A 59,934-nucleotide genomic window follows, 5' to 3' on the forward strand; every position below is an offset into this window, starting at 1 on the left:
TGTGAACAGAAACCAGGACCAGGGCAACTCTTATACAGAAAAACATTTAATTGGGGCTGGCTTACAGGTTGAGAAGTTCGGTCCATTATGATCAAAGCAGGAACATGGCAGCATCTGGATAAGCATGATGCAAGCAGAGCTGTGATTTCTTTTTTTTTTAATTATTCTTTAATCTTTTTTTACATTCTAGTCTTCATCTCCTTCCTGGTCCGCTCTCTGATTGTTCCTCATCCCACAAATCTTCCCCCTATCTCCAAGAGGATGTCCCAATGTTCCAAGTGCACAACCCACCAGACTTCCCCTCATCCTGAGGCCTCAAGTCTTGAGGGTTAGGTGCAGCTTATCTCACTGAGACTAGACCAGGAAGTCCTCTGCTGTATATGTGTTGGGGGCCTCATATCAGCTGCTGTATGCTGCCTGATTGGTGACTCAGTGTCTGAGCAATCTCAAAGGATCTAGGATAGTTGAGACTGCTGATTTTCTCTAGGGTCACCCTCCTCCTCAGCTTCTTCTAACTTTCCCCCAATTTAACCACAGGGGTCACCAGCTTCTGTCCATTGGCTGGGTGCAAATATCTGCATCTGATTCTTTGAGCTTCTTCTTGGAGCTTTTAGAGGACATTCAGGTTAGGCTCCTGTTTGTAAGCACACCATATAACATCAGTAATAGTGTCAGGTCTTGGGGACCCCCTACTGAGCTGGCTCCCAATTTGGGCCTATCACTCCTTTCCCTCGGGCTCTTCTCCATTTTTATCCTTGCAGATCTTTCAGACAGGAAAAATCCTGGGACAGAGTTTTTGACTGTGGGATGACAAACTTACCCCTCCACTTGATGCCCTGTTTTTCTACTAGAGGTGGACTCTACAAGTTAACTCTAATCACTGTAGGGAATTTCATCTAAGGTCCTTTGAGTCCTGAGAGTCTCTCACCTCCCAGGGCTTTGGTACATCCTAGAGGGTACCCCCACTTCCTACCTCCTGAGGATGCCTATTTCCATTCTTTATGCTGGCCCTCAGGGCTTCTGTCCTATTCCCCCTGTCAATGCATGATCACCTTCCCATCTTCCTCTCCATGTGTTCAATCTCACCCTGGTCCCTCACTCCCTTCCCCCTCCCATGATTGCTCCCTTCTGACCCATCCAGCAGGTTCAGTTATTCAGGATTCCGAAGGGGTGCTACCTGAGGGTCAAAGAGGGGGAGAGAAAGAAGGAAGCCAGGCAAGCGGGGTTCAATTGTCGAGGCTTCGTTTAATATTCCGGGGTAGACAGGTTTTAAGCTCTCAGAGGAAGAGCTCATCTCAAGGCAAGAACAAAGGAGGGAGGGGCAATCTTGGCAGTTTCAGCAGGAAGAGGTAAGGGTCCTCCGGTGGAGACATCTGATGTTTGCATCGTCTGGAGCATCCCGCAGTTATCTCAGGACTTCCTTCCACTGGCAGGTCACAGGGAGAGGCTCTTCTTTGTTTTACTCAGGACCTTTGCCCTGTCAGCCCTCCAGACTGTAGTGAGGATCTCTAATGGCTTCCCACATTTCCTCCCTTTCCTTATATTAGAAGTGGAAAGGTCTGGGCAGAAATACTGGGCAAGGGGGCCAGACCGATAATATGTAGCCGTCTCTGTCTTAGGATCAACCTCTCTTATCCCTCAACCTTACCCGTCGTAGGGTTACCTTGTCATTCTCAAGGCCCCGTGTCTTAGGTTGGTCAGGGGATGGAGGAAGTTGCCCGTCCTTACTACGGCTACCTTGGGTCAACTCCCCCTTCAGACAAGCCCAGGGATGAATAAGTGGGAGCCAGATAGAGTCTCACAAAAGGGGCTTATTGAAATTGAGCCTCTCCGGGGAAGGTACTGCGATTGTTTCTGCCAAGCCATCTCGTCTCCTGGGGTCCATCATTTCTCCAGTGTCCAGCCGATGATACTTTACCGAGACATAATTCTTGGGTAGGGTAGAATCTATTTGTGATTTAATGAAGCGGGTTAATCGTTGAAAAGCCCAAGGACCAAAGGAGATTAACAGTAATAACCCTATGAAGGGTCCTAGAATAGAAGGTAGTAGGGTGGAAAGCCACAGGGATGTGGAAAACAAATTTTTATACCAAGATTCCTGTTGTTCTCGTTCTCTTCTGCGTTTCTCTAAACTCTCTTTTACTCTCTTCAGACTGTCATCTACCAGTCCTGTCTTGTCTACATAAACACAACACTCTTCCCTTAAGGCTGTGCAAAGTCCTCCCTGTTGTAGGAAGAGCAAATCAAGACCTCTTCTGTTCTGTAATACTACTTCTGATAAGGAGGCAACAGAGTCTTTTAAATTGGCTAAACCATCTCTGAGTTCATCCAGGTCCTTATCAATGGCAGCACTAAGTAAATGATATTGTTGTCAATTCTGTTAAGAGGCAACAAGGGAGGCAATGCCTGTGGATGTCTTAAAGAAAATAAATGGCAGGCCACATTCTATCTGGTCTATACTTGAAATCTGTAAAATTTAAATATATGGCCTTTTGACACCCTGAAAGGGGGCATTCAGCAGTAGCCATATCTCCCCTTGGTCTGTTTATAATTACAAAGAGGGATGGAAGTGTGGTTGACACTTCCAGATGTCTCCTTTCCAAATCCCTTGTCTATGGCCTCCTCTAGGATGATGAACAACACAGAAGTCACTCTGCAGGCTTCCCTTGAGCCTCCTACCTCTTGTAACAAACCAGTATTCTCTCCCATGTTTTCTTTCAATACTTTTAGCATCTTGATGAAGTCAGGGTCTTCATGCTCAAAGCGATGGGCAAAAATGAGAGGTAATCACATTGCACAGGGCTTTGTCCAGGAGGGGATAAGGATTGAGGGGACTCCCTGGGAGTGGAGATGCAAGGAAAAGTCAGGATAATGTTCCCACCTCCCGGTCCCCACTTGCAGTCTACACCCACCAGCCTGGGACATCAAGGCAGTGCAGAGGTGGCAGCCTCTTCTGTTGCCTATTGCTCCAGTTATTTCTTGCCCAGGCCGAAGTTATGCAGGGTGGACACAGAGAATCTCCCCTGCTCTCGCCACTCAGGCCTGTAAGATGCAAGGATAACATCTGCAAGTACATTTGTGTAAAACCAAGGACACCTGGCTGTGGTGCCCTCTCCCTCCTTCATTTCTTTCTCTGGATCAGTGTCCCCCATACCCTCACCCTTGCCCCAATACATATCTCTACTGCTCTCCAGCATGCTCAGGAAACAATAGTGTTCTGTGCACTATTGAACTACCGAACACAAAAGTGTTCAGTAACTTTCTGTTGGAATGTTTAACTCCATTACCACCTGCAACATGCCCTGATCTTCCGCTGCTCACTGCCCCCCTTGACTGGATCTGATGCCATTTCTGCCTCCATACACCATTTTGCCTTTAGCTTTTTGCCCATAGCCTAGGTGTGGAAAGATGGGCATTTCAGGATGGTCAGCAGTGTCCTCTCCACAGGTCACCAGAACTTCCCATACCACTTTCAGTCCATTGAACACAACCATTTGGTTCAATCTCATCTTCAGGCTGAACATGTCACCATAGAAGTTGTGAAGCTGAAGTAGAGGTACAGAGCATGTAGGAAGTGGTGGTCCCCACAGATCATAGAACAAGACTCACCGTGCAAACATGGGCATGGTGTTAGGTGTGCACACATGGGTCCAGTGTGTATGTACATGTGTGTGAGTGTGTTTTTGTGCATGCACATGCATGTGTGTGTGTGTGTGTGTGTGAACCTTGGTCTTCCTATATCCTAGGAAATATGTTATTCACTGAGCTCCATCCCCAGCCTGAGGATGCCTGCCACTGTGGCATCTTATTTCTTAAGTTCAGCAAAGAAATCACAATAGAATGTGACCACCCAGTGGTGACCTTGCCAGAGGCAAAATATTGTCCTGAAACCTCTTAGCATTTCATCACACATGAAGAAACTTGAATTTTCTCCAGATGGGCAGTGAGTCCAGAGAGCACAGCAGCAAGAGATTCAGGCAGTCACAGCCCCTCTCTGCACTGAGTGTCCTGAATGACATGGAACCTTAGACCTCCCAGCAGGCCATGACCTGGTCTTTGGCAGGATCATAAGGGACTTGGGACCTTTATGGCTGCAGCCCTGTCCAACCAGGCTGAATGTGGCTGAATCTTGCTTCACTATCTGGACTTTGCCCCTCAAAACTTTTGCCCTAGAAAGTCCCAGTGACTCCCACCAAAATATTGCTAATGCTGTTCCCCTCTTGGGGACCCAGATCCCAGTCTGACCTGTGGCTCAAGTCTTACTACAGACAGCATGACTTCAGGTCCCATCCACCACTAAGTCACTCACCTTGTACAAGCTGTATGGCAGGTTATCTAGGTCCACCTGCAGCAGGTTACCCAGCACAGGCCATGGCACAGGGCCTTGTAGGTAGTGAGAAGTCCAATGCTGTCACCAGTGCATCAGGTTCATCAGTAGTATGAAAATGACTGTGAATATGGCCACAGGCCATAGGCAAGTCCCAGTCAGCAGCCCCATCACAGCCCTGCTGATGCCCAGGCTTCCTAGAGACCAGTGACCAACACTTAATATAACACCTAGGATTAGGAAGATGCAAGCTTGGATCCTGCTACCTTATAAAAGGGTGCCAGTCTTGTCCTTTGTCCTCTACCTCCAACCCCATACTTGGGTTTTGTTTGGCCATTGTAGGGAGGGACCAGAGATGATCAGTCCCTCCCCAGAACTGAGCAAGCTTATTCTCCTGAACTGAGCATGATTTCCAGTGGAATCCTGCTTCAAGATGGATGATTTGATCATTATGAGCAGAAAAATCATCTGGTATTGTACACATGCAAAGCTTTGAGGCTTGAGTACATGAATTGCCTCACGGAGGAATGTGACATCCTAGACCTTCATGGAGCAATTTGTTGGTAGGACATGAGGGTTGACTGGTATCCAGTCAATGGCTTCTGTGGGTGTGTGAGCAGTGGGAAGCTGTCTCCTGCAGTAGAGGGAAAGAGATTGTAGACCCTATGGGCAAGGGAAGGGAATTGGGAGAGGCCAGCTGGAATCCCAGAGGAAGAATGAGAGCCAGTGGGGGAAGACAGCTGGAACAAGTGACATCATCAGTACAGGTCTATAGTCACCCAGTTGATCAGGCAGCAAAACACACAATGCCACATTTTTCAGATTCAATTTTAGGAAGCTGAGATATAGTCTGAGAATCTTGGGGAAGCCACTAAGTTGGTTCAGCTACTTGTCACATGCTGGCCTCTGTCTCTTATTTACCCTTGCTTTGTTGGTGGGTCAGTCTCTCCTGGCAACAGTCTTCTACATGGAGATAGGTAAGGCAGATTGTTCCTCATGCTAGAGGCCTGTGGTCAGGGTTGGCAGCTTTGAGGAAAACAGAAAGATGACTCCTGAGTCTTCCAACAAATCGCACTTGTGTTCTGGGCACGTGCCAGCTCACCATTTCATAGGATCAGCAGAGGCTCAGTCCCTGTCCTTGCTGGATCTATACCTCTGAAGATCAAAGGCTCAGAAATCCCAGTGAATCTAGGCAGCCTCTCTCTGCTGCACATTCAGTGTGGCTGAAGGGAGGCAGGAGCTGAATGGAGACCACACCATGCAGTCACACATCAAGGAGTAGATACCATTCTCTTCTCTGCTCACTATGCCACCCCTGCATTCACATCTGAGACACTGGAGTCTTGGGTGACTCCATGCTTATTGCTGGCCTAAAACTTTGAATCCTGCTCCCTCTTTCTGTTCATGATTCTTGGTGCTGTCCAACATGGTTCCTTATAATGGCACCATAGGTTGGGGCAAAGACAAGGGTCTATCTCAAGCTCCAAGTTGGCCTGAAAGGAGACCTGCATGGGAGTCAGAACACCAGCATAGCCATGGTCAGAAAGGGGATTGGAGAGACAACTTGCTGAGGTCACTGACAGACTCAGACTGCTGGGTTCCTCCTGATTTGCTCCAGAAACCTTCCAGCGTTAACTTCTGGTGCCTGATTATTAAACCTGAGGGTCAGTTCTGGAACAACACATTCTGCCTCTTATATCTACCCATTTGTGTACTACATGACCTTATCTAAGACAAGCAGTGGTATTCACTGGGCACTGTCCCCTGTGGGGGATGGGAAGACAGGTTGGATTTTCCTGCATCAGGTAAGTGAGTCCTTGTGAGGTAAGTGCACAGACAGCTGAGGGATGTCACACACTGTTTGCTGTAATTGGTTTCCTCTCCATCTGCAGCTCTTGGGAGAGGACCTGGATGCTCTGCTAACCTCTGCCTGTTGGCATTGTCAGCTTCCTTTCATCCTCAGTCCATGTCCTCTTAGCCATGTGAACAACTGTGGTCTGTCAGGATCAAGTGACTTTAGGGGGACTGGGGTCTGGATGATCATGTCAGCAGCACAGGTGTGCCATGTCCACAGCAGGAAGCTGAGTCCTGGTCATCAGGGGAAAGTGGGTCTCCCCTGTTGACAATTCACTGCAGTCATGTGTACAGATAAATGATTGTTGTCCTTTGGACTCTCTGGAAGAGGACAGATGGAACCTGGGCACATCTCTCCTGGACTCTGTCTTTGAACTGTTTATTTCCCTTTCTTGCCTTTGATCTGTCTCATTTCACTGGAATGATAACCAAGGTGAGTCTCAGGGCCATCTCTAGATCTTCTTTCTTTTCTTAAGCATACTGAGAAGTGGGAAGTGACTCATTAAGATGATTGTGACTCTTGAGGGCTGCCTTGGGAAACCTTAGTTTAGGCAAAGAATGGCCAAGGTTGGCTAGCGTTGGTTACACTTTCATCCCCGGGTGTGTACTGTACCTTTCATGGCACGAGGCCCCAGTGGAACTGTGGTTCATTACCATGGTCTGTTACCTATGAAATTTCAAAGCACAGAATAAATGCTTCAGATGATTCATTTGGCATGAAATGAAATGTAAAGTATTGAGAATCAACCTTATACATAACTCCTGGAAGAAAATTTTAGGTATTCCTAAAATGCACACAAAGGAGGCTGCTGAGCAGGATCATGACACTGACCAACCTCCATTTCCATCTCCCATGCTGAAGAATAAGTTGCGTTTTGGAAAAATGTTCTGAGATCCAAACAGAATTGTGGTCACAAAAAAACACAGACCAAGCATCAAAATACTAAATCCAAACTGGGTTTTTGCAATAGTCAAAAAACAAGTCCAGGTCAGAGGTCACTGCCTGGCTGCTGAAATGATTTGGTGTCCCAACCCGCAGGACCTAGTTATTCGGGGAGCCGAGGGGAACCCAAGCCTGAAAGAGAGAAATGGGCAGGAAAAGGGAGCGAGGCCAAGCAAAAGGGGGGTCTTGTTAAAAAACAAAATGCCTGGCTTTGAACATTCCATAAGAGGAAGTAAGGAGGGGCTGAGGGGAATGCTAAAAGCACAAAAGGAGGAAAGGTCTTCCAGGACGGATGCCGGCTGTGGCATCCAGCAGCGTTTCTAGAATGCTGGTTCTGCCTAGACAACACCAGGTGTTTGGCCAGAATGAGAACCAGTTGGTCAGCTTTGTGTGAAGAAGGGGGTGGTTCACCTGTAAACCTAAAGGTCAGTAGAATCTCAAGATGAGAGCTGTTGAGGGTCTGATTTTCCACAGTTTGGTCTCTGACGTATCCTCCTTTTTTCTTTCTTAAAGTTGGGGGTGGCTATGGAAAGAGGGTCGGTGAAGAGCCTGTTTTAGGGTATGTGGCTTGCCCCCCATTTCCAGCACCACAGTAACTAGACCTTTTTAGATCCTACTAGGGCAGGACCTCTGTCTTAAGCTATGTGAGTGGCACCCACTCCTGGCATCACATCCCACTCCAATGACTTAATCAGGCCCTTGGTGGTTGTGATGAGTGCCCAGGTAGTAAGTAGACTCACAATAATCCTGTCATGGAGTCACCCTGCAGCCAATATGTGCTATGCAGCTGACTTGTGGCACCACAATATTCCCATCTTTGGCGACTTCCACTTGGCCCTCAGCCACTATTAGGAGCCAGAGGTCACCCTCCCATCACTGATGTCTCCATAGCTTATGGAACCAAGAAGGCTCCGTGTCTGCAGCAAGGGTAGAGAACTGAAGGCCAACAGTTGCTGTCTCTGCATCAGCAGAAGAGAGGTCTTCAGCTGAGCCTCAGATATCTAGCCGATGGTAGTAGACTGCAACTGGTATGTTTAAGGCAGAATCAATCTGTGATTTAATGAAACTAGTTAATCTGTTAAAATCCCATGGGCCAAATGACAAATGCAATAAAAGACCCACGAGGGGCCCCAAAAGGCTGGGAAGCAAGGTGAAGAGCCAGGGCGAAGTCTCAGCATCAGCATACTCTGGCAGCTGGCATGTTCCTTTGGCATCCTGCAGAAAAAAACACAAACATGCCCTCTTCTCTACACTCAGAGAGATCCCTGGCATTAAAATTTTAAAAATTTGTGTGGTATATAGGGATGTGATTCTTCCCTCTTTTATTATAAAAATATTGTTGTAAAGTTCAATGGGCCTGTTGCATAATATCTTGCCTCTGCAAATTATGAGGAATCTCATTAAATGACTAATATCAAATTGTTAATAAAACATCTCAAATGACTGACTATAATAATCAGTTATAATATTTGCCTTAATCTGATTTGGAACATTCAGTATAAAAAATAACATGTAAAAACAGTTATAACTAGAAAGCTTGAAAAGCTGTCAACAGTCACATGTAAATTTTTTAATTTTTTGAATTGTATATGTATAAATAATTGTAAAGGTTAAGAATTAGTAGCATTAGAAAAGAAACAATTTCAAGCAATTGTAAGCCATGAGCTATATATATATTATTAATATATAAATCAAAAGTTTGATTTTTAACATTTTAAAAAGAACAGCTACAGCACCCAATTCAATTATCTGTTCTGAAGCAAGGGAACACTCAAAAAAATAAACATGTGATCTAATTATATGAGCTTTACTCCCATAGTAGATGTATTTTTATAGGATGCATGTATAAATCTATAACAATATAAAAACATGTATAAAGGCAAATTTTTAACAATTTATCTTTTAGATAACAATTACTAATTTTGCCTTAAAAGGTTTGCCACGTAATAAATCAACCATCAATGTTTTGTAATAGCTAATTTGATTGCTGTTTGAAATGAGGAACAAACGTTTTTTACCTTGAAAACAGAGGTTCAGGTCTTCCCAGGGCAACCTTAAGATGAGGCTAATATAATATAAAGCCAATTAATATATCCTAACAACCTTTAAAATCATTTATGTAAAAATTCTAAAAGTCCATAGTTAGGAGCAAAGGCCTGTAACAAACATTCCATGAACATTATACACTGAAGAATTTAAGATCCTAGCTTCTTGTATTGAAACAGAGACAAAACATTTTTTCTTTCATAAGGTAAGGCTATTAGCCATTCCTTGAGGAAAAAAAACCTTCTAATGAAATTGCTTTATTGCTTCTTTAAAGTTAGAAGCAAATGCTTTTATAATTATCAGAATGTAAAGCAAAAAACAACCCGTTAAATCTATAATAATTTTGTATGGAGTAGACAGGCCAAATTACAATACCCTTATAAGTTCTATATAGTCTTATTGACCTTTCATAGATTTGAACTGCACTTTAAACCACAACTGGATAGGTCTGCCAAGAATGTTCTTTTAGCCAAACACTCCCTAGGTGGGGCCTGTAAGGCAGAAACAATTTCTCACAATCTTCCTCACTAGCTTTCCCTGAGGCAGCTCTAAGCTTTGCATTAACTCAAATGTAATTTTTTCGCCAAGGACCCACCTTGAGTCCTTGTCAAGGACGGTACATGCTGCGGTTCAAACGTAACCACCTTCTGAGTCTTTTATCTAGGACCAGACCCAAACCCACCTGTCCTGCAAGGACATTTTGAGGATTGAATAACAAAAGGAACTTGTAATTTCAGGGATTCCAGAAGAATTCTACTCGTAGTTTCATAGTAGTCAAAGGAGCCTGTTTGATATCAAATAAATTTCCACTGAGATCTTCTTTTTAATTTTGAAGGGTTAAATTTTGCTCCTACCATTGTAGCCATTAAACTTGTGGGAAAGTGGCAATAGGCCTATAATGGCCACAGCTGTATCACTCTTAAAATTATCTTAATTACGAAATATGTTAAGAATCATGAGCCTTTAACCAGACTGCAGACTGAAAACTGCAGCCAATGACACACTGGCAATTTTTATTGTAACTCGGTTTTTTCTTGCAATATTAGAGCACAACTACAGCTTTGGAAGCAAATCCCAATTTTAAACAATCTATTTTCTTTAAAATCAATGGCAAACATATTATTTTTACAGCACAAGGTTTGTCTGCCAGTTCTTATGTTCAAGTGTATGGCAGTGTAACTTATTAAAGAGACATTATTTTAGATCATATTTCTTATAAGTCCAATCTCCAGGCCAAGATTCACACAAAACACCATGCCAATTTAGAAGCATCTTAGAGGCCTGTATTTCCTGGGTTGCATCATGCCATATGTAGCTAGTTAAGACGATTCTGGCACTGAATCACCAGTTTTAAACAAACCTTTTCTTAATAACACTATACCTTTTAAATCATAACCAATTAATTTATAACTCTATAGTCAAGATATGTAAAACCTTATACCATTAAGACCAATTAAAAACAAGAATAAAGTGATTACACGAATTTCATAAGTTAAAGCAAAGTTTCCCAAAACTTGAGGCTGGTGGCCTTTTTTAAAAGCGGCTTTTTTTCCAGCTATGTTTGACTCCTACTTAAGAAAGAGCGGCACCTTAAACTAGCTTCCTCTGTGTAAATTGCAGACTGGCAGGACTGCTGGCAGATAAAGCTTTTTTTTTTTACCATTTCTTTCTCTTTTTAACATAAAAACAACGATCATTCAGCCAACCAAAACAATGGACAACATAAATTGACACACATATGGACAGGTTTTGGTGGACCAAAGGCAGACAACAGACAGCGAGGGAACTTGATGTCCCAAAGAGATCCAAATATCTTAACCAGAACTAAGGATAACTCCAGTAGGTTTCAGAGAGGAAACAGGACATCTCCCATTTTCCTCTCCTCCCCAGGAGAGTTTTGAAATAGGTTTTAACCATTTTTTTTCTTTTGTGATACCACGTCCTACACATGGAAAAACTGCTTTTCTGAAACCTGATTTTTCTCTTGTTTAAGATTTAACAAGAGGGAAGAGGGGTGCCTAGGTGAACACACACAGAGACATGATATAGAATAAAGTTTACTCAGAACAGAGGATGAAATTTAATGGGTTAGATGAGACAGAGAAAGGCAGAGAGAGAGTGTAGATGAGTAGAGACTGGCCATGACCACGTGGAGAGGCTGGAGCGAGCGGCAGTCGGTCAGAATTATGGTATCGAGCTGCCTCCTCCACCATGGTGGCTGTATTCTCGAGACCTAAAGGTTCTTTATCATGGGGTCTCTTAAAGACTGGATTAATTAAATGCATATCAGAGGGGGATGGATCCCTCGGGAGTGGAGGATAAAGAGAAGTCACACGAGAGGATGGCAGGGACTCAGACATGTCTATAATGACTGAGGAAGGTTTTGAAGAATTCTTTTTAGGGGAAAGCAAGGTCATTGAAGCTGCCCAAGACAAAGGGCAGAGGCAGTATTCAGCGACTGACAAAAGCTGCTGTCTATCAGGGCCCTCATTCACACTCTCTATTACATCACGAATGGGTCCCCAGTAAGAAAAAACAGTGGCAGGAACAGCGTCAGGGCACTGCCTGGTCAATTTTTCATTTAGTTCTCAACCCACTTTTTGCCATTTTTTATAGTGGATCTCTGGTCCATCTATGATGAACCAGGGGCATGTCTGATCTCTAAAAATAAAAAATGTTATCAAATCCTTTTTAACTCGAACTCCCCTTTCCCTGAGAGAAGCTTTCAGGTCTCTAATGAAGACTGCTTCCTTAGACAAAGTATGGCCCATTTCTTATGGGATGGAAATGAAAACTTACCAAAGGAAACTTTCTCTCATGAGCGGTGAAAGTGCTTCCTCCCAATGACTTCTTTGCCACGGCGGCCTTCTCCTGTGGGATTTCCACCCAGCGAAGGTCCATATCTCAAGCCCCACGTTGGGCACCACTTGTCCTGACCCACAGGACCCAGTTATTCGGGGAGCCGAGGGGAACCCAAGCCCAAAAGAGAGAAACAGGCGGGAAAAGGGAGCGAGGCCAAGCAAAAGGGGGGGGGTCTTGTCAAAGCTTCTTTAATTAAAAGCAAAACGCCTAGTTTTGAACACTCCATAAGAGGAAGTAGGGAGGGGTGAGGGGGATGCTAAAAGCACAGAAAGAGGAAAGGTCATCCTGGATGGATGCTGGCTGTGGCTTCCAGCAGCGTTTCTGGAATGCTGTTTCCCCTAGACAACCCCAGGTGCTCGGCCAGGATGAGAACCAGTTGATCAGCTTTGTGTGAAGAAGGGGGTAGTTCAGCTGTAAACCTAAAGGTCAGTGGAATCTCAAGGTGAAGCTGTTGAGGGTCTGATTTTCCACAGTTTTGTCTCCGACAGCTTGGGAGATAAACACCAGCCACCCAGCCTACAATCTGAGTTTGAGCTCTTGGAGCCACACAGCAGAAGGGGTGTTTTCACTCCTCATGGTTGAATAAGATTCTTCTTCCCTCCACTTAAACATGTGGTACACACACCCACATACACCTAAATAATAAATAAATTAAAACAAATGTACTAAATAAGGCCACTGTTAAAAGGGAAAAAGAGCAACTAACCATTAGAAGAAGAAATTAATGATACTCCAGAGGTTCTGACAAAACAGAAAGAGCAGAAACAAAATTGTATATGAAAGATCTGTAGCAAGTATGAGCCAAAGAATTGCACAGACATTTCTGCAAATTGAACAGACAAGCAGCCAACAAGCACATAAACAATGCCCTCTGTCACTTATTATTAGGACAATGAAGCAACAGCCTCACTTTGTGGTTCTATCAAATCAATCCTGGGAACACAGGCTTCTGCAGGGCAGCACTGGCAGAGCCTTGTGCATTCTTCCTAGAATGTCACCCAGCACTGAGGACAACTATACAGGAATTCCTCAACAAAACTACAAGGGCGCCATCACCCAGGAGTTCCTCCTGAGAAAATATACAGAAGGCAAAGGAGCCTCCCTGGAGGGGTCATTGGACATCCGTGCCCACAGCTACATGGTTCACAACTGTTCAATGACAGAGACACAAACAATAAAAGGGCCAGTCGTGGTCCCACATGGTACTAAGCTCCAACACCCTTCTAAGATGGGTGATAGAACTGAACTATAAACCATGCTGTAACTTTTCCTATGATGCTGAAGGAAGCAGATATGTTTTAGATAGGGTTTTACTGTTGTAAACAGACACCATGACCAAGGCAACTCTTATAAAGAACAACATTTAATTGGGGCTGGCTTACAGGTTCAGAGGGTCAGTCCAATATCATCAAGGTGGGAGCCTGACAGCATCCAGGCAGGCATAGTGCAGGAAGAGCTGAGAGTTCTACATCTCCGTCTGAAGGCTGCTAGCGGAAGACTGGCTCCTAGTCAGCTAGGATGAGAGTCTTAAAGTCCACACACTCAGTGACAGACCTACTCCAGCAGGGCCACACCTTCTAATCATGCCACTCCCTTGGCCAAGCATATAAAAATCATAACATTCCACTCCATGGACCCCCACATGCTTGTTCAAACAAAGGAGTCTATTGGGACAAACCTAATCATAGCATAATGCAAAACACATTAGGTCTACTTCAAAGGGCCCCATAATCTATAGCAGTCTCAACAATGTTAAAACTTCAAAGTTCAAAGTCTCTTCTGATATTCATCCAATAACTTAACTGTAATTGCCAAGGCTAGACAGGAAACCCAGCTGGGCAAACTACAAATATCTCCATGTCTGGTGTCCAAGTAGTCTTCAGATCTCAAACTCCATTTTCATCTGTGTTGACTGCAACAAACATCTTTCTCCTTAGTTGCTTCTACTTCCTGTTAGCAGCTTTCCTCAGCAGATAGCTCATGGCAACTTCAATGTTACAGTTTGCCAAGGCAACTTCAATGTTACAGCGCTTATTTTAGTGTCTGGAATCCACACATAATATTCTGGCCTTTTCCAAAGTTCAGGCATCCTTTTTCCAGTTGTGGCCTCTGTAGTTCTCTAGGTTCAGGTTGATCCACTGTTCTGTTCTTGGTGAGCATTCCATGGTACTGGCATCTGCAATTATGCTAGGGTCTTCTGCTGCAACTAGGCTTCATCAACAGCCTCTCATAGGCTCTCGTAATGGTGCCAAGTCTCAACTTCTTTGCATGACCACTTCAGTACTGGGACATCAACTGCAACGGAGGCTGCACCTTTACCACAGGCCTTCCCTGGCCTCTCACAGTGACAAGCCTCAGCTACTCTTCATGACCCTTTTGTTTTGTTTTCTTTTCTTTGTGTGTGTGTGTGTGTGTCTTTTTTATTATTAGATATATTCTTTTTTTAATTTTGTTTAGATATATTCTTTATATACATTTCAAATGTTGTCTCCTTTCCTGGTCCCCCCCCCAAAAAATCCCATAACCCATCTCCTCTCCCCATGTTCCCCAATCAACCCTCTCCTGCTTCCCTGTCCTTGAATTCCCATATGTTGCAGCATCAAACCTTTCCAGGACCAAAGTCCTCTTCTCCCTTTGATGTCCAACAAGGCCATCCTCTGCTGCCTATGCATCTGGAGCTATAGGTAACTCCATGTGTACTTTTTGGTTGATGGTTTTGTCCCTGGGAGCTCGGGAGTACTGGATGGCTCATATTGTTGTTCCTCCTATGGCACTGCAAACCCCTTCAGCTCCTTGGGTCCTTTCCCTAATTCCTCCATTATGGACCCTGTGCTCAGTGTAATGGCTGGCTGAGAGTGTCCCCCTCTGTATTTGTCATGCACTAGCAGAGACTCCCATGTGACAGATATGTCCAGCTCTGGTCAGTAAGCACTTACGAACATTGATAATAGTATCTGGGTTTTGTAACTGTATATAGGATGGATCCCTAGGTGGGGTAGTCTCTGGATGGTCTTTCTCTTAGACTCTACTTGACACTTTGTCTCTTTATCTCCTTCTGTGGGTATCCCCCTACCCACCGCCGCTTCTAAGAAGGAGTTTGATGATTTCCTGACATCTACTCCTCTTGGGTGTATTAGCTTCTTTTTGTTCTAGAGCTTTCAGGCATGCTGTTAAGTTGCCAGTGTATGCTCTCTCCAGCTTCTATTTGGAGGCACTCAGAGCTATGAGATTTTTCTTACTACTGCTTTCATTGTGTCCCATAAATTTGGGTATATTGTGCCTTCATTTTCATTAAATTCTAAAAAGTCTTTGATTTCTTTCCTTATTTCTTCCATGACCAAGTATCATTGAGTAGAGCATTGAGTTCAGCTTCCATGTATATATGGGCTTCCTGTTGTTTTTGTTGCTATTAAAGACCACCCTTACTCCATAGTGATCTGATAGGAGGCATGGGATTAGTTCAATCTTCTTATATCTGTTGAGGTCTGTTTTGTGACCAATTATATGGTCAGTTTTGGAGAAGGTACCATGAGGTGCTGAGAAGAAGGTATATTCTTTTGATTTAGGATGAAATATTCTATAGATATCTATTAAATCCATTTGGTCCAAAACTTCTGTTAGTTTCACTGTGTCTCTGTTTAGTTTGTGTTTTCTTGATCTGTCCATTGAGAGTGGGGTGTTGAAGTCACCCACAATTATTGTGTGAGGTACAGTGTTTGCTTTGAGCTTTAGTAAAGTTTCTTTTACAAATAAGGGTGTCCATGCATTTGTAGCATAGATGTACAAAATTGAGAATTCTTCTTGGTAGATTTTTCCTTTGATGAGTATGAAGTGTCCTTCTGTGTCTATTTTGATGACTTTTGGTTGAAAGTCAATTTTATCTGATATTAGATAGATTAGATATTATTAGATTAGGTTAGCATGTTTCCTGGAAGCATTTGCTTGGAAAATCATTTTCCAGCCTTTTACCCTGAGGTAGTGTTTGTCTTTGACACTGAGGTGTGCTTCCTGTATACAGCAAAATGCTGGATCCTGTTTATGTATCCAGTCTGTTAGTCTATGTCTTTTTATTGGGGAATTGAGTCCATTGATGTTAAGAGATATTAAGGAATAGTGATTGTTGCTTCCTGTTATTTTTTATGTTATTTTTATATTTGTGTGGTTATCTTCTTTTGGGTTTGTTGAAAGAAGATTACTATCTTGCATTTTCTAAGATGTAGTTGCCCTCTATATTGGTGTTTTCCATCTATTATCTTTTGTAGGGCTGGATTTGTGGAATGATATAGTGTGAATTTGGTTTTATCATAGAATATCTTGGTTTCTCCATCTATGGTGATTGAGAGTTTTGCAGGGTATAGTAGTCTGGGCTGGCATTTGTGTTCTCTTAGGGTCTGTATGAGATCTTCCCAGGATCTTCTGGCTTTTGTGGACTCTGGTGAGAAGTCTGGTGTAATTCTAATAGGTCTTTCTATATATGTTTCTTGACCTTTTTCTCTTACTGCTTTTAATTTGTTTAGTATATTTGGTGCCAGTTTTGTTTCTGTTCTGGTCCAGTCTGTTTGGAGTTAGTTCTTCAGGCTTCATGAAGATTCATGGGCATCTCTCTCTTTAGGTTAGGGAAGTTTTCTTCTATAATTTTGTTGAAGATATTTACTGGCCCTTTAAACTGTAAATCTTCACTCTCTTCTATACCTATAAGCCTTAGGTTTGGTCTTCTCATTGTGTCCTGGATTTACTGGATGTTTTGGGTTACAAGCTTTTTGTATTTTCTGCCAGTGTGCCATATCCAAGTGGCACAGGGTGGTAGCTAACCACTCAGGAATGCAGAGAGGACAGTCAGCACAGGTAGTACCTCCCATGCTGCTCAGGGAATCATGCCCAGAACCCTCTGGCAGAAGCCCTCCAGTTTCTGTACCTGGCTTGGAACCATCCTCTACCACAGTGCACCCTACACAGGTGGCATGCTGCTCAGGGAATCATGCCCAGAACCCTCTGGCAGAAGCCCTCCAGTTTCTGTACCTGGCTTGGAACCATCCTCTACCACAGTGCACCCTACACAAGTGGCGCAGTGAGATCTCTTAACTACCCAGGAGTGCAGAGAGGCCTGACTGCACAGGTAGGACCACCCCTGCTGCTCAGAGAAAGTAGCCAGAAACCCTGAGGACACAAGAGCCTAGGATCAGCCTGGGACAGGAGTCCTCTGATTTTGCCTGCACCCAGAGCTGGTCAGGGATGCAGAGCTACATACCCAAATGCAACCACAAGAGAGCGGGTCTCCCAGGAACACAGATACAGAGGCTTGCATGACAGATAAGCCACAGTCAGAGACAGCAACACCAGCTAACACCAGAGATAACCAGATGGCAAAAGGCAAACACAAGAACATTACCAACAGAAACCAAGGCAACATGGCACCATCTGAACAAAGTTCTGCAACAACAGCAAGTCCTGGATACCCCAACACACCAGAAAAGCAAGATCTGGATCACTGTGGCAGAGGATGGTCCCAGGCTGGAGACAGAAACCTGAAGCCCATTTTGTCTTCAAAATCAGTACCACGTGGTCACTCTTACAAAGTCCATTACCAAGTACAGGTACTGCAGGAGGTACAACCTTGGCTATCTCTGGAACACAGCTTCTTTGTGCTCTCAGAAAACACTTCCCAGAAGATTTCACCTCAGTAATGCTTGTCACTTCTTAATCACGACTAATTTCTTAGCTCCAGCTAAGGAGCATAAACTGTGCTAGTAGTTTCTTTTATTAATGACTCTAAAGCCAGAGCCTGGTGGTCAAAGCAGTCCAATTCTGCTGCTTGCTGAGGATGGAACATGGCCCCCTTCTTTTATTACCTTATCACCAAATTTCTCTTTTCCATCTCCTACATAGATCAAGCTTGGCTGACATAGAACTTGCTCTGTAGACGTCTTTGAACTCAGACATCTATATGACTGTTTCCTAAGCACTGGGTTAAAAGGTGTGGGCCACCAAGCCTGGATTTAAGTTTTTCTTCACTTAGAACTTGTACTTTTCTAGGCTGGTCTTGAACTCAGAGATCTGCTTTTCTTTGCCTCTTGGGATTCAAAGCTTTAACCACCATGCCTGAATCTAAATTTAGCTGGGTGGAATCTTGCACCAAGTTCATTACTCCCTCACGGAGAATTTTTGGTGTTGCTTCTAGAAATTTGGCAAGCACTTGTTACTTGGCTCAAGGAAGTAAGCTCAGATGAGAATATTCCCATGTTGGCTAAGACAAAGCTCAAGGAAAAGTCAGCTGAGGAATGTGTGGCATTTCTTTTATCTTGATGATTGTAAAAGGTTAGTATTTATTGTGCTTGAAATTTTAAAGAACCCATGAAGTGATAGATATATCATTGGAAAGTTTTGCCTCAAAGATTGGCTAATAGCCCTATATTATGTCAAAAATTTGTCACTGCTTCAATACAAGAAGTTAGGACTTTGTATCCATCTGTGTATAATATTCATTATATTTTATTAGCTGATCCCTCTGAAAGAGACTTGCAAGCCTTTTCTCTTATACAACAAGCTTTAAAGTCTTAAGGATTAGTTGTTGCTCCAGAAAAGACTCAAAGACAATATACTTTTCAATATTTGGGACATCAGTTATATCCTTAACAAATTGTGGCACAGAAAATTCAAATAAGAAACAATAGTTTACTTCCTTTAAATTACTTTAAAAAGCTGTTAGGGGATGTTAATTGGCTAAGACCTCACCTTAAGCTCACCACATGAGGACTTAAGCCTCTGTTTTATATTCTCAAGGGAGATGCAAATCCCAGTTCCCCTCAACAATTAATTGCTATAGGCCAAATTGCCAGGAGCCATTCTCTCATAGATCTCAAAACCTCCTTTCATCTTACATGCTCAAGCTTGCTTTTAGAAGGAAAAATACTGACTTTCAAGTTTGCCAAGTAGCAAGTTGATCAGTACATACAGAGCTTACCTGAGTTGGTTAGAACAAACAGAGCTCACCTACAGTCAGGTTACTATAGCAATCTCTTTCCACTTCACCTCCTTGTGATCATTTTAGCTTGCCAGCATCCTTGAAATCCAGGCAGCTTTGTCATGAGATTCTGAGAGACAATTCTGAGAGACTACTTCCTAGAGACAATGTTTAGAGACAGTGCTTGCCCCCTGAGGGACTGTTCCCCAGAGACAATGTTTGCTCCCTCAGACCCCCTCCCTACACCCTGCTTGCTTTCCTTTATATTGTGGTGTGTAAAACAATAAAATTTGACACCTTGATCAGAATACTGTCTTGCTGTCTGTCTCTTGCATCTCTTGCCCCCCATTCTCTCCTAGGTAGTCCAGGGACCCTGTTGATTGTCCTGCAGGTGGGAACACCAAATAGCTTTGCAGAAAGTACAGGAAGCTATTAGTCAACAGCAGATACATTATATAGACTGATGACCAATTTTAGGCTGTTTGCATTCTTGCTACTTTGCATACACCCTCAGCAGTTCTTTAGAAGAAGAGATCATTAATGTGGATTCATCCCCAAAGAAAGTTTTAACACCCTATTATGAAGCTGTTACTGTATTGATAAAGAATTTTAGAATAGAATTAGGAAAGTATTTTGAGAAATAACCTGATGAAATATTTATTCCTTATTCTAAACAGCAATTAATTTGGTTATTGGAGAATAAAGATATTTGGCCTATTGAGTGTGCAAACTATCCAGGCAAAATTGATAATCATTATCTGAAAAACAGGTTGTTAAAATTCGCTCTATGCATACTTTTGTATTTCCTGTAATTTGCACATATATCCAATAGAGAACGTGCTTACTGTACTGTGTTTACATACAGCTCACCTAGTGAGAAAGCAGAATAGGTAATTGGATAACGTGTTTATTCTCTTGAGTTTCCCTCTGCTTCAGCATAAATAATTGGATTCTGTGCTGTAGCCACTGTTTTTGAAATGGTGACAAATTGTCTTAGTCAGGTTTTTATTCCTGCACAAACATCATGACTAAGAAGCAAGTTGGAGAGGAAAGAGTTTATTCCGCTTGCACTTCCACCAGCTGTTCATCACCAAAGGAAGTCATGTCTGGAACTCAAGCAGGTCAGGAAGCAAGAGCTGATGCAAGAGCCATGGAGTGATGTTTCTTTCTGGCTTGCTTCCACTGGCTTGCTCAGCCTGCTCTCTTATAGAACCCAAGATCACCAACCCAGGGATGGCACCACCCACAAGGGGCCCTCCCACCTTGATCACTAATTGAGAAAATGCCCCTCAGCTGGATCTCATGGAGGCATTTCCCCCAACTGAAGCTCCCTTCTCTGTGATAGCTCTAGCCTGTGTCAAGCTGACACACAAAACCAGCCAGTACACAAATTAAACTTTTAATTTGTATTGATAACTAATATATAGCTCATGGTTTGCAATTGCTTGAAACTGTTTCTTTTTTTAGGTACTGCTAATTCTCAAATTTTGCAATTATTTATGCAAATATAATTTAATTTAAGAGAATGTACTGTTCCTCACTTTATAGGACATTTAAGAGCTCATACTCACTTGCCCAGATCCCTTAGTGAGGGCAATGCTGTTGCCTTTATAAAAATATAAAGAGAGTGGGGGCATGTTCTATGGAAGTATAGTCAAGTATGGGGGAAGAGGGTGCCTCAGCAGGCATCCCTTCCCACTGAGAGACTAGCTGTAGGACAGTATAGTATAGAATACAGTTTATTTAGGTCATTGGAAGGGGAGTTAAGAGGGTTGTAGAGTCAGAGAAAGGCAGAGAAAGTAGAGAAGTAGAGGAGTAGAGGAGAAGAGGCCTCCATGAGCACCTGGAGAGAGAGGGGGAAAGGGAATGTGGACAGAGACAAGAGGGAAGTATAGAAACAGCAAGAATGCAAAGAAGCCCTTTTATAGCGAGTCATGCATACCAGGCTGTTGCCAGGTAACTGTTTGGCAGAGTATACCTGGATGTTGCCAGGGAAAGTGTGGGGCGAGGCATAGAAAGAATGCTAACAAATGCCACAGCAGATTTGCACACCAGGAAGATTATAGGCTTTACACAAGCACAATTAGCCAAACATTCTCATTTTTTACAGCATCAAAGTAGTAATAGCTTGAGATAACAATTCACTATTTCTAGAGAATGTGCACATCGTTGTAAAGACTTGCCCTGGATGTCCTTAATTAGCACATAATGGTGTAATCTTCAAGGACTTGTACAAGTTTTTAGCCCTTGTGGGACAGAGAACTTGGAGACTGTAGAAACTGTCTTTAAAAAACTAATCAAAGAAAGAAGTTGTAATGACCCTTATCTTTCATTAAATGTGAGCAGCTATTTGGACTCATTCATGAACTAGTCTGGAAATCAATCCAATATTGGAAAAAATAACAGCCTTCATTTAGAACACTAGCTCTGGACGTGTTCAGAGACATATTTGAAAATTGACAGCTGACTTGTATGAAGTTACATTTGTAGTGGATAAAATTGGATAAGATCTGGATTTTGAACAAGTATTACTGGATAAGTTAAGGCTCCTAATTTTTTAGGAGGATATGAATGTTACTCCTATTTCTGATTTTGGAAAAGTAAACTATGTATATGTGACTATTGATACCTTCTCAACCTTTCTTGCTGCAACTACTTTAACAGGAGAAGCAACTAAAAATGTAATTACTCATTGCCTACATTGTTTTTCTATGCTGGGTGTTCCAAATCAGATTAAAACAGATAATGGAACTGGCTATTGCAGTCAAACATTTGAGATGTTTTGTCAACAATTTAATGTTAGCCATATTACTGGGATTCCTTATCCTCAAGGACAAGGTATTGTGGAACAGGACTATGGAACTTTAAAACAATATCTTCATAAAATAAAGGGGGAATTATATCCCTGTACACCACAAATTTATTTAAATCGTGTTCTTATTATTTTAAAAGTTTGAAATGGATGCAAAGGAACTCTCTCCTAAGTGTTTATGGCACTCTGCAACTAGGCATTCTTATGCCTAGGTTAAATGAAAGGATCTACTTATGAGCATGTGGCATGGTCCCAATCAGGTATTACTATGGGGAAGAGGACATGTTTGTATTTTTTCCTCAGAATGTTGAAGGAGCATGGGAGCTACCAGAGTGATTGGATATTGGTGAGACAATATCCCCGCTGATGCTGGGACAAAGAATGATGACTATGAGCTTGCTAAGTGCTCTGACAATGGTGAGATGAAACTGTTTTGGGCATATGTCCCTGACCGACCTTTGCTTTCCTATATCCCAGACTTGACAACTTGCATTGCTTCAATTTTTAGAGTGTGTGTGACTAAGAACATGGAGAATGTAGAAACTGTCTTCAAAAAATTAATCAAATAAAGTTGTAATGACCCTTCTCTTTCCTTTAATGTGACAAGTTATTCAGACTCAATCATGAACTGGTCTGGAAATAAATCCAATATTGGAATAAAGAAAATAACACTGTTCACTTGGAATGCAGGCTCTGGAAATTTTCAGAAACATATTTGAAAACTGACAGCTGCCTCATGTATAGTTACACTTGTAATAGAAAAAAAATGGACAGGATCTGGATTTTGAACAAATACTATTGAATGTGTTAAGGCTCCTAATTTTTGATTAATCTATCATGTAAAAATTACTTTTGTTTCTTCTATGATATTTAATATAATTTGTATTGACTGTACACTTTCTAATTTTGTTAATGTGTTGAAATCTGGTGTGGCTGTGATGGTGGTCCATCAACCACCTTTTGTTTTATAGCCCATGAGTATTACAGGAAATTGGTATTCTGGGGGGAAAAAAGCTTTCAGATGCTGGAACAAGCGAGTCAGACTTTAAACAGAATTGAGAGTGTAGTGGGCTTGATTATTGCTGGTATGGCACTTTGATTGCATTAATAGCTTGCGCTTCGACACAAGAACTGAAGAAAGCTACTTTTGTTAATCATTTAGCAAAAAATGTTGCTAATGCTCTGAGTATTCAAGAAGATTTAGACAGACATTTGGAACGGTGAATTGATGCTCTTTATAGTACTACTCAAATTATTGGAGAAGAAGTTCAGATTTTAAGAGTAAGAAGCTCTGTTGAGTGTCACTCTAAATTCCAATGGATTTGTATCACTTCTAAAATTTACAGTGACAGTCAAAATAATTTGGAGAAAGATCAAAGATACTTGCATGGTGTTTTGCATCACTCCTCTGGATATTTTAACTTTGCATTCCGAGATTATGAATTTAAGGAATGCTGCCCCCACTGAGTTTTGATGCTGTGGATATTGCTGATAAAATTATTTATGGCCTGAGGTCAGTATTTCCATCTTGGTCAAGCTTCCAGAATGGCATATATAGCATGATCGTGTTAGCCCTTCTTGTCATGGATACTTTTATTCCTGGACATTGTGATAAGACTTGCCTTGTACAACATCAAATTTTTGATGGCCAAAATATATGGCTTGAAAATAAAAATGGATTCCATACAGAATTATTAATTGAACAGGCTAACAGTCAAAGACAGTTAAGATTCTGCACAGGTTCTTACCAACCGAAGACAGTTATGCATTGCTTTTGAAAAAATGCATATTTGATGAAAGGTAAGGAAGGCATTATTATCAGAAAAATCCAAGATAGGCACAGTCTTGTTAATGAAATAAAAATGGAGAGATGAGGCAAGCTTTTGGGACTGCTTCTAAAAATTTGGCAAATACTTCTCACTGGGATCAAGGAAGTAGGATCAGATAAGAATATTTACATTTGGGCTAAGGCAAAGTTCATGTAAAACTCTGCCTAGAAATGTGTGGCATTCCTTTTATCTTGATCATCCTGATTAAGTCCTAGAAACAGTGACCAGGGGGTATAAAAGTTGATGGGAGGAAAAATAAACCCACTTCAGCCTCATTCCTGGCTGGAGTTATGTTATAATGTTGTCTAATTGTCTTTTCCCCCCCAAATCCCCCTCCCTCCCTTGAGACCCTGTTGACTGACTGAACTGACTTAATCCCTCCCTTACTTCAATTCAATATTCTTGAACACAGGATTCACCTCCATTTCAAGCCCTGGTGCCCCTTTAATACTCAAACCATATATATTATGTTTTTCTTCTCTCAGTTTGCTATGCTTGTTTATAAAGCATATAAACTTTTGCATTTGCACTGTTCTTCATGGGATTTAAACTGAGAACAAAGTTTCTGCTGACCTCTTTTAAGATTTCCCTCATCAATGTAATTAATATAAATCTACCTTAGCCTCAGGTAAACTCATCAGACAAGGAAGGACTCATCAAATACCACAAAAAAAAAAAAAAGTCTCTAGTCCTAGGCCTAATACTAACATTCTTCTCCACTAAAACATCTTGGGCTAAGACTGCAAAATACAAATCGATATGAGCAACAAAGTCTTTTATATTCTGACTAGGGCAAAGGGGTATGGGTTAGACCAATAATCAAAGTTGCAGACACAGAACTTGTTTATTAGACATCAACCAGCCCAAACTGGGGAGAAGTGTGGAGCCAATGCCCCTGCTAGCGAACCACTGCACACAACTGGTAGGGCTCTGGAGTAACTGGCAGTGCATAAATGCCTTGGTCGCTGGGCCTGGGCTGTCCAGCAGGCACCGAGAAGCTAAAGCGCTGCAGGAGGCAGGTGAAGAAGAGGAAGAGTTCCATGCGGGCCAGGGGCTCCCCCAGGCATGCTCGGCGGCCTGTGGGTGGGAGAGGGTTCAGTCAGTCTGGGACCTGATTGGGGCTCCACCCTTCAAGGCACCCTGGGGACAGACAGGCAGCCAGGCCTCCCCAGGCACCTGCAGAGAAAGGCATGAAGGCCTCATGCTTCACAAAGTGGCCCTGGGCATCCAAGAAGTGTTCAGGATGGAAGCGGAGGGGCTTCTCCCAGACAGTCTCATCCTTCAGCACGGAGGACAGATTGGGGATGAGGGTCGTCCCCTGGCAGGAGGCACATGGTGTGAACATGGACTGGGGTGGGGCTGCCTAGACCCTGGCCACCAGTTCACATGCACAGTCTCTACCTCACACACTGGATCCTTTCATTCAACCTCAACCCCAGAGCCTCTCAGCAGCTTCTCTGGTACCATCCAAGGCCCTGTGACAAAGTTCCTGTCTGTAGTGCTTCCTAAGACCCCTGAAGCTCATTTCACTGGACTTCCTCTTCTCCAGGGAATTTTGGGCAATGGCTGCAGTGTATTCACCCCCAGCTACATCCTGTCCCCATGTGGAAATCCAGGGTGTGGTGTTCTTGGTCTTTATCACCCTTGTTTGCCTAGTGGTGATTCTGGGACCAGGGTGGCCATGCCTACCTTGGGGATGAGGAAGCCTTGGAATTTAATGTCACGGGATGTCATATGGGGTACATTTGTTGGGACAATGTCTGCAAAGCGCTGCACCTCATGAATGACTGCATTGGTGAAGGGCATGCGGGCCTGGTCTGCCATCTCTGGACGCCGCACCTGCCCTATGACCTCATCAATCTCCTGGTGGACACGGCCTGGATAGATAGAATTTCTTCAGTGAAAAAGCAGCTCATCCTTGCACTTGTACCATTGACTTAATAAAATAGATAAGACTCCCATCAGTCTTGTGGAAGCCTAGGTCAAGCTAATGCTGGAGCCACTAGTTTCTCAAATGCTTCTTGCCCTCCCTCCCAGCCCTAGCCAGGCTCACGCTGCACATCTGGATGCAGGATCATGAGCAGCAGGGCCCAGGACAGTGTGGTTGAGGTGGTCACCATCCCCGCCATGAACAGGTCAATAACCACCATGCGCAGGTTCTTCTCATTGAAGGTGCTCTCAGGATTCCCCTTTACCTGGGCCGGGTAGAAAGTGTGGGCTCAGTAGGGAGAAGTCCCACAGTGGCCTCCCACTGTTTCCTGGAAGCCCAGGGGCTGAGTTACTTGGTGATGCAAAGGATATCACACATCTGGCCTCACAGCGCACAGGACCTCAACCCACAGCCCCTGGCCACATCTCTTGGAAATGCCAATCACCTTCTCCATCTCTGCTAAAAAGGCATCAGTCAGGTCTTGGGGTGGCTGGGCAGGATCCCAGGTTGTCTTGTGCTCAATTAACATCTTATCCACTAAGTCTATAAATGAATTCAACTTGGGGAAGGCTTTGCCAGGCAGCCCAGGGATGTGAAGAAGCACTGGGATTGCGTTCAGCACCTGTGGGAGAAACAAAACAGGTCTAGTTGTTTTTATTTCTAATTAAGAATTCCTTATTTTATTTGTGTGTCGGTGTGTGTGCATACATGTGTTTGCATGTACACTATCAAATGTGTATAGAGGCTCATATTTGGTTATGAGAACAATGTATAGAGTAAATTCTGTTATATGAGACTCAGAGATCCAGCTCATGTCTACAGGCTTGATTGGTAAGCTCCTTTACCCACTGACCATCTATCTCTTTTGCCCCTGAGTACTGTTTCTCCTCAGTGTTTACCAGGATCAGTCACAGTTCTCAGCCTCTTCCACAATGGACTCAGGATCTGTTTGTCCCTATCCATCACCTGTTCCTTCCTCAGTTCTAGCCTGCATGCTCAGGGTGAAGATAATAAATATTCTACTCTTCAAATATAACAGGTTTGTGTGGTTTCCCTGCAGGCTCGCCCCCTTTCCAGAGCCATTGACCTTGGTCTGACCCTCCCTTCCACTTACCTGAGGTTTGTCAATGTCCAAATCTTTCTCCCTGCCCTTGACTGTCACCAGGCCCTGACCCAACCACCTTGAATTCATACTTATTCTGATAGAATTTATAGAAGTGGCTATGCCCACTGCTCTGAGCCACATACCTCTGCAGTGAAGCCTGTGTCCTCTCCAAAGCTTTCCTTCAACGTTTGGAGCATCTTGTTGAAGAAAGGGTCTTCGTACTCAAACCGACGAGCATAAACAAGGGAGGCAATCACATTGCTCACAGCTTTGCTCAGGTGGGGGCTGGGGTTGAAGGGATGTTCTAGGAGCAGAGATGCAAGCAAGTCATGACATTGCTCGTCAGTCCCTGCCCACACTCTCCATCTCAAACAGCACCCACCTGCCTCCTTGGTGAAGGCATCACAGAGGTGGCTGGCCTCCTCTGTCACCCACTGCTCCAGAGATTTCTTGCCCAGGCTGAAGTCACGCAAGGTGGACACAGAGAATCTCCTCTGCTCTCGCCACTCAGGCCCGTAAGGTGCAAGGATCACACCTGCAGGTACATCTGTGTATAACTAAGGCTACCTAGCTATGCTGTCTCCTCTGTTCCCAACATTTCACTGTGGTCAGTCTTAGCAGTCAGTGCCCAACACTTTTCTAAAACATATTGGTACCTTCCATTCTGTAGGCTCCACCCTCCATCCCAGTGTCTTCTCTTGCATTGCCTGACCATTTCCTCTTCATTAGGCCTATCCATAATCTGCTCACCCTCTCAGGCCCTGCTCTCCCTGCCTTATCCACACTATAGATCTTTGCCTTTTGATTTGTGCCCAAAGCCCAGGTGATTATAAATGGGCAGCAGGGGGCGATCAGCAGTGTCCTCTCCATAGGTCACCAGCAGTTCCCGCACTGCCTTCAGTCCATTGATCACAATCACGGGCTTCCATGCCATCTGCAGGCTGAACACATCACCGTAGCGGTTTTGAAGCTGAAAGAGTGGGACAGAGCACTTAGGAAGTAGAGGTCCCCAGCAAAGGGGAAGGTCAATACTCCTCACACAAGTCTCTGGCTCTCTGTCTCTGTGGTTGTCTCTCTCTCTCTCTTTCTGTCTCTCTCTCTCTCTCTCTCTCTCTCTCTCTCTCTCTCTCTCTCTCACGCACACACACACACTCACACAGTACTTATTGAACCTTGTTTCGGACATATTCTGGGCAAATGCTCCATCACAGACCTACATTCCTAGCCTATGATTGGGGCACCTTGTCACTTGGTGACCATATCTTCTCAATTCAGCAAAGAACTCATAGCAAATATTATCATTCAGCTGTGACTCAGCCTGAGCAAGGTCCTTGGGCCCCTTCATACTCCACCATACAAGAAGAAATTCAGGTTCCTGAGATGGGCAGCCAGGCCTGAGACCACATAGCAGGAAGAGACTATTGCACACACGCCCCCCCCTTCACTTTGTCTTCCCAACAACTCTTTTTTTCTCATGGGGGCCATCTTCCCATCTTTTCTGGGGCTTCAGCACCACGATGTGCTGCCTGGGGTGCTCTGACCTCTTCTGTACTCCACCACCACCTCTCTCACCTTGTACAAGCTGTATGGCAAGTTCTCAAAGTCCACCTGCAGCAGGTTTCCCAGCCCAGGGAGTGGCACAGGGCCTGGAGGGTAGTGGGCAGTCCAGAATTTGCGCCGATGCACCAGGTCCACCAGAAGAAAGAAGATGGCTGTAAATATGACCATAGCCCATAGGTCATCTCCAATCAGCAGCCCCATGGCTGCCCACTGCTTCCAGGCTTTTGAAGGAATACTCGTTGCAGACACTTAGAATCAGAAAAGATCCTCTTATGACAGACTGGGAACCTGGTCCCTGATAAAGGAGGTAAGGCTGCACTTTGTTCTCTGCCTTGAGCCAAGTAGCTGTGTTAATGTTCAAACAGAGCCTCTATGGGGGGAAGGGTGTGTCAGAAAAATCCAGGGGAAGTCAACAACAGAGGTTCCTGCCCTTTCTTCTCTCCTGTAGTGCTTATCCAGGGGAGTGGCATTGATAACTCCACAGAGAGCTGCATAGTGGTTATGTTGGGCATATGTGAGCACAGCAGGCACAAAACCATGGACCCTGCCTCAAGGTGCAGTGGTCATAGACTGATTTGCCACATGGTCAAATATCTGAGGGGCCTGAGGACACTTTCTCAGAATGGAACAAGACCTTTTGGAGGCTTCATGGAACCCTTGGCTAGTAGGACACGAGGTCTGACTGACACCAGGGGCACTGTCACTGTGAAGCAAGGGCCACTGAAGTGGCTTCTGTGGCTAGCTGATGAAGGTGAGGGAGAGGCAGTGTGAAGAAGGAGGCGCCAGCCTGTGGAACCTGGAGAACAGGTGGAAGGTCATTCAACTCTCGAGGGAAGCCAAATTCAAAACCTGGGAACTTCTTAGCTCTCAGCTTTCAAAGCTGAACATTTGTTACCAACTTCAATAGAATCCTGGAAAGGCCAGCTAGGAGTCCAGGTGGTTGTCAAATGGAGACCACTATCTAATTTTATTCACTCTTGGCTTCTTGTTATATCAAGCTCTGGACAAATAGTCATCTAAAGAGGGATGGAAAGGTGTCTTCTTCATGCCACATGGGCAGTGTTTTTGAGATACTTGTGAATACTGCCACACACAGGGATATAAGACTATCCTGGAGGCTCAAAGAGCACATTGTTTTCAGGACACAAGGAACTAACAGACACTGCAGGACAAAGCACCCAACTGTGACAGCAAATGCCACTGACTGGTTTTGTGGTGAGGGGTGGTGAGAAGACGGTAGCTGCAGCCCCTGAGGTTGTGTGTTTCATTCTGAAGCTGCTAATTTAATCAACGGAAGGCCAGACTCAGAACCTGGAAGCATCTTAGGTCAGATCTGAGAAAGCTGAGAAACTGTCAATAATTGTTGAGAGTCCCAGAGGCCTATAGGTTGGACCAAGTACTTCTCACAGGATGGCCTGCCTCTTTTTCACCCTTGGTTTCTTGGTGGGTCAGTTGTGCCCCTGACAGTCTTCTACATGGAGAGAGGTAAAACAGTGCTTCCCTCATGCCAGAGGTCTGTGGGCTGGGTGGGCAGGTTCCCTCCCCACACCCCAACCCCCATCTCACTGCATGTTCCTGCCTATTCCTCTTGGCCCTGCCCAGCTGAATTATGGTCAGATGGCAACTTGGAATGATGAATATCAAGTTTTCTCTAGCTTCATCCTGGCCCATAAGGAACTGCTACACAGTACAGGAGCCAACATAGGTACATGACAGTGGTGGGAGATGTGAGACAACTGATATGCAGTTACTGAAAGCTTAGGCAGGTAAGTTTCTTCTGGGATGACACAGGATCAAGCAAAACAAGTATATGGAGGTTAATACAGGACCGTCCCTCCTGTAGCAGTCTCTACCTCTTTGGGGTGTCATATATGGTGCTGACTGGGTGGTGGCCTCCAATGTGGGATGGAACAATTCAGGCCTGATTTTGCTGCTATACGGAAGTGAGCCCTGTGAGATGAGTATATAGATAGGTGCAGGGTGTCATACACTGTATGCTCTAAAGAGTGCCCTGGTTTCTTACCAGCTCTTGGGAGAAACCTGGATGCTCTGCTAACCACTGTTAGCATCCCTTCATCCTCACAGCCATGTGGACAACTGTGGTCTGTCAGGATCATGTGCCTTTAGGGGGACTGGGGTCTGAACAGTCATGTCAGCAGCACAGGTGTGCCATGTCCACAAGAGGAAGCTGAGTCCCTTGCCACCAGTGAGCAGCAGCGCTCCCAGGTTTGCAATTCTCTGAACGCATGTCAACAGGTAATTGATCGCTGTCCTTTGGACTCCACTGAAAGAGGATAGATGCAACCTGGGCGCATCTCCCCTGAACTCTGTTTATTTCCCTTCCTGCCATCACTCTGCCTTGTTTCATTGAAATGACCACCAGCAGTGAGTCTCAAAGCCATCTCTAGGTGTTCCTTCTTTCCCTAAGCATCCTGGGAAGTGGGAAGTGACTCATTAGGATGATTGTGACTCTTGAGTGTCACCTTTGGAAAGCTTAGTTGGGGCAAAGTTTGGCTAGTGGTTGACTAGGGTTGGTGACACTTTCATCCCCAATGGTTACTGTACCCCTCATGGTGCAAGGTCATAGCAGAACTGTGGTCCATTAGCACAGGCTGTTACCTATGAAATCTCAAACCACAGAACCAATGCTTGAGATGATGCAGTTGGCAAGTAAAGAAATGTAAAATATTGTGAATCAACCTCAGATATAATTCCTGGATTTTTTTTATTCCTAAAATGCACACAAACTGCTGAGCAGATGCATGACATGGGCCAACCTACATTTCCACCTCCCATGCTGAAGAAGTAGTTGCAGTTGGCAAAATTGTTCTGGAATCTAGATAGGGCCTGTGACTTATAATCACAAAGAACATAGTCCAAGGGGTTGGGGTGTGGGGCAATGCCCAGCAACCATGAATCAGGTTCCCCTGTGGCACTGTTTACTTGTAGGTGGGGCAGGGTCATCAGCCTCATGAAAATCTGAACTCAAATGAAATATGACAGTGGGCACAGCAGTGGCTCTTGGTTCTGAGCATGTCTCACCTGAGACAAAAGATCCCAGGTAGGAAGAAAGAGCATGATCTTTGATCATAGATGATATAATTGTGCATACAGAAAACAGGGAATGTTTCACAATACCATCTGAGAACATCAAACAATTTCAGCAAAGGCAAAAAGTCAACACACAAAAAAACACTCGTTCTTTCCAAATCTAACAATGATATGCTATATGAAATAACAATGAATAAAAATTTAAAGAGAATAGAATGGCAAGCAGTATTACACATAAACTAGCATCAAAAAGAGTAACTATGCTAGGACAGGGTAGTGACTCTTACAGTACAGTGCTTGATGTGTAAGCTGAGGACATGAGTTCATTTCCTAGCATCTAGATTCTCCAAACACTTCCACAATCCCAGTGCTAGGGAGGCAGAAAAGGGAGGATGCCCAGAGCTGCTGGTGAGTCAGTCTACCTCATGGAGTGGGCTCCAAGTTCAATATGGTGGAGAGGGACTCAAGAAGATATTCAACCTGACCACTGGCTTCAACACAGAAATGAAGATGTTCACACATGTGCATTCATTTCCTTATATTTCACACACACACACACACACACACACACACACACACACACACACACACACACATACAAAATAAATAACCTACAAAATCATCAGAAGTAACTGAACAATATGTAAATGGAATGCATCAAAGAAGTAAAAACATCTTTTGCTTTGTTTTTGATGTTTGAGACAGGGTTTCTCTGTGTAGTCCTGGCTGGCCTGACTTTACTCTGTAGACCAGGCTGGCCTTGAACTCAAAAAGACGTGCCTGCCTCTGCCTCTTGAGTGCTGGGATTAAAGGAGTGCACCAGCATTGCCTGACTAAAGAAGTAAAAATTTAAAGAGAATATTAAAACAGGAAGCCTTGCTTTGTTGTTCATGAACTGGAAGGAATGGAATCTAAGCAGTACATGCAATTCCTACCAGATTACAAAATCCCTAAAAATTTATATGGAATATCAAGAGACCACAAATGCTGCAAAAGATTTTCAAAAAACTGATAGTTTGGAGGTAAAGATGGCTTAATTGGTAAACAACTTGCTACCTAAACAGAAGGACCTTAGTTCACATCCCCAGGACCCAGCAATGCTTGTAATCCAGCACTGTACCTGGGGAGACAGAAAGACCCTGGGCTTTACTACCTCTAGCCACATTGGTGAGATCCAGATTCAGAGAGCAGCCCTGTATCTAAAAGCAAAATGAAAAGTGTATAATTTCTGTCTTAGTATGTACCAGGGTTCATGACAGGGCCAAATCCCAGAAGACCCACTGTATAAGCCACAATGCACTTCACACGCTAACCTACATGACAGTACCATGGAATGATGCAGAGCTTTAGACATTCATCCTTGAGAAACTGGAGCCAGCTGACAGCTATAACTAGTTCCTGACCATCATCCCCCAGAGGTTCTTGCTGACACAGTTGGGCTAAGAGGGTAACAATCAAAATCTGGAGTATGCAAAGTGTGTGATACATTCTTGTGATCTCAATACTTAGGGTTTTGAATTATGTTTAGAGACTACCCAGGACTGCCTGAGCAACCTAATGAGACATCATTTCAATGAACAAGTCAAACAAGACTAAAATGTATGAGGAGTGGTTACCACTGAGAATGCACCACTTTTGATATAATTCAGCCAAAATATCCTGTCATACCAATGTTCTGTATTATGTATATGACCCTAATCATAGTACTATGCAAAGAAGATATACACCAAAGGAGACCTCCTAGAAATCAGCCCTCAAGGACAGTCATGTGACCCATGTCTTTCAATGAAAGGCCACATGTATGTAGTAGTATAACATCATAATCGTGCTGAACTATTTCTTTCTCCCACCCACACTGTACTTATACAGTTCCTATCAGATTACAATTCCTAAAATTTGTATAGAGTATCAAGAGACCACACATGCTGCCAAACAGCTTCAATGCCACTGTCACCATTCCCTGTGCATTCAGTGTAGTGACATGCTTGGTAGCCTCAGAGCAGCAGGCTCTTCCTTCCACTGCTTGTATACAGTAGGACCCACCATTTAAGTCTGAATTGCTAAGACTCTGTGAACTGCATGAGGAAATTGCCTAGTGTACTTTCCAGAGTGAGTACCTGGTGTAATATATATGGTCAAATGATGAGTTCCATACAGAAAACAGTTTTAGCAAGAAATGGCACTGGGAAACCCAATAAGAATGAAGCTTGGTGAAAAGCTAGTAACACACACAAAAATGAAGTTTAAATGGATCAAAGACCTGAAAGTACAGGCTCACCCATAAACTTCGAGAAAACGCCTTGGGACAGAAGCTTCAGTACTGAGTTGTTGGTGGCCGCTTGCATAGGACACAGTAGCACGCATATCAAAGAACTGAAGACAAGGTGAGTGAGTGAGACAGGGTTTCTCTGTCCTAGAACTCCATCTGTAGACTAGGCTGGCCTCAATTCAGAGATCCACCTGCCTCTGCCTCCCACATGCTGGGATCGAAGGTATCCACCACCACTGCCCAGCCAAATTGGTTTTTTAATAGCTAATAACTTCTGTGTCTCACAGGTCACTGCCTGGTTGATGAGATGACTTGGTGGTGAACACCTGCAACCTGGCCCAATCTGAGTTCGATCTCTTGGAGCCACATTATGGAAAGAATGTTCCATTTCCTTCTGGTTGAGCCCACTTCTTCTTACCTCTGCCTGCACATGTGGCACACACACACCTAAATAAAAAAATAAATGTTCTTTAAAATGGTCATTGTCAAAAGAGGGGAAGAGAAAACACAGGAGGGGGAAACATGACAATCCAGATGTGACAAGACAGTAATACTCAGAAATAAAAATATGTGTCAGATATCTGAAGCAAATATGAGCCAAAGGCTTACACAGACATGTCTGCAAAGCAAACAACCAATAAGCACATAAACAATGCCCAATGTCATTTATTATTAGGACAATGAGGCCATAACTACACTGTTACATTCATTAATGTGGCTTCTATCCAAACAGTCTTAGAAACACAGGCTTCCAGGAGGAGAGCTTGCAAAGCCTTGTGTATTCTTCACAGAGTATAAATGGGCACTGAGGACAATTGTAACTCTCCAACAAAACTAAGGATATCATCACCCAGGAGTTCCCTCGAACATAGAGAAGGAAAAGGAGGTTCCCAGAAAGGATCGTTGGACATCCATGCTCACAGCCACATAGTTCACAAGTGTCCACTGACGGATGAGTGCATAAGCAAAAACCATGGAGCAGTAGCAGTAGTTCCCCTTTTCTACAGGACGAATCCCCAAGACCACCCTAAAATGGCTGACAGAACTAAACCATAAAGCATACTATGGCTTTTCTTATGCACACTGAACTATAATAAAGATCAAGTGCTACATTAGTGAGGCAGCAAGAACTCAACAGTATGCACAGAGAAATGATGGCAATAGAGACAATGGGAGCCTTTGAACATGGTCTCTCAAGTTGCTGCACAACTTCTCATGGGATGATAGGAGACGACACCCTGTCCAGGTGACGAGGTGAGAAGGACAGGCATTGTGATGTGACATTAGTTCTCTGTGGCTTTATTCCTTACATGCTGACACTTTGACCCTGCGTTAAAGGTGATAACAGAGCCCTCTGTAAAGTGATCATCTGTTGGAGTGACCAATAAATCAGTATACTGTAGAAGCTGAATATTTTGGAAAAGGCCTCATTCACGTACATAGTGAGTGTGACTGAAGAGGTCAAATGCAATCATGTATTATTGTGACTCAAAAATCTAAAGATGAAAATGTTTCAAATTTTCTATGTAATGTTTTTAGATGGTGGCTGTCCAAACAACTAAATAAAATGAAGAGAAGAGTAGATTTTGTGGACTACTATATATTTATACAATGAAATGTTGTTTTACCCTTAAACAAGAGTACTGAAATCAGCTACATACAAGGTGAATGAACCTGAGGTGAGATAAACTACCCACAAAAGAAAATGAAATATGGGATTCCACTATGTAAATTCAGATAAACCCAGTGGTTGTTAGCAGCTGGATGGGGTAAGGAATGGAGAACTATTGTTTAAAAACAGGGGTTCAGGGTATTTTTCCTTTTAAATTGACTTCTGCCTGCAGTCATTGATGGGTGTGTCTGTGTGGGTTAGGTGTCACTTGGTGGACATCAGCACAGGTGTCTCTTCTTCCTTGCTGCCTCTCTTATTACTCACTGTTAGTTATTGTGTGTAGGAGAGGCAGACAGCTCTTAAATTCTCCATACAGCTCCCATTAGCCTCATGCACTGCATGCCACTGATCTTGCTATACAGTACACTCATTTTCCTATCATCCAAGTCATTCGTTATGGAGGAGTGATGCAGTTAGCTAAGTGCTGACTGTAGATTGTTGTCTGAGAGCCCAACAGGTATGAATTGAAGCTGAACCAGGAAAGCAAATGGCTGTCTTAATACTTGTTTATTATACATCAATCTGGACTTCTTACCCCTGCTGGTGTATGACTGTACACAGCTGGTAGGAGCTTGGGCTAACTGGAAATGTTAAAGTTGCCATGATCACTGTGCTGGACTGTCCAGTGGACACCAAGAAACTAAAGGAAGGGGCTCTCTGAGGCCGGCGAAGCAGCCTGGAAGTGAGCTCAATCAGCCTGGGATTTGGCTCCATCGTCCGATATCCTAGAAAAGGTGTGGAGATGCAGGTAATCTAGACACTTGCTGAGTATGGCATGAATGTTTCTTGCTTTATAAGGTGGCCCTCAGATTCCAGAAATGTTCAGGATGGAGACTGGTAGGGTGTCTCCCAGGAGCTCTCATTCTTCAGCACCAAGGACAGGTTGGTGATTAAGTGTCTCCTGGCAGGAGGCACAGAGTATGATAAACCTTGGGTCAATGGGAATACCAAAATCCTACCTGCTAAGTTTATAGCATAAACTGCATCTAGAAGCTTCTTGCTACCTTAGAAGAGCCCTGTAGTTCTCCTTGCCCAACCCCTTGACTATGCTTTCTACAATCCTGTCACTTGATTTCATTTGTTATCCCACTTCCCTGGGAACTCTGAGGGCAATGGCCAGAGTGTACAACCACTCGTATCAATATGCTGGAAATTCAGAATTTGGTGTGGCTATGCTAGGGAGGAGAGTCCATACATAATCTCTCTCTCTCTCTCCTCCCTCCCTCCCTCTTATTCCCTTCCTCCCTCTCTTTTTCCCTTTCTCCCTCTTTCTCTCCCTCTCTCCCTCCCTCCCTCTCTGTCTCTCTCTATCTCTCTCTCTCTGAGATGGGGTTTCTCTTTGTAGCCCTGTCCTAGAACTTGGTCTGTAGACCAGGCTGGCCTTGAACTTAAGAGAACCAACCACCTGCTTCTGCCTCCTCCCAAGTGCTGGGATTAAAGGCGTGCACCCACCACTGCCCAGGTGGAAACCCTGTATTTCAATTTCACAAAATGTCCCATGGGATAAATTCACTAGTATTGTATCTCCAAAGTGCTACATCTCACGAATCATAGCTTTTGGTAAGACATGCAGGCCTGGTGTGACATTTGTGGAAGCCATACCTGCCCCATAATACCATCAGCCTCCTTTTGGACATGGCCTTGAGAAACAGCATATTGCCTCAGTGGTCTGAAGTACAGGGGACTTCACCCGACATTCTATCTCCATGTTAAGGGCTGATCTATGTGAGAAAGATGTCCGTCACTTTTGTGGATATCTGGTCAAGCCAATGCTAGCAGCCACAAGTGTCACATGATTCAGGGTTTGCAGCCATGCTTTTTCTTCCAACTCTAGCTTTCCACCACATATCTGAATAGCCTCTTCTGATGAGGTTCTACGTGCATGGAGATTGTTCCACATGAGACACTATGGTGACCATGGTACCTTGCAAAAGAACCCAACGTCCACCTTCATGTTTTCTTCCCACGGACCCAGCATCCTAATGAGACACAGGCATCAGTAGTAGATGAGGGATGAACCACACTAGTTTAGTTGAGGATTAGGACATTCTCCTATCTCTGTGTTAAGGGCTGATCCATGCGAAGATTATGTTAGAGGGGTGTCCTGGAAGTGAGGATGTGGGTTAGGTTAACCTTATCTAACACTTTGGTGCCTCTCTTCTCCCTTCCTTGTGTCCTTCAGTCTACCGCCCACAGGCCTATCAGCTAGTACAGTCTCAGTTATCCACTGCTCCACTTGCTTTTTGCCCAGGCTGAAGTTATGGAAGGTCAACACATAATCCATGTCACTTCTAGTCCATGAAGCACCACATGTGGTGTGCATGTAAGCAAGTACACTGGGCAGTGTGCTCCACTCCCAACACCTTTCCTCTTCTGGGTTCCTTCTACATACTATGTCTCCACCATAGAATCCAATGGCTTTTGCTGTATTGCTTGACTACATTAGTGTCTGTCCTGGTCATTGGCCCTTCTGTGCCATCTTTACTGCCCCATACACATCCAGCCCTTTGCCTCTGGATCTGTGACTATAGCCCAGATGTTCACACACTCCCAAGTGTGAACTTGGATGATCTAAGTGTGAACTGGTAGGTGATCTAAGGTGTTCTCTTCATCTTTACCAGCATTCCTGCTGCTGTGTGTTGGCCACACTGGCTTCCCTTCCAGGCTACCTGTAAGCTGATCAGCTCTTTGAAGCAGTGCTGCAGTCAAAGTGGAAGAGCACTTACAAGGGAAGATACCCAGCAGACAGTAAGAACCAGGCCTGCTTCCAAACCTTCCACAGGCGCTTTCTGCTGTGTTGCTCTTACTGTCCCCAGGGCCTAAGATATGTAGAGCAAATGCTCTACCACTGAACTGCATCATCAGCATGAGATCTGTTGCCTGTGGTTTGACAACATATACAAAATGGAGTACTATTCAGCTATTAAAAACAATAAATTCATGAAATTCTTAGGCAAATGGATGGAACTAGAAAGTGTCATCCTGAACGAGGTAACCCAGTCACAAAAGAATGCCCATGGTATGCACTCACTAATAAGCGGATGCTAGTCCAAAAGCTCAAAATAAACAATTTACAGTTCACCCAGCACAGGAAGCTCAAGGAGGAGGTCTTAAGTGAGGGTACTATGGTTCCTCTGAGAAAGGGAACATAATACTCACAGAAGCAATAAGGGAGGCAATGTGTGGAGCAGAGTCTGAAGTAAAGGCCATCCAGCAACTGCCTACCTGGGGATTCATCCTATAAACAGTCACCAAAACCCAACACTATGACATGAAGTGTGTACCGAAAGGACAATTCTTAACATCATAAGCACAACAGTAGGAAAACAATGGTGGCCAAAACCATCTTGAACAATAAAATAATTTCTGGAGGCTCACAATTTCTGATTTCAATTTGTACTCCAGAGCTATAGTAAAAAAAAGCCACATGGCATTGGCATAAATGCAGAAGAATTTGTAGTATACAGGGTAAGGATGAATATAAAGTGTTTGTTGTATTTTCCTTCTGTGGAATTAGTATTCTGGGGTGAATTTTCTATCTCTGATTTTTTATGAGATGTTGCTACTACCTGAGCTAGTTGTCAATATCTAGTATCAGACCATCTGTGCCTAGTCCTCTGATGCCTTCCAATTTGGTTCTTCATGCACAGATACTCCTCCCTTGTATTTGATATGTACTGATACTTCCTTTGATTCATTTGATTCTAAACTGTTGTGGGTTTCCACAAGTATAGAATTCTTATCACTTTTTTTCCTGAATCTTGACTTCTGTTTCAAGTTTTAGAACTCTTGACCCTATATTGGCTCGTTTCCTTGGATTAATGGCTTGTCATAAAGTCTATCATTTAAGTTCAGCAAAGGACTGTTACAAGATATACTTGCTCAGCAGAGACCTTGCCAGAACCAGTACACCTGCCCTCAGTTCCTTGAGATACAAGACCTATGTGACACCAAGAGATTTGATCTGCCACAGCACCTCTTATCCTGACTGAAATGTTGCACTAGCCCTAACATCTCTTCCCCACCATCAAGACCTCCTCCAATAGGATCAAGGGTTTAGGACTGATAAGTTCTGTGTCTGACTGGATGCCAAATCTGAAGCACAGCCTACCCTGTTTGTCTTTCTATACGTCTACTCTTGGAAGTGCACCATTTTCAGGTCCTGTAATCTCTTTCTTTTGGGGGTGTTTGTGGATTTACTGTTTACTGCTAAGGTCACCTCGACCTCTGCTGCCTTCTATCATGAACTTCCTCACTTTGTACAAGCATGTTCTCAAACTCTACTTGCAGGAGGTTACCTAGCTGAGGAAGTGGCACAGGGCTTAGGAGGATAGCAGACAGGTTAGGTATCAATCAGGCCCACCACCTGCAAAAAGAGGGCTGTGGATATGACCAGAGGCCACAGCCCAGTCTGCAGCCCCATGGCTGCTTCTAGGATTCTTTGGGGACACATTTTGGTTCTTACTCCAGTCACTCATGATAAGGAAGGAAATATTAGCACTGCCTAGGCTCTTTGTTCCTCATAAAGGAGCTAAGTCAAGCTGTTAACTGGAATGCTAGAGCAGCAGCTCTCAATCTTCCTAATGCTGCAACCCTTCAATACAGTTCCTCATGCTGTGGTGAGCCCCACCCAAAAAAATTTTGTCGATACTTCGTAACTGTAATTCTGTTGTCATGAATTGTTAGTATCTGTATCTGATATGTGACTCCTGTGAAGGCTCATATGACCACACACACACACACACACACACACACACACACACACGAATGAAAGGGGTTGCAACCCACAGGTTGAGAACCTGCTGTGCTAGAGAGCATGAAGGTAGAAGGAAGGAAAAATAGGCTGGGCAGGCTAGGCTCCATGGCCCAAGAACCACTGGTCCTGTTTGCAAAGAATGAGGTGCTGATTGGAAGTAAAGACTAAGATACCTAGTTATGGCAACAAGTGCTAGTAGAATGGCCAGTGTGAACAAGCAAACAACAGTGAGAGGAAGGTAGCTAGAGTCTACATAATCTTTAGAACAAGTCTGAAGTCATTCAGTTGATTAAGAAGGGAAGACTACTCACAACCTAGGGACTTCTTAGATGTAACCGTGGAATGAAACTTCTGGTCACTGTCAGAGAACTGACATCTAAAGGATGGTCCAGGTGCTTTTCAAATGCAAATCAATCTTCATTTACCTTTACTTTGTGTGTGTCAAGTCTCCCCCCCACCCAAGTCATTTTAATGGCACATGGAGAGTGGTATTCTCCTTATGCCAAAGGCCTGTGGTTACGATGGGCCAACCACAAGGAAAATTAAAGAGTGAGGCTTGTGCCTTCCAAGAAATTGGTACATATCTACTTATGTGCCAGGCACTGCTGTTCCCACATCACGTGCCAACTCATTAGTCCTCCCCAAGGTCCTCAGAGGCAGGTGTTTGCATGCTACAAGAGCATAATTGATAGCAAGTATTGCACTGTACGGAACACCATTTGCTCTGAGCTGCAACTCTGCTCTGCTTGCACATCATAGTCTATTAATGGCCAATACTGATTTGCTTTAGAGTAACTGAAACTACCCATGCTCTGGGACCCATGTCATGGGATTAAGTGTACAGTGTACTGGTGGGCCCTCTGGAAACTGTTATGAGACATTGAACTTCAAAATACTGTAGCTATGAGGTAGATTAGGTCTACACTTGAGCCCTACACAGGCTTCAGAGAGCCCTATATAACCCAAACACTATTGTGTCTTCTAGAAACCAGTTGCGAAGCAGTAGTAGCTAGCCAGTGTAGATCCATTAAGAGGACAGTTTGATCATTTTTATTGTATTTCTTCCCTTGTTTGGGGAATAACCATGTCAATGGAAGGAAAGTTCCAATTCCCAGCTCTTCCCCCACAAGAGTGCCAAATGTTGAGCTTAAGAAATGGGCAGCTAGCCGGGCGTGGTGGCGCACGCCTGTAATCCCAGCACTTGGGAGGCAGAGGCAGGTGGATTTCTGGAGTTCGAGGCCAGCCTGGACTACAGAGTGAATTCCAGGACAGCCAGGACTACACAGAGAAACCCTGTCTCAAGAAACCAAAAAAAAAAAAAAAAAAAAAAAAAAAAAAAAAAGAAAGAAAGAAAGAAAGAAAGAAAGAAAGAAAGAAAGAAAGAAAGAAAGAAAGAAAGAAAGAAAGAAAGAAAGAAAGAAAGAAAGAGGCAGCTGAAGTACTCTGCAAGGAGTGATTTGACTCCTGGGTTTGGAAGTGAGGCCCCCAATTTCTCTCTAGCAACTGAGCAGGCAGGTAGAGCCAGGAGCACAGGAAAAACAGGAGTGGCAGAGCAGCTGGGACAGGGTCTGTCTGGGCTCCACCTGCACCCACGAGTTGTGCAGAGCCACAGCACTCTGTGCTAGGGAAGAGCCGGTTACCCAGGGGTGCTTGGCCCATAGAAGGGACAAGCACCAGCCAGAGACAGCAGGACCAACTAACACCAGAGATAACCAGATGAAAGGCAAACACAGGAACATTACCAACAGAAATCAAGGCAACACGGCACCATCTGAACCCAATTATCCCACAACAGCAAGTCCTGGATAGCCCAACACAACGGAAAAAGCAAGACTTGAATTTAAAATCACAGTTCATGATGCTGTGGCTTCAAGAAGGGCATAAATAACTCCTTTAAAGGAATACAGGAGAACACAGTTAAACAGGTAGAAGCCCTTAAAGAATTACAGGAAAGCACAACCAAATAGGTGAAGGAATTGAACAAAACCATCTGGGAACTAAAAATGGAGGTAGAAAAAAAATAAATCACAAAGGGAAACAACTCTGGACATAGAAAACCTAGGAAAGATGTCAGGAGTCATGGCTGCAAGCATCAACAACAGAATACAAGAAATAAAAGAGAGAATCTCAGATACAGACGATACCATAGAAAGCAATGACAAAACAGTCAAGGAAAATGCAAAATGCAAAAAGCTAACCCAAAACATCCAGGAAATTCAGGACACAATGAGAAGTTCAAACCTAAGAATTATAGGAATAGGAGATAGAAGATTTCCAACATAAAGGGCCAGTAAATGTCTTCAACAAAATTATAGAAAACTTCCCTAACCTAAAGAGATGCCCATGAACATACAAGAAGCCTAAAGAACTCCAAATAGATTGGACCAGAAAAGAAACTTCTGTCACATAAATAAAACACCAAATGCACTAAACAAACAATATTAAATAAAAGCAGTAAGGGAAAAAGATCAAGTAACATATAAAGGCAGACCCATCAGAATTACACCAGACTTCTCACCAGAGGCTATGAAAGCCAGAAGATCCTGGGCAGGGAACACAAATGCCAACCCAGGGTACAATACCCAGCAAAACTCTCAATTACCATTGTAGTGGCTATTCTTGGTTGTCAACTTGACTATATCTGGAATGAACTATAATCCTGAATTGGAAGGCTCACCTATGATCCTAATCTGGAGGCTCAGAGATATAAGTTTCTGACCTGGATCTTGGCATGGAGATCTTGAAGCATAGTGGCTATGAATTCCAGAAGATTAAGACAAGGAGATCTCTGAGTCCAAGATCATCTGGGATTAAAGGTGCGGGTGGTACACACCTTTAATCTGGGCCACACCCTCTGCTGGAGACCTACAGCCTTTAATCTGGGCTACACCCTCTTCTGGAGACCTATATAAGGACATTGGAAGAAGGAAGACTCACTCTTCCTTGCCTGCTTGCCTCGTGGGACTGAGCAACAGCTAGATCCTTGGACTTCCATCCACAGCTGCTGCTGACCATTGTTGGGGAGTTGGACTACAGACTGTAAGTCATCGACAAATTCCCTAACTATATAGAGACTGCCCATACGTTCTGTGACTCTAGAGAATTCAGACTAATACAACCGTAGATGGAGAAACTAAGGTATTCCATGACAAAAACAAACTTCCACAATATCTTTCTACAAATCCAGCCCTTCAAAGGATAATGAATGGAAAACACCAACAAAAGGAGGGAAACTACACACTAGAAAAAGCAAAAAATGAATCGCTTAACAAACCAAAAAGAAGAGAGCCACACAAACATAACTCCACCTCTAATAACAAAAATAATAGGAAGCAACAATTACTTCTCCTTAATATCTCTTAATACAAAATATCAATGGACTCAATTCTCCAATAAAAAGACATAGACTAACAGACTGGATACATAAGCAGGATCCAACATTTTGCTGCATACAGGAAACTCACCTTAGGCAATATATATGTATGTATGTATGTATGTATGTATGTATGTGTGTGTGTGTATATATATATATATATATATATATATATATATATATATATATATATATATATAAAATAGAGTTTATTTAGGGCAGAGGATGGGAGTTAGAGAGGCATAGAGAAAGAGAAAGAGAGTGGAGGGGGAAGGGGAGGAGAGTCCAAGAGGGGCAGAGAGGTGAGAGTGCCAAGAGGCAAGAGCAATGAGAGAGAGCAATAAGAGGGGAAAACAATTTTCCAAGCAAATGGTCCCAAGAAACAAGCTGGTGTAGCCACTCTAACATCAAATAAAATTGACTTTCAACCTAAAGTAATCAAAAAAGATAAGGAAGGTCACTTCATACTCAAAGGAAAAATCTACCAAGAACTCTCAATTCTGAACATCTATGCTCCAAATACAAGAGCACCCTCATTCATAAAAGAAACTTTACTAAAGTTCAAAGCAAACATTGTACCTCACACAATAATAGTGGGAGACTTCAATACCCCACTCTCATCAACAGACAGATCAGGGAAACACAAACTAAACAGAGACACAGTGAAACTACCAGAAGTTATGAACCAAATAGATTTAACAGATATCTATAGAACATTTTATCCTAAAACAAAAGAATATACCTTCTTCTCAGCACCTCATGGTACCTTCTCCAAAATTGAACATATACTCGATCACAAAACAGACCTCAGCAGATATAAGATTGAAATATGCTAATCTTCAATAACAACAAAAACAGAAAACCCACAAACACATGGAAACTAAACAACACTCTACTCAACAATAACTTGGTCAAGGAAGAAATAAAGACTTTTTAGAATTTAATGAAAATGAAGGCACAACATACCCAAGCTTATGGGACACAATGAAAGTAGTGGTAAGAGGAAAACTCATAGCTCTGAGTGCCTCTAGAAAGCAGCTGGAGAAAATCCAGATGTCCCTCAACAGAGGAATGGATACAGAAAATGTGTAGAGTACTACTCAGCTATTAAAAACAATGAATTCATGAAATTCTTAGGCAAATGGATGGAATTAGATATCATCCCGAGTGAGGTAACCCAATCACAAAAAACACACATGGTATGCACTCACTGATAAGTGGATATTAGCCCAAAAGCTCAGAATACCCAAGATACAACTCACAGACCACATGAAGCTCAAGAAGGAAGACCAAAGTGAGGATACTTTGATCCTTATGGGAAAGTGGATCAAAATACCCATGACTCACAGCCAACCAATAGAATGAGCATAGGGTCCCCAATGGAGCAGCTAGAGAAAGGACCCGGAGGAGCTGAAGAGGTTTGCAGCCCTGCAGGAGGAACAATAATATGTACCAACCAGGACCCCCCAGAGTTCCCAGGGACTAAACCACCAACCAAAGAGTACACATGGAGGGACCCATGGCTCCAGCCACATGTGTAGCAGATGACCATTCCAGACATCAATGAGAGGAGAGGCCATTGGTCCTGGTAAGGCTCGATTCCCCATAATACAGGAAGGCAACTCAGGAAATTTGGTGTTGGGGGGGGGGGGGACAGGACAGGATAGGGAGTTTTCAGAGGGGTAAGGCATAAAGGGGATACCATTTGAAATGTAAATAAAGCAAATATCTAATAAAAAAAACAATAAAAAAGAAATGGGCAGCCTCAGAGTTGGGAGTTTAGGTCAGTGGTAGAGCACTTGCCTAGCAAACACAAGGCCTCAGCTGGAGTGGGGGGTGGGGGGGGGGCTCGACAAAAGAACAATTACAACTGGTGAATAAAAGTTATTACTAGAAAGAAGAAAAAGAAATGAGCAGCCTCTTGAGCTGCACTCCCAACAACCATCACTGGGGGGAGCCAGAGATTAAAAGCAGTGGAAACTGCCAAGTAGACCCAAACTCATAGGAGTTATTTAATGCGCAGTTTCTATTTAGCAAGAGGACAAAATTTTGGGTCTTGATGCAGAACATGAAAAAAATATTCAGACTTCTAAAAAAAAAATCACAACTCTAAAATTTTAATGTGCATTTTAAGAGTGCCTGGAGAAACGGTTCAATGGCTAAGTAAGTGCTGGTTCATCTTCCAGGACTCGGGTTCAATTCCCTGCACCCACTTAACAGCTCACAACTGTTCTGTAAATCTAGTTCCAGAGGACCTTCTACAGGCACTAGGCACACAAGTAGGACACAGTCATATATAAACAAAAATTAAAGTTTGTTTTTTCTAAGTCAAATACATTTTTGTTTAGGGAATTTGATTCCTTTGCTGTTTATCCAGGCCATCTGATAACAGCCTTTCTCAAAGGTCCTCCAGTTGTGCTTCTCATTTACATTTCTTGTTATCCCCCTTCCTGGTTCCTTCTGCAAACCTCCTATCCCATCACCCTTTACCCTACTTCTATGAGGGTGCTCCCCTACCCCACCCTAACCCCACCCCCATCCCAGGACCCTAGCATTCCTCTATACTAGGGCACCAAGCCTCCACAGGACCAAGGGCCTCCCCTCCCATTGATACCAAGATAAGGCCCCTTCAGCTCCTTCCCCTAACTCATCCTCAGATGGTTGGCTGCGAGCTCTGCATCTCTTATAGGTCAGGATCTGGCAGCCTCTCAGGAGACAGCTGTATCAGGCTCCTGTTAGCAAGCATCCACAATAGTATCTGGGTTTAGTGTCTGCATGTGAGACGGATCCCCAGGTGAGGCAGTCTCTGTCCCTGCATTTCCTTTAGACAGGAACAATTCTGGGTTAAAATTTTAGAGGTGGGTAGGCGGACCCATCTCTCACCCGGGCCATGCCTAACCTCTGTCTGGATATGGTGTTGACAAGTTCTACCTCCCCTTTGTGGAGTATTTTAGTTAATGACAACCCATAATTACCTAAACTGGATGCAATCAAGATGTCCTTTGGCAAACAGGAAGTAGGAAAAACTGGGCATATCTTAGACAATAGAGTATTTTTTGGCAGCAGCAAAGAAATGAGCTATGTAGCCATAAATAAATGAAAGAACCATAAACGTGTATCACTAAGTTGGAAACGGCCAGACAGAAATGGCTGTATATTGTACGACTAACTATACAGCACTCTGGAAAAGGCAAGGCAAGCCTGTGAAGATGGCAAAAAGACTAGTGGCTGTCCGGTTTTGGAAGGGGAGGAGCAATTGGCACAGTTGTTTTATGGTGGTAGCAAGCTGTCTTGTAAGAAATAGTAAAGGTGTGTAAGTTTGTGTAAACCCATGAAGCGTACGGCACAAGGAGCAAACCCTGATGTGAGACAGTATCACGCAGCTTTGCCCCTCACAACAAATGTGCAACAACTACAGTGGGATGGCAGGATAAAGGTCATGGGAGCTTATCTTCTGTCCAAAGCAACAGTGAACCTAAAACTGCTTTCACAAGACCTATTACAACACACATGGGCTGACCTCAGAAACTGCAGGGGCTGAAAGGCAGTCAGCCATGGCACCTCACAGGTGGGAACTGCCATCACGGGAAATGAAGAGAGCCACTGCCCACCTGTCATTTCTGAGTCTCACCAATGAAGCTGTGCTCAGGTACCACGAGCAAATGGAAAGGGAACAAAAGAACAAAAGGGAAAGTGACGAACATCCGCTGTCAGGAAACTATTTTCCTCAAGATACCCATTTTTCAAGTTTTATGGCTTAGTCTGTGACACCTGAAATCTATCAACCTCATTGTAACTGTGTTAATCCAGGTTACTATCAAGTGCAGCTCAAAAGCCATCATTTCTATCCAAGTCTTGTCCAGCTGCTTAGCCCGGTCCCACAACTGACACTGAACCACTCAACATTCACCCCACCATCCACACAGGTATGATGAAAGACAGGTCACACTGCTTAATCTATCCACAGAGCAAAACTAACCTGCCATTTCTACAACCCCAAACTGATGAGCACATTAAAACTCATAATTGCTTACTTCCAACTCAAAAACAGTATTTCCAATATTTGTTTTCTTTAAAAAAAAAAAAAAGTCCATTAACATTACATTATGCTTTTGCAATTTTAAATTTACTTAAATTTATTACTGCCTTAAAATTACTGCTGAATATGCCCTCATGTCACTTGCAGAAAGTCAGAATGGGCCCCACAGGAGGCAAGGAACCCTGGGGTTTGGTTTCAGCTTTGCTGGCCAGGACCACCCACCTTCCAGAGGAGAGGGAACAGAGGGAGCAGGACTGATGGCAGCCCCGGGGGACGGAGCCAATAGACCCCTGAGATGCCCATCCTGGAGAAGGAAGAGACACATTCACTTAGAGTAAATGAAAAAGGACACAAGGTTAAAATGAAGTTTATTACGGGTTGTTTTTTTTAATTTTTTTGATTTTTGTTTTTTTTAAATAAAACTGTTTGTAAAACAGCTATTTTATCCCCACGGCAGAGTGACCCCTGAAAGATGCACATATCCCTTCTTAAGGCCTTAACAAGATTTTTTTTGTACTTTTTTCTTTTTTTAAAACTCATATATTTAAAAATTATACAATTTACAAATCAAAACAATACAACATAAAGAATCATGTAGCATGGGCCATATATCTGACAAGCCCTTCTTCCACTCTGAAAATAAAAGCAATAAAGAAGTGATGAAGTGGCTAGCTCTGGTCAGCTTAGCCCGCCCACATGGGTCACACCACAGTTCTCCCCAGACCTTGCTAGTCTCAGCAGCAGAGGCCTGGGCCTCCATGGTTTCCATGGATCCTGTGAGTCCCCAAGGGTCCCAGCTACATGGAATGTGCCAAGGAAAGAGGGCGCCAGAGATAAGCCACTCCTCAGGTATACCTGCGGCTGTGGGGGCCACAGTGATCCAGGATACAGCCATGACGTTGGGGCATCTGCCAATTACACCACCACCCCACCCCCCGCAAAAAAAAAAAAAAAAAAAAAAAAAAAAAAAAAGAAAGAAAAAAAGAAAAAAAAAAAGAAAGAAAGAAAAAGATTAAAAATAAATAAATAGTGTTTCTGGAAAGAAAAAAATTTATTTTTGTTTAAACATCATTCCCCGCACTTTTGAAAATGACCATCCCCATTTTGCCCCCCTCCCCCAAACTTCCCCTGTGAGAAGATTCTGACCAAGGGAAGGGTGGTTGTCATTTGTCTGCTCTTTCAGTCCTGGGCCTAGTGTTCACTGAATTGTTGTGAGACAGGCTAAAGATCAAAGCCACACCCCATCCTTTATGAGATGAGTTTGTTCAGTTCAATTTCACATTTAAATTTCATTGTCATTGGAACAAATTTTGAGTTAACTAGATAATTTTAAAATAGAATCAAAAGGGATAGCGCACCTTTCATTTAAACAAAGTCTTTCCAGACTAAAAATAGATTTATATATATATATTTTTTATCCCACCCTTTTAACTCCCCGTTTCCCCATCAGCCCACCCCTCCCCCCTCCCCCACATTGTCACTATGGAGATTGTGTCCATGGAAACAGCCATTCCAACATCTTGTATCTTTCTTTTCCTGTGGTGTCACCAGTTTGAGTGTGATGTGAGAACATAGGAAGGAAGTGCTGGCATGGGCAGGCGCGGCGGAGGTGCAGGGCAGGGCGGGGCAGAGTGGGTTTGTAGCACAGCAGGAGGATTCCATTCCATCATGTGTGTCCATCACCTTCTCATCTCCACAGTCTCACCTGGAAAACAAACAGCAGGCACTGGGTGCTCCGAAGTGCAACATGGTCTCAGCACAGTTGTGGCAGCAATGGGAGGATACACCTTTCAACTGGGACCTTACGTAGACCGTTCTGGAGATGGCTGCTGATTTTGAACATATTCAAACTCAATGCCTCCACTATTATGTGGCTTTGGACTAAACATTGGTTAAGGCAGTGACGAAACAAGAGAATGGGCCTTACAGGGAAGGGGCCAAGACAGGAGAGTATTCCTTGGGCTGAGCCCTGTTGGAGAGTTCCTGTACGAATCTTGCCAGGCCTAGTAAGCACTAAGGGTCTGTGGTTGGCTCAATAACGCGTACCAAGGCTCAGTCCTCATAAAAGTGGCTAAGAGTATTCTATCGTTACTGACACCTAGAGCACACACCCAAATTACGAGAGGATCATCTTACAACTATTCTCATCTGTCCCTAGTTGAGTCTGTTCTTCATGCAAATAAGACTTCTCAGACTCTCTGATGGGGAGGTGGGGCAGGCCCTAGCCCATTTTCTAGAGCTTGTACAGAGCTGGAAGTTTTAATTCTACTAGTTCTTTAGGAACCTGAGGTGCTCAAGAGGCCTCGGGGCCTCTCTCACCTATCATTTCTGGTTTCAGGAAGTTGATCTTATGACCCATGTAGGACAAATAGATTGTTCAAGAGACTGAGGAGTGTCTCATGGTCTGCCTTATATGAGGAGGACTCAGGGAGACACAAGTTTCCAAGGAATTAGAGTCCAGAAAAATTACATCAAAAGTGACTGTTGATGGCAAGTCACCCTCATCCTTGCTTTCTGCCAATCACTGCACTTTCTGCATCTAGCTCTCTTGAGTTTTCTCTGTCTTTTCCTCAAGCCTCCCCTGCTATCACCACCAACAGGCATAACCTCTCTGTAATAACTGCTTCCACAAAGCTTATCAATAAGCAATAGCTGAGGCTGGTATGTGTTCAGGAGTGGGGAATGTGCCGTTCAGAAGCACACATGTATGCATCTGCCCTTGCTAAGTGCTTTACAGAAAACAGCAGTTAAGGAGGAAGACACTTTGCAGAAACAGCAGTGTATATACTACAACCCAGACTCCAGCTCTGGGAATGCAGGTGACTTATGATGGTACAAAGGTACCTTAAACTCCATCTTCAAAATGAAGAAGCTCATGTTCTTCAGGGAAGTGACACTTGCAGAGATTGTGTTTCATTGTATGAATCATGGCTCAAAGAAGGTAGCCTATGTCAAGTGAATTCTCTGTCATTCCAACCTGAAGAGGGTCAATATCTTCTTTAAATCTCACTGGGCATGTGGCTGCTGTATATAATCACAGCACTTGGATAGTTATCACTCAGAATGGTTTGTGAAGAGGGTAGCTCAGTAGAAAGAGCTCTTGCCTGGGACTTGGGTTCTATCTTCACAACCACAAAATAATGAGCTTCTTCGTATTCAGCAGGTAGAGCACTGGGTTTCCTTCTAAACTTCCCCAACATACCCCGTGGCCTGAACCTGAGAGGGTTTCCTTTGTATCCTATTCCAAATGCTCAACTGACTCTCTCAACAGCAACAGGCATCACTCAGCTCAACTTTGCCAGGGTTCAGAGGCAGTCTCCTCTCTGAAGCTCACTTGTGATCCCTACCCCAAGAGGGAAGAGTTGAAAGCGACATAATTCTGACTCCATGTCAACTTAAGTTATAAGCCCCCACCCACCCCTTTTGGAGGGGCAATCCCAGTAGTACTCCCGGATGAAGCTGGGGCTGGAGTAACACTTGCTCCATCTGTGGATGGGCTATAGGCTGCTCAGAGGGAGGATGCCATCCCTTTACTTTCCATGGCTGTCTGTGTAGGACAAATGGGTAGGTGCTATTCCTAGCACCCAGGACAGACCATCACTTCAAAAAATGGTTTCTATTCCGTTTCTGCATCTCAGGATCTAGCAGGGAAGCCACGGTCCCTATTCACACCTGCAATGTAGCCAAAGAATAACAATCTTAATACCACTGACCTCCCATGATGCTTTCTCATCCCCAGAAATGGGTAGAGGTGGTCTACCGGGCAACTGTCCAAAGACTCCTTCTTATATTCTTAGCCTGGTGGGGACAAGTGCATAACCCCACATGCTAGAGAGCATCTTCTATCCTCCAGCTCTGGGCATGTTCTGACAGAGTAGTTGTACCTCTCAGAAACACACAGCTTGCAGCTGAGCATGCAGCAGGAGCATGCTTAGTATTTGCTGAGGCCTTGTCAAATCCTCACTGAATTCATCACTATTCTTTCTTTACATAAGAAACAATAAGCATAGAGATACTAAGTCGTTTTAACCTCAGTTCTAAAACCCCTTCCTCACCATTCTGTGTAAGAAAGTGGGGTACCAGTAGATCAGGACACACATGGACACTCACTGTCCCTTCCCTGCCTTGTGTAAGTCCCCACTAAGGGTGGCTCTCCATCCTGAGTAGAAGTGCTCCTTGAGGACAATAGTATGATTCTGTCACTGACCATGAGGTTTCAGCAAATATCTGGTACTTGAAAGATACTGACCTCAATGTAACAGCTAAACAGACAAAGAAAAAAATTATATTGTGGGAAGAGTCTATAAAAAGATTATTCCAGATATTAAGACTGGATACAGGCTCTGTCCTTTTATTCAATAGGTGACTGTTAATGCCACATGAGGGTCAGGCCTATTATGACCAGATACTAACTAGCCTGGGAAGGACAAAAGTAAAACTTACTGTTCTATTCAAGGTCCAGGGCTTGAGTTGGAAGAGCCCAAGAATGAGTAGGAATGATGACCAAGGTCCCAAACAGATAGGTTACCAAGGTTTTAGATTTCCAAAACTCAGGCTAGAATTCAAGACAAAACCAAGTTCCAAATGAACTGGTAATCCCCTTCGGCCAAGTCATCAAGAACACTTACTTCAAGAATATGTCTCATGGTCTGCGTAGAGTTTGATTCTAACCATCAGGCCAATGTAGAGAGACACTGACATAGAAACTACAGTCTGCTTAGGTGGGATTCAAGTCCATTAGTTCCACTGAAGGCCAAGATAAATAGATCTCCAAAACATGTATGTGCGTATGTACATGCAAGTGTGCACGCACGTGTGTGATCACCACTTTGCCCTGAAGGTCACAGCACCTATACCGGGAGGACAAGTGTACAGCTTGTACAGACTAGCAACTTCTAAAACTGCAGAGGTGACAATGCCTTTTTGTTAATCCATTAGTCTTCAGGTTAGGAGCTTGTGCCCCAAGAGAGCAAGTAAATAGTTTTCATATACCTTTCCCACTTTCTTCTTCTTGTCCAGGCATTGCCAATGCTGCACCCAGGAAGAGGCAGGCAAAGACAGAAAGCACTACTACAAAGTACCTGGCATCCCCGCTAGGGAGCCCTGGGGAGCCCTCATCTGAACCCAGACCCATGGCACAGCAGGGTGCAAGCTGCTTCCTCTGAAGTCGGTAAATGAACCACTAATTTAAACAAATTTTTCAAATTTACAATGACTTTTTTTCCAGAAAATGACAAAAAACTCCCAGTTTTTGGTCTAACCAGAGAAGAGGGCATACCCAACAGAGAATAGGCTTGTTGAGGCTACAGGAATAGAGGACCCGTTTAGAGAATTAACCCTCAGAGACTACTAGCACCTCTGCACAGCCCCTCCACCCCGAGCAAAAAGGCGTGCATGTCAGTTCCATTCTCTTCAGCCTACTTTTTCTCGTCCTCACTGACATGCAGGGCAGAGAGGATAAAGCAGCCTCCAGGGCCCAGGTCCTCTAAACCACATGACCACGATCACCACAATCAGTTTAATTTCTTGACACCACTAAGAATATAATTAAACTGGATGATGAAGTCCAGTAAATCTGCATTTCCCTTCTCTCTCTCTCTGTCTTACAAAAAAGAATTCTTCACAATACTAGAGTAGGATTACAAAAAATAAAATTTGGAGAATACTCTGTTTTTTTCTTTTCAGAAGAAAACACAGTATATAAGTCTTACCAAAATTTAAAGGGTTTGTTTTGTTTTGTTTTTAAAGTGAACACTGGTTAAACTCATCTAAGACAAGAGTCAAAAGATCAGGCTCTTGGCAGAAAATCCCCACCCACAGGGATGTCCTAGAGCTCTCTGCCTTAGGACTATCACTCATAAGCTCATGTGTCAGCTCTTCACTAAAGGGCCAACTTTAGAAAAATTGTCCTGACTCCAACTGGCAGTGGACAGTTAAGTTTTGAAGCCCCTACCACCTTCTTGCAGACAGCCAGGAAGCTAAATAACCACTAAGAAGCTGTTCTGTTCTTGCTTTAGTAATCCACATGACTAAATGCTGGTGGTGCAGCGTAGGGCCATTAGGAGGCCAGACACACGGAGCTGGGTGAGGAGGTGGGAGCTCAGCCCCAACTCACCTGTGCTTGCTGTCCATTCCCATGTGCACACTGCCCCCCTCACCCCCGCTCCGACTGCTCTGTGCTGAGGCTGCCTTTTGCGGTCTTGTTCTGCAAGGGGGGAAGAGGGCATGGAAGGGGAGGCTGATGCCGGCCAAAGCCAAGAGACAAGACAAAAGGGACAGAACAGGAGATACAATGTGTGGGAACCAGGAAGGGCAGACGTAAGGACAAGAATGGCACATGGAAAAGGAAATAAAAAGCAGAGTCAGTACTGAATGACAAACAGGAGACACCCAGACTGGGCGTGCTGAGGTAAAATGTGACTATAAGTAAAAATAAAGGGAATACTGTCTGATCCTAAGACCCATTTTTGAGAGTTATTTTTAAAAGCAAGCATAATCTGTCAGGAATATTCTCTCAGGACAGTCCTCTAAAGATGACTCCTTTAGTATTTTCCGGCCCTATCTGGGGACTGAGTGGTCAATGACCACCAGGTGTCAGTGTGACCTCAGCTACACAGGTCCAAGTACAGGAAACAGAGGCAGCAACAGGTTCCACCCTTGCCCTCCTTCACCCCATCCGATTCTTTCTGTTGCACTTCAGAAATGGGTACTAGCCTCATCTTTTCGCCTTTCCTACAGGAAGTGAACATTCAACACACTGGGAAGTGGGCCGGCAGCAGCCATCACCTATACCCTCCTGGGTTGCATCTGCTGCACTACTTGAGGGCTTCTCCCAGGCTCTGGAGTTGGCTCCTAGTCTGAGAGATGTTTCTAGACCAGGCCTTGCACCAGCTCATTAACCAGATCCACGAACTGGATGGAGTTCTACTAAACTCAAGTACAACGCAGTAATAAGACCCAAATTTCATTGGGTCTGATATTTTAATTTCTCCTACATCACAGACATTCCCCTCAAAAAAAAAAAAAAAAAAAAAAAAAAAACATAGCTCTTCCCAACCTACTAAGAAGGCTGTTGGGCCCATTCCCCAGGGATACATTCAGTTCAGTGACACTCTACCTTCCAAAGGCCAGGAGAAGGTTACAGCTACAAGTACTTGTTGAGACAGGCACAGGTGGAACTTCCAATGACTAGGCCTTACCCCTATTTCCCAGCTACACAGCCAGCCCCACTGAGAGTGCAGGGGTCAGTGACTCACCTTGTGCTTGGGGCACCTCACCGAGAAATTCTCCTCATGCAGCAAACAATCTACAAAACAAACAGTTAGTTAGAATGTATGCTTAACTAAGTATGGCTATACTGGCTCAATAGATATACATGAATGTAAGGGGCGTCAACTGATTTATTTCCTTCCTAATTCCAAATGTATACATACAATACATTATATATATATATATATATATATATATATATATATATATATATATATATATCAACAGTACTTGTGGAGAAGCCAGATGCCACTGGACATTTGTATTTCCCCCTAGCTCTGTTATGTTTAGTGGACTGTCTAGGGAACTGTCATGGGGTGCTCACATGGTGGCTGAAGACCCTAGCCTCTCCTTGAAGATACAGATTTGCAGGAGCTTTGGCTCTGCTGGATTTCAAGTCACTGAACATTTAACACCATTTGGATCTGCATCTTAGATAAACAATTGTTTTCTTCATATTCTTTGCTTCTTGGACCACACTGTAGTTCCTAATAGGAAAACATTAGTGACATCCAAAATAATCTGTGGTACATTAATATGGCATTAGTCACAAAACAAAACAAAGCAAACCCTAGTATTTTAAAGTGGTTGATGCTACGGGTAAATAACCATGATGTTGTAACTCAAAAATCACCCCCAACAACCAGGATATATATAAATGTGTAAATAATCTTTAAATTTCTTTTTTCCTTAAGGTTTATTATTTTTTATTTATGAGTACACTGTAGCTGTTTCCAGACATACCAGAAGAGGGTATTGAATCCTATTACAAATGTTTATGACACTTTCAATCAACTTAGGAATATTTTTATGCCTAGCATTATTATATCTATATAAAATTTTCCATGATGATCTTCAATTCTAACATGTTTTTCTACATTTTTCTACAATTTTATCAGAAATATTTTCCATGTAAATCTTCAATTCTATCATAAATGTTTCTATTTCATATTTAAAAAAAAATGGTTATGAGCTACCATGTGGTTGCTGAGAATTGAACTCAGGACCTCTGGAAGAATATTCAGTGCTCTTAACCGCAGAGCCATCTCTCCTGCCCTAAACTTCATGAAAATGGTTTATATTCATTAAAAGAAAACCCTTAAAAGAAGTCTTGCAAAAATGTTATCAGTGGCTCTCTTGAAGAAAACAGGTGGTTTCCACTAAAATGTCTTTCTTGGGCTAGAGATGGCTCAGAGGTTAAGAGCACTGGCTATTCTTCCCGACATTCCGAGTTCAATTCCTGACAACCACATGGTGGCTCATAACCATATGTAATGGGATCCAATGCCCTCTTCTGGTGTGTTTGAAGACAGTAACAGTGTACACACATACATAAAATAAATAAATCTTAAGAAATTTTCTTTGTATGTCTAAAATGACAATATTTAACAATCAAAGTTAATCTCCAACATAGTGTTCAGCTAACTCCACAGGATCAATGTAGAGCCTCTTTAAAAACAACCTGAAATACAGTGGCCCCTTACCCCCCTCTGTAGAGAGCTCAGTATTCAAGTTAGAAAGGTATTCAGGCCTGGAATCTCTGCTGCCACCTGTATCCCACAGCCTCAAAGACACAAGAGAAGACACTCCTGCCATAATTATACAATCCACACTAACCAACTTCAGAGGGAAAACAAAGTCCCATGAGAGTGATTTTAATCCCTGGAAAAAACATGATGTATTCCAACTTTTAACATGGTGACAGCGTTCCTGATGGCAGCAAGAATATGTGTGCCTCCAAGAAGTCCAGCTTTACTGCACAAAGGTGGTAGTATATGGAGCAGGGCAGATAAATCTAATTAATGAGTTCACCCTGTACATCACAACTCTGACAGACTGACAGCCAGGTCACCGATGCAAGACGTAGTGGCAGAATGCTAATAAATATTGATCACACATTCTCAGAAAGCGCTCAGGCACTTACCTTATTAAGTTTACTATTTAACCAGTTTAAATGAAATCCAGATTAGCAGCCTATATAGTCACGGTTTTTAAGTGTAATAGTATGTAAGAAGCTGAGGATCACAAAAATAAAAACTTCTCAGACACTCAAGATCCTAAACAAATCAGTTAAGACAGTGGAAGAATTTGGCTCACTAGTATTATCTGCCTCTGGAGTCTCATATCTACAGAGTAGGCTATCAGCTTTCTTAGATCAAGGCCCAAGAACTCGCCAGCTGTCACTAACCTCTAGGCCCTCCCTCCAACATGAAACAAGCACAGCATTAAAGAAATGTGTTTATTTAAAACCTCCCAGCACATAGATGACCAAGACTCCTGCTGCTCCAACCTGCCAGTTGCTGTTCATCAACAGCAGGAGACAGACAACTGGAGCTCAGGGATGCACTCTCTCCTCACCTGAGCTCCACAGCATTGTGCCACCAGTCTGTAGGCCCAGTCAAATATGGCACCTGGGAAGCTTGGCCACCATAATGCCACAATGTTTACAAAACCACCAGTGATGGGGACTATATATCAACTGCAAAAGACACCATCAGAAAGGCACATGTGGTTCATTTGTTTGTCCAGTGTGACTAGTTGTGACAGTCCTTTAATGTTTCCTAAAGTTGGAATATGCTTATTTGCGTTAAAAGAAAAAGTCACAAATAAAACAATGTAAGTATATTACTTCTAGAGATGAAATCCCCTAAAAAAAGTCTTAGAGAATGTGCCCACATCTGCACTTTCAGCACACTAATAGACAATTCCTCTTTGCTGTTCTCATAAAAATATTCAAATCATCAGGAACTGTAATTTCATTTTTTGGCAGAAGTCGGGACAGGGGCTCCAGGGGAGATTCTCTATGTTGTCAACCACCTGGTGCTGAGGTAAGAGCAGAGAGTACAGAGAATTCAGGGAAATCCCACCTGAGGATTTTGGCAGCCGGGTCCCCACATGTCAGCCAATGACAATCACCTGATTTACTTTTCTAAGGCCCTGGACCTACCCTGCAGTTCACATGGCCTAGTCAGAATTCCAACATGAGCTAGAAAAGACTCACAAAGTGGGCCAGTAAACAAAATGGCTTCCAGAAACAAATATCACCTCCATACCACCCCTGAGAGAAAGCTACTCTCATTTCCCTCTAAGCTTGCTTAAAGGCAAGGGTGACTTTGCTAAGTGTTTCTTAACAATCTCCATAAAGCTCAGGAACAACATCCATATAGAGCTCAAGTTGAATGAAGATGGTGACTTCAATGATAAAGCAGAAGAAACAAGAGAGGGGTCTGACATGTTCTCTGGATTCCTGGGTACTACACAGTCACCAGATCAGCTGCACTCTACCTTATCATGGCAGATGGACACTAACTGTGGCCACTTCTGAACCATGGAAGAGGGGATAACATGCCCTAGAAATGACTCCTCAGTGCCGAGAGGCCTCTCAGCAGAGGTCAGATCCTTGTGTTTTGCCATGACCTACCCTGGCTCTCCCCCCACTATTCAAACAGCCTGAAGCAGAGAGTGAAATTTCCAGCTAAGTTTCTCTTCTAGGCGAGAATTATTTATGAGCAACAACAACAGCTTTATTCCTTGTCTTAATTGTTGGTTTTTTGTATTAATACATTAAACATTTTCCCAGAATCAAAACTCATGTTCCTGTTACTGTATCCGATACCCGGAGTCAAACTCTCCTGTACTGTAACAAACAATACAAATAACCTAATGATAATGTCAGAAAGGTGGGTCTACATCAGGTGGGGAAATGACGGGAGTCACAGACCCTACAGAAACAAAGATTCTATTTCCATGGAGACATCCCAGAAATGAAAGTTTTTCCTGAGGCACCCAGAGTCCTTTAAAGACCTGGGTGCTGGGCTGGAGAGATGGCTCAGTAATTAAGAGCACTGACTGCTCTCCAAGAGGTCCTGAGTTCAATTCCCAGCAACCACATGGTGGCACACAACCATCTGTAATGGGATCTGATGCCCTCTCCTGGTGAGTCTGAAGACAGCAACAATGTACACACATAAAAATAAATAAATCTTTAAAAAATCTGGGTGCTGGCAGCAAGGCAAAGATGTAAAATATACTTTTCCCTGCTCCACCAATAGAGTAGAGTCTCTTAAACCCAGGGACTGACATTGATTATGAATTAAATAACCAGTTAGTCAAGTCAGGTGTAGTGGTATACACCTTTAATTCCAGCACTTGGAAGAATAGACAGGTGAATCTCTGAGTTCAAGGCCAGTTTTGGTCTACAAGGCTAGATCCGGGACAGTCAGGGCTACAAAGATAAACCATGCCTCAAAAAAACTAAACCAAATTAACCAAACAAACAAAAATCAGACAGTGAACACACCTTCCTTAAATATAAGACATATCACACAGAATAGAACTATTGAAACTATGGAATAAGCACAAAATCTATCCCTGCAGAGCAGTGGACTCTAGGTCCTTGTAACTTGGATCATCAAAAAGAGTCAAGTGTCTGCAGCTTAAAAAGTTGCATCTTTGATAACATCTCTACATTCAGGTACTGCAGAGAACATCAGCTGTGGCAGAGCCAGAGGGCAGGAGTCACACCATACCTACAAACAGAACCCCTCTCTTGCTGGAAACTTGGCTAGGTTTGTTAAATACAGACATTATCAGCTTAATGGGGGTAAGGAAGTGGGTGAGACCTTGGGCTGGCACACAACAAGGCTGGAACAGAAAGTTAATAGGCATCATTTTTACTTACCCTCAAAGAAGGAGGTCTTGCTTTTGAAGAGGTGGTCTGGCAAGCTTCCACTAGAAGAAAGGTGCTCCCACTGTCCTTCCTAAGACTCTAACCATACTGCCTGAGTTCATTAAGGTAGCTCTGAGTCTTATCTGCATGAGTCATACACAGCTAAAGCTATTTTTACTTTAAATTTAAAATTTTTAATTTCCAACAGGTAGTTTTGGTGCACACTTTTACTCCCAGCACTCAGATGGCAGAGGCATCCCGATTCCTGAATCCGAGGCAGCCTGGTCTACAGAGCAAGTTTCAGGACAGAGAGGGCTACACAGAAAATCCCTGTCTTGAAAACACACACATATGCACACTCCCACAAGTCTATATTTCAAGTACTCAACAGTCACATATGGCTGCAGCTACCACCCAGACTAGGAAAGAGTACAACATTTCCATCATTGTGGAAAATTCTAGTGAGCAGTGTGCTTGAGAAACTGTACCAGACAGTAGACTGGGAGCCAGGAGCAGCATCGCAAGGGCCTTGCTACTGTGAACCTGGCTATTAACAGAGAGGATACTTGAGGGTACAAATGCAGTATGGCTGGAGTCAAAGTGGTTA

At 43.5% G+C, this 59,934-nt stretch overlaps 2 protein-coding genes and 1 pseudogene across 4 annotated transcripts in view; all 3 read right to left on the reverse strand.

Annotated features, from left to right (window-relative positions):
* Positions 1-1,798: 1,798 nt before the first annotated feature.
* Positions 1,799-4,498, reverse strand: LOC127667365 (cytochrome P450 2D3-like; annotated as a pseudogene).
* Positions 4,499-24,493: 19,995 nt separating this feature from the next.
* LOC127667601 (cytochrome P450 2D26) lies at positions 24,494-28,489 on the reverse strand. The gene is made up of 9 exons (XM_052160731.1): positions 28,242-28,489; positions 27,468-27,639; positions 27,052-27,204; positions 26,813-26,973; positions 26,010-26,186; positions 25,688-25,829; positions 25,324-25,511; positions 24,811-24,952; positions 24,494-24,711 (listed from the first exon to the last, which is right to left on the reverse strand). Exons 1-9 carry the CDS (start codon positions 28,428-28,430, stop codon positions 24,533-24,535), a joined length of 1,503 nt encoding a protein of 500 aa, XP_052016691.1. The 5' UTR covers positions 28,431-28,489; the 3' UTR covers positions 24,494-24,532.
* A 19,251-nt stretch (positions 28,490-47,740) lies between these two features.
* The window catches only part of Tcf20 (transcription factor 20), an 88,993-nt gene continuing 76,799 nt past the window's right edge, over positions 47,741-59,934 (reverse strand). The window contains exons 4-6 of one of the 3 annotated variants that reach the window (XM_052161710.1): positions 54,646-54,695; positions 53,505-53,594; positions 47,741-49,094 (exon numbers count right to left, since the gene is read on the reverse strand). In XM_052161710.1, the coding sequence (XP_052017670.1) occupies positions 53,544-53,594; positions 54,646-54,695 (101 nt within the window). In that variant the 3' untranslated portion in view covers positions 47,741-49,094; positions 53,505-53,543. Of the gene's footprint in view, positions 49,095-53,504; positions 53,628-54,645; positions 54,696-59,934 lie in introns of all 3 variants that reach the window. The other 2 variants (XM_052161709.1, XM_052161711.1) reach the window with 2 other exon arrangements.

Source organism: Apodemus sylvaticus, chromosome 17 (genome assembly GCF_947179515.1).
Source record: "Apodemus sylvaticus chromosome 17, mApoSyl1.1, whole genome shotgun sequence".
NCBI classification, from domain to species: domain Eukaryota; kingdom Metazoa; phylum Chordata; class Mammalia; order Rodentia; family Muridae; genus Apodemus; species Apodemus sylvaticus.

Excerpts from the sequence above, each read along its gene's own strand:
- LOC127667601 (XM_052160731.1), bottom strand. The coding sequence starts at position 28,430 with ATGGGGCTGCTGATTGGAGATGACCTATGGGCTATGGTCATATTTACA. Across the intron at positions 26,187-26,812 it reads ACACAGGCTTCACTGCAGAG|GTGCTGAACGCAATCCCAGT; the intron begins GTATGTGGCTCA and ends TTTCTCCCACAG. Across the intron at positions 24,953-25,323 it reads AAGGCTTCCTCATCCCCAAG|GGGACGACCCTCATCCCCAA; the intron begins GTAGGCATGGCC and ends GCCTCCTGCCAG.